Source organism: Arachis stenosperma, chromosome 6, assembly GCF_014773155.1.
Source record: "Arachis stenosperma cultivar V10309 chromosome 6, arast.V10309.gnm1.PFL2, whole genome shotgun sequence".
Taxonomy (NCBI): domain Eukaryota; kingdom Viridiplantae; phylum Streptophyta; class Magnoliopsida; order Fabales; family Fabaceae; genus Arachis; species Arachis stenosperma.
The window spans coordinates 18,704,972-18,765,919 of NC_080382.1; the positions used below are offsets into that span (position 1 = coordinate 18,704,972).

At 36.6% G+C, this 60,948-nt stretch overlaps 2 pseudogenes; both read right to left on the bottom strand.

Annotated features, from left to right (window-relative positions):
- Positions 1-13,136: 13,136 nt before the first annotated feature.
- Positions 13,137-16,906, bottom strand: LOC130933805 (high affinity sulfate transporter 2-like; annotated as a pseudogene).
- Positions 16,907-46,460: 29,554 nt separating this feature from the next.
- On the bottom strand, positions 46,461-47,346 carry LOC130933806 (oxygen-dependent coproporphyrinogen-III oxidase, chloroplastic-like; annotated as a pseudogene).
- Positions 47,347-60,948: the final 13,602 nt, after the last annotated feature.

Below are 60,948 nucleotides of genomic sequence, written 5' to 3' on the forward strand. Positions count from 1 at the left end.
TGAGTGGCTATCATATGTATATTGTATTCTCTAAATACACACCTACTAATTATATATAGAGACATATATTGTATCATATTTGAATACAAATAACAAAATTAAAACATGCATGTTAATACATGACTACACACTAATATATACATCTTTTAAATAATCAAATAACATAATCATAATAAATTATAAAATCTAGAATTTACCGACTAGTTAGCATTGTCTGGAGGCTTACCTACATGTGATGGGGGCCCCGGAAAAAAGAAAAGAAAAAGAATTATGTAAATTTAAAATTCCTTTCCAACTTTAAAAAACTTGGTACTAGTATATATATATTATGGAAAAGTGCCAGTTGAAATATATGCTTTTTTTAAACATGTATAGATTTATCTAAATTATTTATGTGGGATGTGAATGTACGTAACAATAATGTAGCATGTGGTTGGATGGGAATCATATATAATTGGCGAAAGTAGCGGAATTTGAAACAAAATTTTGGGGTCATATAAAAAATAATTGTCTAGATATTTTTTATATGGATTCTAAGATAAGTTCGTTTAACTTCATTTCTCTGATTTGGGTGATATTACCAAATTTAAAGTCGTTTTTTAGAGTCTCATTCTAAAAAATTAATGTCAAACTCATCAGATGCAACTCTTTAAACTTTTGAAAGTTGTATCTCACTTTTTTTCGGGATTCATTAAAGTAGAAAAATTATCTACAGGTGTTGATATTGTAAAAGTTATATGTTCTCCTTCTTGAATATTAGCCTTGCTCTTAAAAATGCACCAATTCTTTGATTTTTCATGATTATTTTGTATAAAAATTTGAATATATATCCTGTAAAATATGTAAAAAAAGAATTAGAAGAACAAATATTAAAATTTATAATATTTATTGAATTTTTTTATCAATTTATACAAATACAATAATATCAATACTTATTTAATATTCTAATATTTTTTATCATATAAAAAATTAAATTAAATAAACAGTAAAATATAAAATAATATTAAATTACATAAATAAAAATACCTAATTTTTTATATTAGAACTCAAAAATAAAGGGAGTGTTGCTGAATAGAGAATTGCGAAATGCGAATATACTTAGTTTAGTCCAAATCCAACAAGACTTGAATGTTTAGAACTAAAAACTATTGTGCAATAAAAGTAAGAGATGAAGATTGAACTTTAATATTTTAAATCATAATAAAGTATTCGAGCCAACTGAACTATTTTTTATTTTTTAAAAAAATACTATTACTTTTTTTAACAAAAGTTGGGGCATAGCCCTTATCTTAACTAAGCTCCGCTTCTAATTGGCAATTTTTCATAAATTTTTTATAAGTTAATCAATTATGCAGACGGCAGAGTTCTAATTATAATACTAAAAAGAAGTTTTAATTTATTATTCTTAATTTATCTATTATTTATATATTAAGAAAAAGTTAAAGGTAGTTTTTATATTTATTTTTAATTTTTTAAGTTTGTTTAAGTGATTTTAAATTTATTTTTAGTTTTTTATTTATTTATTTTTCAAATACAAAAAAACATCAAAGTATCATCAAATTTTTTATTAAATTTAATATAAATCAATATAATAAAATTATCAAACATTACAAAAAATAAAATTTAATATAAATTAATATAATAATTCTATTTTAAAATTTCATTAAAATTACAAAATGTTACACTTTTAAAATTTAATGTATAATTATCATATTTTACATTCATCTTAATTAAGGTCACTGATAGAGGTTATGAGAAGACAAGAACTAATTGAGTTAGTAATAGCTAGAGCCTGTTAACTTTATTATATTGCCAGTTGTCCTTACACCTTAATATAGTGTAATAAACTATTGAACGGTGTTGAGCAACTAATTCAGTTACACACTTCTTTTCTAGAAGCTTCTTCTTCTCTCTGTTCTCAACTCTCTCTTCTTGGTTCTTTCATTCTTTTTTCTTGATTCTTCCTTCTTTCAATTCCTCTCTTTTTTAATCTGATACCTTTCAGTCACATTACAAGGAAAAAAAATTAATTCTTAAGACGCCACTAAAATAATCAAATGTTACAAGAAATAAAAATTACAGAAAAGCTCTGCATAGAAGCTATTAGGACTTGTATGCTTTACAAATTCATTAACCAATAAATCCCTAAAACGCGTTGCAAGTTCTACGTCCAATACACACGCTATATAAAGATCCCGCGTATATATAACTACCAAATTTAAAAGATTTGTTTCCTTATTCGTTCTCCTTATTTCTAGATTTGTTTTCTTCTTCGTTCTTCTTCTCGTTCTTCTTCTTTTCGTTCTTCTCTCCTTATTTCTAGATTTGTTTCCTTCTTCGTTCTTCTTCTTTTTTTCTTCTTCTCGTTCTTCTCTCTTTCTAACTCCACCTTCGTTTTCTATCGATTTTTTGTTTTCTGAAATCAAAATTTGAATTCGTTTTGAAGATAATGGATGATTCAACCTCAGATTCTCAGCTGAATCAGGGCAAAGTGGAAGATGAATTTGAATCTAACAAAATTTCTGAGGTTTGATTTACATACGATTACTCTGAATTTTGTTACAGTAATTTGTATAGCATTGTGTAGCTGAATAATTCGTGAACATTGACTGTGAGACTAACGCGTCAACATAAATCTGTGGATTGAATGTAATGTATTAGTTTTGATTGATTATCTGGAATTTATAGCAGATGCTCGGGTGTAGATCAAAACTTTTTTGGGTGTATTTTTTTGGGAGTGTGGGTGTATTTACAGTTTATGACTTTTTCTGTTATTTTAGCTAAGTTTTTGTCGTTCGGGTGTATTATATGAGACATGATTGGGTGTGTTTTTAGTTTTTGTCATGGTGTATTCTGCAGCCTATGTATTTACAGCTTATGGCTTTTATTGTCATTTTAGTTGAGTTGGTGCCGTTTGGGTGTATTATATTAGCAATGATTGGGTGTATTTATAGTTTTTGACATGGTGTATTCTGCACCCTCTCTCTGTTGTTGATGACCAGTTTGTTCCGAAGGTTGGAATGACTTTTACCACCTTTGAAGATGCCGGAAAATTTTACAGGAACTACGCCAAGGTTGCAGGTTTTTCTACAAGAGTTCAGAGCACAAATAGGAAGGAAAACGAGTTTAAGAATCAATTGATTACATGTAGCAGAGAGAGAAAATAGAAATCTAAAATATCTCCGACCGAGAAGACGAATCCGAAAGCCGGTTTAAACTGTCATGCAAGAATTTATATACACACATTGAAGGATGTTGGTGCTTGGATCATTTCAAAGGTTGTGCTGGATCATTCACACCCTTGCTGTCCAAGTAAAGCAGAGATGCTCAAACAGCACAGGAAACTAAGCATGTCCATTCGTTGTACAATAGAGAATAACGAGGAGGCTGGTATCCGACCAAGCAAAACTTACCAATCATTTGTTGCAGCTGCTGGAGGTCACCGTGAGTTAAATTTTATTGAAAAGGATGTGAGGAATTACATTACCAGGGAAGTGCGGAATATTTCCGAACAAGAAGATGCAAAGGAATTCAGGAAATATTTGTTACGAATGAAAGAGAAGAATCATAATTTCTTTTTTAAGCTTGAACTCGAGGAGGATCAATCGATTAAGCTGGCTTTTTGGGCCGATCCAAGAAGTAGAGCTGCCTTTGAGTATTTCGGAGATGTTATTTCATTTGACACCACTTACAATACAAACAGGTAACAAGCTGTCCCTGTTTATGATGCTAAATTAATGTATTTTTATGAATCCGCAGGAGAGGTGTATATTGGCTGTTTTTGGGTGTACCTAATGATTTTCCATTCTGCACTATGGTAATTTGTTTCAGATATAATTTGGTTTGTGGTTCTTTTGTCGGGGTGAATCACCACAGTCATTCAACACTTCTCGGATGCTCTTTGATGAAAAACGAAGAAATTGAATCATTCAAATGGTTATTTCAATGTTGGCTTCGTTGCATGGGGGGAAATGCTCCGAAAGGGTTTCTCACTGATCAATGAGCATCAATGAAAAGGGCTTTAGAGGCCTCTATGCCTACAATAATTCACCGTTGGTGTATTTGGCACATCATGAAGAAGATTCCAAGCAAATTAAACGGCTACAAGGGACATGCAGATATTGAACAACAAATGAGCCAAGTTGTTTGGAACTCTCATAGCAAAGACTCATTTGATAGGAATTGGAATGATTTTCTGCTAAATTTTGGTCTTGTGGACAACAAGTGGCTTTTAGGTAGTGTTGTGTTAAAATCTGCAGCAGAGGTGTAAATTTAATTTTTATCGGGTGTATTTATAGTTTGTGTTTGGCTGTATTATGCAGATCTATATGAAGACCGTCATATATGGGTTCCAATCTATCTGGATCACCACTTTTGGGCAGGGATGAGAAGCACACAAAGGAGCGAGAGCATGCATTCATTTTTTAACAAGTTTATTACCCAGAACAGCTCGCTTATTCAATTCGTCAAACAATACGATAATTGCCTCAGAAGTAAGGAGCAAGCAGAGAGAGAATTAGATGCTACAGATTTTCATACGGTCGTACCGTGTGCAACCAAATCCTCCATTGAAGCTCAGTTTCAAGATGTGTACACTCATCAAAAGTTTAGGAAAGTCCAAGCGCAATTCAGAGGAAAGGCAAATTGCATCACTAGATTAACGAATTCTGCTCTAGGTTATTCAGTGTATGAGGTTGGAGAACAAGTTTCTAGCTCAATATTCAACAAGTTTGTGGTTACTTAAGACTCAGTTGCAGCCGAGGTAAAATGCAATTGCTTATTATTTGAGTCAAGAGGGATACTGTGTCGTCACGCACTAAGCGTGTTAAGCTTTGAACAAGTAAGCTAAGTGTCACCTAGATATATACTGGAACGATGGAGCAAGAAGGTAAAGAGGCGACACACACACATCAAGAGCAGCCACGACGAGCCACTGTTGGAGCCAAGAAGCAAGAGGTTTGACCAATTGGTTTTTTGTTCGCAAAATATTTGCGAATTTGCAATAGAATCGGAGGAGCTGACTGCAATTCTGCACCGTGCGTACGATAACGTCATAGCTGAGATGGAATCATTGAAAGCGAAAAGGAATGGCACATCTTTTTTATCTCACGAAGACGCCAACTTGGAATCCGTTAACGAGCTTCAAAGCCCTCCAAGGATTCGAACAAGAGGATGTCCAAGAAATAGGCTAGGTTCAAAGTTGGAGAAACAGATTGCAAATGCCACAAAGAAGAAGAAAACAAAAGGTTTAAACGAGGTAAAAGTGATGTTCTTTAAATATGTCGTGATTGAGTTTATTTTTCTCATTAATAGTTTAGCTAATATGTGAGTTTGTTATATTCAGTTAAACCTCTTTGATGCTGCATCAGTGGTGCATTCAAATTCTAGCCAATATCAAGGACGTGTTATGAATTATCAGTTCACGGTACCAGGAGCATCGGATAACTCTTTGGGTGTATAGTTACAGAATGTGGGTGTAAAAGCAGTGTTCTTTTGGGTGTATTTCTGAATTTTCTTGTATTTCAGATTTTACTTATATATAGATATATATACTTCAGAATCTTATTTTTATGTTATAAAATACTGTTTGTTTTTTTTACAATGGTTTAAGGGTTTTAGGTATTAGGGTTTAGGGTTTTAGGGTTTACGAGGTAGGGGTTAGGGTTTAGGTTTTAAGTGTTTCGTGTTCAGGGTTTTAGGGATAAAGCATCAGGGGATAGATTTTTGAGTGTATATTCAACTTTCTTTGGGTGTAAAAAATGGCTGGCAATGGGTGTATATTTGGTTTGATGATTTTCTTCATATTATAGTACCTGTAATTCATACATTTTGAATACAGCAGAGATATTTTAAATATTGAATACAATAAACTGGACTATAATTGTCAAATATTTATAACATGTCTTGCATTTGTTACAGGACTATATAACATTTACATTAAGCAGTGTCAATATCCTCAGAATCTATCTGACAATATGGACTCAATAACAACGAGGATGGCTTGGACAGTCTTATTGCATTACTTCCCTTAATGGCTTCATGTTTGTCTAGATTCATGTCATGAAATAGAATCCTCGAAGCATATTCCACTCTAAAGTGGTCCACCTCGTCCTACAGTTAAATAGAATATTCCTTTTAATCAACCATGTTAGTTGAGTAATGTAATACATAGTTATTTAGTTTTAAACATATTTACCTGAGATGTTAATGTATGGTGGTTCAATTTCCTTGTCCTTGTCCCTTGTCTTCAGAGGTTCCCCCCAGCATATACTTTAATTTGTGATATTACATATCCCTTAAAACACAAAACAAATCAGTAATACATGAATAATTTCAATAAAGTGATACACCCAAAGGAGCACAAAGTTACACCTTATATTGAATAGAAATATGCCCAACTATATATATATATATATATATATATATATATATATATATATATATATATATATACAGAACACAGAACCAACTTACAATGAATGTATTGAGGGCAGTTCTCTCCTCGGACGGAGATTTTGTGTGATATGGGTCGACTATATAAAATTTTCGCTTTCTTGTATCAACCAATCATAACCACCAATGGTCTGAATGGCAAATAGGTGCAAAAATCTGAAATATGTTCAGATTGAACACTGTTTTAATTTATTTGGCACATAAGTAAAAAATCGTAATAAGAAATTTTTGAAATGAAAATTTACATAACGATGTGATGCTAATTTTTTAAGGTCTAAGAAGGGTATAAACACTGGGTAGTCTTCCACCCCGAATGGCCTATTAGTTTTAGCGTTTAAGAATACCCCCTTTGGATGATTTACAATCGCCATGTTCTGCAAAAATTGAGAACAACCAAATGAATCCAGAAAATACACCCAAACGAATAAACAACTCTCACCCAATTGAACACAGAAAATACACCCAAATGAATAAACAGAATACACCCAATGTAAGAAAAATAATACATCCTAAGGAATGCAGAAAATACACCCAAAATTCGTTGAAGCAACCCTTACCACAATATCAGGGGGGAGACAGTATACTTCTTCTTGAAACTTTTGAATATTTTGTTGGTTTACGATGAAGCACATGGCAGAGACAATCTAGAAAAAGATGCCGAAATCAATTTTACACCAATCAGGATTGTAGTTAATTTGGTGATAAAAAAATTAATGTTGTGTGATATTACCTCAGCTTCTATATGCGTTTTAGGCGCAAGTGATGCAAGGTGGAATTTTGACAGAGTGTATATATCTCCGGCTTGGAGTCTGCAGATGTCGTCAAACTCATCAGTTCGCTCATTTGAGTAGGATTTCACTCTTATAGACTAGTGGTAGCATTTCTGTTTCATGTCAGTAGTATTTAAATTCTGCCTGACATGAGTTTCAAACTTCTCGAAACTCTCTGTCCCACTTTCCTTTGGAATCTGCGGACTTTTTTCTTCTTTTGTCACCCCACCACTTGCAATTTTATGTACCAGATTCTCTAATTGTTCTAGCAGATTTGGGGTTTCTGGAGTTTTTGTCACGTGTTCATCTTGCGTTGACGCCCCCTCCTGCGTTGTTGTTTCTTCTTGGCTGGAATCAGTGAAGCCAAGGCTGAATGATGGCAACAGATCTTTTTTAGGAATGTACGATGCTGTCCGTGCCATCATCATCAACGCAGCAGCGTCTTCTGGGGCTGGATTACTGCGTGATCATGTATAACATATTATAACAATAAGAATATACAAATGATAACTAAAACATTGATTTTACTCTAATGAACTTACATTTTAGATGGAGTTGGGGGAAGTGTGAATGTGCTTTCTTCAAGTTCTTGGGGGGGGTTCAGGAGTGCTGCACGGCACATAAAATTAATCATGACGTAAATAAAACTATTCAGGGAAAATATACACCCAAACTGTAACCCAATATACACCCAAACTGTAACCCAATATACACCCAATACTATTTCTTACGTTTTTGTAGTTCCTTCAATTTGTAGCAGAGGGGTTGGTTCATATTCTGTCTCAGGTGTTTCTTCAAATTCCGACACAGCGGTTGTTTGGGACACTGGTAGACAAACTTGAATCGGAACTCTAAACAAGAAGAAAAATAAAAGGTTAACAATGCTTTTGAAAATAAAAAGGTTATAAGAGTGAAATATTCTTGAAAAACTCAAATTGCAAGAGCTTCGGACGGTGTCTCTTTCCTCACAACCATCATATTCAAATCAGCCGGCTCACTGGCTGACTCTTCAACTAGACTCATTCTAAAATGCACCCAAAGAAAGTAAAAAATACACCCGAACAATTCAAAAGAAAGATAGGCTTTGTTTTTTGAGAACTTACATAATTGCAGTTTTTTGTTTTTTTCCTGCCTTTTTTTTCTCGAATAAAATAATAAAGGGTTTTTTTTTCTAAAAAAAATATACAGAATTAGAAGTAGAAGGTAATAAAAGAACAAAAATAATGGTTATTTGAAAGAGAAATTACATGCTGTCTGCCGGTCTGTTTACGCTACTTTGTGTTGTGTGTCCTTGAGAAGAAGGATCATCACTTCCCAAGTTTACGTCCAGTATTTTAAACAGAGTTCATGTTATTCAGACAAAATATCATACAGTTAAATCATGATAACAAGATTTTATCAAATAAAGCTTCTTACGTTTCAGAGGAGACATAGTGACCTTCCGTCGATCGCAGGTCAACTTCCTTCTCCCTGCGAAACAAGAAACAGTTATTAACAAAGAAAACACGCTAAAATCTGAAATATACACCCCAACAAGACATACCCCTATGCAGCAGAATTTTCATTGTTTTCCCTTAACAATTCATCTAGATCTTCACTTCCTATTTGAGATTTGTTAGTACATTCATAAAAGAACATGTTAACAAATATAATCATGATGATAGACGGTAATATAGCTTACAAAGTACTGTACCCATGATAGGATTGATCTTCTTCAGGAGATGAATGCTGAACAACAACCTTTTTCTTTTTGGATTGTGTTCTGGGTGGAAAAAAATAAGTATGAATCAGAAATAAAAAATTAATTTTATCATAAAATATTATCCAAAGAAGTGCTTACTTTTTTGGTGTTCTTTGTGTCTTTTTCTTTTTTTTTTGATTCTTCACCGGTGATGATTCTTCACTTCTATAAGTTAATAAGAGACATTTCTGTTAATACATGAAATCTTAATAATAAAGCCAAAAGAAAGGAGTAATAATTTTAGAACATTACACATCAATTGATTCAGATTCTAAATCAGAATCCTGTTTACTCTTCTTTCTTTTTTTGGAGTCCATTCTGGAAGGCAAACAATCATTATTTAAAACATACTAAAGATATAAAATACACCCAAATGAATGTATAAGATACACCCAAATGAATGCACAATATACACCCAACACAATAAACAAAATACACCCAACTTAATAAACAACATACACCCAACTTGATAAACAAAATACAACTAACTTGATAAACATAATACACCCAAGTATGGTACTTACTTTTTTTTTCTGTTTTGCTGGGTTGTTTTCTTGGTGAATCCTCTGAGTCTTCTTGAATCCAGACTCAGAGGTAGAACTGTCACTATCAGTTGTTTCTGTCTCCGAAGACGATGTTGAACTTGCCTTCCTTTTTTTTTGTTTTTTTGATTTCTTATTTTTTTTCTTTTTTCTCTATTTTTTTCATTTTCTCTCTTGTTTCCCCCATCTTTACAACCCCCTGAAACATTAGAAATTTTAGTTAGCAGCACTCACGTAAATAAAATACACCCTACATATTATGTTCACTTACCATATTTTCCTCTATTTCTGTCCTCATTCTTTTGACCAACTGCTCCATACTCCAGTTCGCAATCCAGGGTTTTGGAGGTCTTTCTGCCCTCTTCTTGTCTTTATTTTTAGAGAGATGAAAGTAAATTATCATCAGGGTAAAGAGGCAGCCATCAATTGCCTTTTTCTTTTTTTCCTTGTAATCGATTATGCCCTTGATGATAAAATTCAAAACATGCCCTCCCCAGTTTCGCTTTGTTATGGTGTCCATGTCGAAAATTGGGGCTAGGTGCACAGGTGAGATTTTGTTTATTGTCGTTGGTAAAAGGAATGCCATCTGTATATAGAGGATGAAAATCCTCTTGAACATTAGGCAATCCTGTTCATTACCAACGCCAATATCCATCATCTCATCTGTAAGATTTTTGAGGGTCTTACCCTGGAATCTTCTAAAAATTTCTTTATCATCCTCAGAAAGTTTCTTATAATTGACTTTCGTAGGAAATAGATCTCCTACAAAAAGGAAAACAACATAGTATGAAAATCAGTTCAAATACACCCAAGCATAAACTTAAATACACCCAATTAAGCATCAGTTAATATACACCTATAATTTTTAGCAAGTTACCTGATGCGTTGATGCCAAGCGCATCACCTATTGTTTTTGGTGTTATTTTAAAAGAACCGTATCCGGTTTCCAGTCTGTTCCCCCTAATTTGAAGTTCTTAGCCAACTCCCTTAATACTTGGTGATGCACCCTTAGTGGCGGGATGTGCATCAAGCTACTGAATCCCAAATCTCTCACAATCGTTTTCTTCTCCTCACTCATGTTTCTGAATTTCTCACTTAATAAATGTATTGCACACTTAAGGTCTTTGGTTTGCTGTAAACAAAAAGAAAATTATAGTCAGATATATTTCTATTATATAAAACTGATTTCATCTAAGACATATATTTGTTCTTACATTTTTTTTCAGCTTGGTTTCTCCCTGCCAGTTTTTCTGAAATGAAAAATACACCCGTAGATATTAGTAATATACACCCATAGATATGAGTCAGATACACCCATAGATATCAGTAAGATACACCCATATATATGATTCAGATATCACTCAAACATGCATTAATATACAAGGTCAAGCAACATTACAAGGTCAAGCAATATACACCCATGGACAAGCAAATATAAGAACAGTTGCAACTGCTGACTATTACAATATATCAGTTCAGAAATATATACCCAACAATTTATGCCATATACACCCAACAGAATATTCCATATACACCCACCAAACTACGGAATATACCCCCAAAAATCGGTTACCAGAATAACTACGACAACAAGAACAGTAACAATTAGAAGAACTAAGAAGAACAGTGTAACATAGAACCAAGAATAACAGTAAAATCTAGAACAAGTAGAACATTATAAACTGTAAAATGAGACGTAGAACAAGAAGAACAGTAAAACGTACAACAATGTAGAAGAACAGTAAAACCTAGTTCTTCGATTTCGAAATGTGGAAAATATACAGGATGACTAAAATAGTAACATAACGTACCTTGAGTATTATAATTTTGTTTTTTCTGGAGATTCTTGATCGAGAATTCTATGTTGTGTTGATGGAGAGTTCGAATCTTAGCGACGAGTTGTATATCTTCAGTTTCGAATGTTGCTTAAAAATGGAACGGCTGTGTTTTCTTTGAATGGCTTTAAGAAGTGGAAGAGTGCGCCGTTAAGGAGCGCTTTACGCGAAGTGCAACCGTTTGAGTGAAGCGCGTGTAAATGACACGTCATTCAATGTATTTCACTGCGTGTGTGCAAGGATTGTGGACTGGGAGCTTGTATGACTTGTAGGGCTTTTTGCTTGTATGTGTAGCAGGCCCGTAAAAATTAAATGTACAAATTTTTTTAAGATTTTACTAAAGTTAGATAATTTATTTTAAATATAATTAAAAATAACATAATTATATATTATGTGATAAAATATTACAACGATAATTATGATAATCATTTTAATAATCATAAATAACAAAAAATAATATAAATATATACATTTAAATATATATTTTTTATTTTATAATCTTATTGTGTTTTATTCTTCTTTTCTAAAAGAAATATGAATACTTATAATTTGATAATGTGTAAGTCATATGTTGATCGAATATTTTTTAAAATTCATGATCATCGTCAAAATTTATTATGCAAAATAGCGATATTGAAACGGCGAAAAAAGATCCTAATAAAAAAGACAATGTTAAAACTACGTGGCTCCAATAATTGGTCATGAATATTGATAAGTAGAAATACTTATGTTCTTTATTTAGCTAATTCAATTTTATTTCTACAGTTTATATTTAAAATAAATATTATTGCATTTGTCAAATATTAATTTTCAGAATCACAACTTGCTCAACTAAAATTCGCTCCATCTCGAGAAGTAAAATGTAGACGCAAGCAATTATTGAATTTTAAGAGAAAATGAACTTTTTATCCAAGTTCAGGTTGGTTGTCATTTTTTATAATATTAATTTTTTTATGATTGTCACCTTTTTATAATATATATTTTTTTCAAATAAAAAAATAGAAGACATCTATTTATTTTGCCTATACTAAGTTATTTATAATTTTTCTTACTCAAGTGTTTACTAAAATTTTAATTAATCTATATTTTTATATAACCTGAAGTGGCTCCATCCACACAAATATACTACTTTAAAATATAAAACTTTGTTCATGAAGTGTTCTTAACATTTACAAGTAGATTGAATAAAAAAATTAATTTAAAATTATTTAATAATTTTTTTTAAATCTAACTATTTAGTCTAATTATATTTTAATAATATAAATAGTTTCATACTTAAATTTATATTTTCTTTGTTATTGGTTTACGGTTTAATTCAGTTTGCGCCTCTTAAACTATGTTCGTCAAGAAATTTGATCTTAGAGTTACTTAAGCACCCTAATTTTATTACGAGAGTTTAGTATTAAGGGAGAAAAAAAACATAATAATAACAGTGTAGAGTCCTTTCCAATCTAAGAAAACTATTAACTTTTCCACAATTGATCAAACATTCCAACTTCAAAGGATAATGTGTGTAACATATTACCTAATATGCTTAAGATAAAGTCATATATAGAGCACTACTTATGAATATTAATATAACTTATCTGAATATAAAACAGGGTTAAAAAACAAGATAAATAATGCTCTATGCTTATGGTGTTTCAATATGATGATATCCCAATGATGGTAATTGAAGTATGTCATTTTGTTAATACAATAATTGCATTATTATGAGTATATGTTAAAGTATATTGTATTGTAAATCACAACTACCAGTTGAAAAAACAGAACATGTAATTTTGCTTCTATACATTAATTGGGACTATATGTAAAATCAAAGACAAACAAAATTAAATGAAACTACATAGAAGACAGATCAAGGTGACTAATAAAGTAATAATAACTCCCTATAAGACTATATATTAAACAATATTATACTAATCCCCACCCGTTTGTATTTGTAGCATCTTAATTATAACCGCGGCTTCAATCAACACTTGAATTTGATCTTGAAACAGATATGTTTTATTTAACACCCTTTGGACCAAAAGTTGCAACAGCATCAGCCACTGTGAGAAATATTTTATCTTCTCCAATTAGATCGGTAAGCTTGGATGCATGGAGCTTCTCTATTACAACTGGCCCCGGATTCGCCAATATAAGCTGTTTATATAAACACACATGAACATAATTAATACAATCACAATTGTTTTGTACATGACATCAGCATTATTATTGTTGTGATATTATTATCATTATACCTGAACTTCTCTTTTCTGAAGGGTCTTGTATAATTCTTCAAAGGCATGGATGCCACTTGTGTCAATATCAGTAACAGCTGCAACATGACAAGGTCAATTATAATTAAGTTCATGCATCAGAATTACTATCATTAATAATGACTTGTTGGTTGAAAGAAAGTCTTACGTGACATTTCAACAATGAGATTCTGTATCCCGGTAATTCACTTTCTGTCCTTTGAGATTCTTCTTCAATCAACCATCTCAATATTCTGCAAAAAAAAAAAGAAAGAATTAATTGACTTATTCATAGTCCACAATTACATTGATTAAAGTCAAATCACCCTAAAACTAATAAAACTATCATCACATTATTGATTGATACAGTCCACATTTTTTAGATTATCATATTAGCAACTAATCTTTACCATTTTAAATTATGGTACAAACAATAATAGAGCATAACGTGGATAAGATCATAACTAATTAAAGAATGATCTTTAAAAATACAGCCCCATCAAGTTAAAAATGTCTATAAATTTACAGGAGTGGATCCTCTCCGGTGAAGAAAAAACTGGATGGTGTCAATTGTGATCTTTCACCCTTCAATACTCTCTCTCATATTTAATTTTGGCCCCACTTATAAAGTTAATGGTGGAATATCACACTGTATTTCCTCAAGTGTTAAAAAAACTGGAGAGGATCCATTTCCATAAATTTACCTCTCCTTGATATAGTTGGAATTTGAGAAGTAGATAGCAGAGTCAATCCTGATAATGAGCATGCCAGGAATCTGTGCTGCTTTGGGGTATTGCTGGATGTTCCTATAAACAGTAGTCCCCGGAAGCTTACCAAGAACTGCAGTTCTTGGCCTTGTCACTTGTAAAAGTATCTTGGCAAATGAAATTGCCACCTTCATAAACAAAATGAGATTAGCTTAAAACACTACTGAGATGAGATGCAAGAAAGCCATAAATAGATTAGTATCTGCGTTGTACCGAGATTATAAAGCCAATCTCAACACTCTTGAAGATGACACCAAAGAATGCTCCCATGCAAGCAACAAAATCGAATTTGTCAATCTTCCTGAGCAGAACCATTGCTTCAATGTTCACCAGGTTTACAACAGCAGTTAAGAACTGCATTTGGAGTGTACTTAAATAGTGGTGTGATGACCAACAGAGTTAGTAACACAACAATGGACATCACAATGTTTGATACAGCAGTTTGACAACCAGCCATGAAGTTCACTGCTGACCGAGAAAAAGATCCTGTTGTCACATAACATGATGTCAAAGAACCAACAATGTTCATTGTTCCCATTGCCACCATTTCTTTGTTACCATCCAGTGAATAATCTTTCATTGCAGCAAATGTTCTCCCAATTGCTACAGCTTCCTGAAGTAGTTTAAAGGATTCGGCATAAGTGCCTAGCAGATTTAATGCGTTCTCTAGAAACATCTTATGTTAAATATAAAAAATGTTACGTGGATTGAGGAATCAGCTTCAGAATTTTCTTACTGTAAGTGCAACCATGCCAGATACAATACCAACTCTAACACCAGCGCCTAGATATTTTCCACTGAAAAAGATTTCGTTAGCTTATGATGGATTCACACCACTCTTGATATGCTTCACCTGATGAAGTATCATATAAATACTTTGATTAAATTTTGTTTTCAACTTTAGAGGAAGTATATTCAATCAAGATTATCATCATGGTACTTACAATTGATACGCCTTTTTCGTCTGCTCTGGTAATGTACACAAAAAATGTAGACACTACAACAGAGATCATAGGAGAAATTGCAGATACCCAAAAGAGTTTATTGTTTCTTTTAGCCTGTTATCACAATATAACAGTTATTCAAGTTGTAAAAAGGAATAAACTATGTGCTAAGAACTGTTGTTTATTTTTAATATTTGTAAAAAGTAACTTTTAGCTGCTAATGCATTCTTATTATGGTCCCCATGACCTATTAGACATGCTATTTATGTAATACTTTTCTTTAAAAATTATTATTTTAACTTTGATCAAAGTGACAATCATTTTGTATTTGACATAGTAAATTAAAGGAGGGGAGCGAAACTATTGGGATTCTTACAATATACTTGGTCATAAGAAGGAAGATTAAGAACTATAGTCCAATGAGTATAGTCTGCCAATTCCACTGTAAGCAGAAATTAAGAAAACAATTATTATTTATGAGCTTGTTCATCATCTAAATATACTGAAACATATATAAATATAAAGCAAGATGAAAAGATTTACCCCATGGTGCACATTACTCCAAACCGAATGCATTACAGAAACAATATCAGTTTTTGTGGTGAAGTCCTTTATGCCAAGCAGACCTTTAAGCTGTTGCAGTGCAATAGTAATGGCAACATGAGATAGGAAATCTATCAAGAAACCAAGCCTACAATAACCATTCATGAATGCACAATACTTTAGGCAAAGCCTATATGAATGAATGAAAATAATGAAGCTTTTGCATAGTAGTGTATTTACCTGCAAACTCCAAGTACCAATTGAGTGACTCCTACAAAGAAGGTAGCGGTGAATGCAAGGCGCAGGTAGTCATGGCTTTTGGTGTCACTGATCTCACTAGAAAGCAAACTCCCAAGCAAGAGGGACACCACAGCTACAGGTCCAATCGCAATATCTCTTGAGGTTCCCATGAAAGCATACACAAGAGGTGCCACAAAACTTGCGTCTGCAAAAAAAGGTAATATTAATTAGCAGAAGAAATTAATTACTTAGAAATAAGAACTTATCAATTATCATCATGATACTCACATAATCCATACCAAGGATCCAAATATGCAAGCTTCGCATATGCAAGGTCCTGTTATAAACAACAAAGTGGTCACTGACCACATGTTAAAAAATTATGTATTTACACAAGTATACCTAAATACATTAGTTTTCTGGTGACTACTCGCATAAAATTAATTTCACGTGAAAATGATAGTTGAGATCATCTTCGCATACGTACCTGAGGAATGCAAAGACTTGCAATGGTGAGTCCGGCAACCAAATCGCCTCTGAATTTCTTGAGGTTGTAATCTCTTCCATTCAAGAATGGGGAAGAGAGATTGGAGATCGAGAACGAACTTTCTAGATCCAGATTGGTCCTTGAACTTGCCAAAGGGCTTGTCAGGGAAAGAAAGTCTCCATGAGAGAATGCTTGATCTCTTGGAAGAGTGACTGCTTAGGAGGAGTTCCAACTCTGTGCATATATGGCAGATCAGTAACAAAATCATCATCTCCTCCTCCATGTCTACGTGAAGAAGAATCGCTTCTTGTTTCTGCTATAACTTCTGCCGTACGCTGACTCATTGAATATTAATCCCCACACAACACGCTTATTAATACTAATAACAATAATAGCTGCAAAAAATAACTGCAATTATTAGCATGCAGAAAAAGGGAAAAAAATGCGTGCATAGTAGTAGTAGTGCAACGCCCTATTTTAGAGTCAACAGCTCCAAAACTTAATTAAGCAAATGATAATTCATATGTCATCTAATTAATATGACGTTTATTAGCTTAATTAAGTTAAATTCTTGGAAATGGAAAAGAGTACCAAATGGTGTTGTGCGAATGGAGAAGCCAAGTTTATGGCTTATATATAGAGTCAGAACTCAGAAAGTAGAAGAAGGTGTTGATGATGGAGACTATCAACACTCTTGAATGTGAATGTGAATGTGATGTTAGGCAAATTGCTCATGAAGTCAACCATAACCTTGTTCATATAAATTTATACCATCAGTTTATGTCTTAATTTAGAGGATGGAGGCAAGAGATTTTATCTATACTTATATCAGTTAAATAAAAATAGTATTTTTTCCGTTTTAAAATACCTGTAATTTTGACCCTTTTTTCTTTAATATTAATACATTAAAAAGTTAATGTATTTAGATACAAAATAAATTTAGATACATTCAATTTTTAGTGTACGAAAAAAATTATAAAAATAAAAGTTATTTTTAGACTGAATATTCATTTTTTTTAAAAAAAATATTTTTTAGATAAATATAAACCATTGTTATTTTAGAAGAGTTTAATTTTGATATACTAACAGTATAAATTGTTTTATATAGTCGTACAATTACATCCGTTCTTTTAAAATGTAGTCATTTTTATTAATGTGGTATTACGTAATTGAATAGATATGTAAAATTACTTTACACTGTGAGTACATTAAAATTAAATTCATTTTAAAATATCTTTATTATTCAAATTTAAATTGCATAAGCAACTCTGTATTTTAATTTTAAATTCTTTATTCCTCTCTCTATATCTATATATAAATATTTTTAAGCAGAAATTTATATTCAGGATCAAACTGTTAATTAATTAGTCACAAAAAAACTGTTAATTAATTATTTTTTTAGAGTAGTTTTTATTTTGTATTTATCCGTAATTAATAAATATACTAACCACAGGTTAATACAAAAGAATATACTTGAAACAAATTAATTTTTTTATTAAAGTTTAAAAGATTATTATGAATGAAAAAAGTATCGGTAACAAGAGAATGTTATAACTAAATAAATAAGGAAGAAGTAATAAATATAAAATATGAAAATATAATTAGATAACTCAAATAGTAATATTCACTAAAATTACTATATTAATATAGTAAATATAATTAATATATTTAATAATATTATAATAAAGTATATAAGAGAGAGAATACTATGAAAGAGAGAGGAGAGTATAAGAGAGAATATTGTTTTATTGCTTGTTTTTTTTGTCTCGTACCATACCCCCTATTTATACATGTATGTGGTTCATATTTTCAACCTTCATTGAATGTAAATTCTTTCTTGGTAACATGAATATTGAGTCACCCATGATATTAATGGGCATTCATATCCTTTGTGTTTATCACAACACTCCCCCTTGGATGACCATTTAGGATTATTGCCTCGTTAAAACCTTACTAAAGAAAAACCAAGTGGGAAAAAATCTTAGTGAAGGAAAAGGAGTACAATATCCTTTAGTGATGGGGACTGCCTCATTAAAAACCTTGTCAAGAAAATTCAATGGGAAAAAAACCTGACCAAGGGAAAAAGAGTACAGTCTCCCCCTCTTGCCGACATCATTTAATGTCTCGAAATCGGCGTATTCCAATCTCATGTACGAATCTTTCAAAGGAGGATTTTGGGAGTGACTTTGTAAATAAATCTGCCAGATTATCACTTGAGCGGATTTGTTGGATATCAATTGTCCATTGATTTTGAAGATCATGAGTGAAGAAGAATTTGGGAGAAATATGCTTTGTTCTATCACCTTTGCTGTATCCGCCTTTAAGTTGAGCAATGCATGCTGTATTATCTTCAAACAGGACAGTTGGAGCTATCTTATGATCAATCAGTCCACATGATGACAGAATATATTGGATCAGACTTCTAAGCCAAAAATACTCTTGACTAGCTTAATGAATCGCTAGTATTTCGGCATGATTAGAGGATGTTGCAGCAATCGTCTGTTTCGTAGACCTCCATGATATAGCTGTTCCACTATATGTAAATAGGTATCCTGTTTGAGATCTCCCTTTATGTGGATCAGATAAGTAGCCAGCATCTGCATAGCCAACTAGTCGTGACTTGGATCCATAGGGATAAAACAATCCCATATCAACCGTTCCATAAGGATATCGAAAGATTTGCTTGATTCCACTCCAATGTATTTTGGTTGGAGAGGAACTATACCTTGCTAGTAAATTCACAGCAAATGATATATCGGGTCGTGTATTATTAGCAAGATACATTAACGCTCCAATGGCACTAAGATATGGTACTTCAATACTGAGGATATCTTCATTCTCTTCTTTAGGACGGAATTGATCATTCTCCACATCCAAAGATCTTATGATCATTGTGGTACTTAAGGGATGTGACTTATCCATATAAAATCTTTTCAAGATCTTTTATGTGTATGTTGTTTGATGAATAAAGATCCCATTTTTTGTATGCTCGATCTGCAGGGCGAGACAAAATTTAGTCTTTCCAAAATCTTTCATCTCAAACTCTTCCTTTTGAGTTTTTATAATTGTTGGAATCACTTCAGGAGTTCCAATGATATTTAAATCATCAACGTACACAGCAATAATAATGAATCCAGATGCAGTTTTCTTTATGAAAACACAGGGGCAGATATCGTCATTCTTGAATCCGTTTTTGGCCAGATACTCAGTAAGACGATTATACCACATTCGTCCAGATTGCTTTAGACCATATAAAGATCTTTGCAATTTAATTGAGTATAACCCTTGCGAGTATTCACTGGATGATTTAGATATCTTTAGTCCTTCAGGGACTTTCATATCGATATCCCGATCTAATGAGCCGTATAAATAGGCTGTTACCACATCCATTAAATGCATCTGCAGTTTATGATATGCAGATAAACTGACCAAATAACGCAATGTTATCGCATCCACTACAGGGGAATACGTTTCTTCATAATCTATACCGGGCCTTTGTGAAAAATCTTGTGCCACAAGTCGGGCTTTGTAGCGCACAACTTCATTTTTCTCATTTCGTTTTCTCACAAATACCCATCGGTATCCAATAGGTTTTACATCTTCTGGTGTACGGACTACAGGTCTGAAGACTTCACGTTTTGCAAGTGAGTCTAATTCAGCCTTCATGGCTTCTTTCCATTTTGGCCAATCATTCCTTCGTCGACATTCTTCGACTGATCTTGGCTCAAGATCCTTACTTTCATGCATGATATTCAATGCCACATTATATACAAATATTTCATTGACAATTGTCTTATTCCGGTCCCATTTCTCTCCTGTAAAGACATAATTTATCGAGATCTCATCATTTTCACAAATTTTAGGTACCTGAATGTCTTCTGCCGTTAAAATTATATCAGAATTTTGGACAACTGCAGGTGTATTTACTGTGTCTTTTTCAACAGGAATAATATTTACCTCTTTTCTCTTTCGAGGATTTTTATCTTTGGAACCAACTAGCCTGCCACACTTCTGGCGTGTATTTGCTTCAGTGGCTATTTGTCCTACTGGGACATCAATTCAAATTGCGGCATTTTCCGCCCTGCCACACTTCTGGCGTGAATTTGCTTTAGTGGCTACTTGTCCTACTGGGACATCAATTCGAATTGGGGCATTTTTCGCTGGTATATAAGATTTGGTTATCCTCTTTGTATCGAAAAATGCATCAGGCAATTCATTTGCTATTCTTTGCAAATGTATAATCTTTTGAACTTCTAGTTCACATTGCCCTGATCGAGGATCTAAATGCATCAACGATGATGCATTCCAATTAAGTTCCTTTTCAGGAAACTTATTCTCTCCCCCTAATGTTGAAAATTTTGATTCATCAAAATAATAATCCACAAATCGGGCTTTAAATACATCTCCCGTTTGTATCTCAAGATACCTTACTATAGAAGGAGAATCATATCCAACATATATCCCCAATTTTCTTTGGGGTCCCATTTTGGTGCAATTAGGTGGTACAATAGGAACATATATCGCACACCCAAATATTCTTAATGGGAAACATTTGGCTGCTGGCCAAAAGCTAATTGCATAGGAGAGAACTGATGGTAACTCGTTGGCCTCAAACGAATAAGTGTTGCGGCATGTAAAATAGCATGCCCCCAAACCGAGGTTGGAAGATTTGTTCTCATAAGCAATGGTCTAGCAATTAATTGGAGGCGCTTAATAAGTGATTCTGCTAACCCATTTTGTGTGTGAACATAAGCTACTGGATGTTCAACACTTATTCCATTAGCCATACAATAAGCGTCAAATGCTTGAGAAGTAAATTCACCAGCATTATCAAGACGAATTGCTTTGATTGGATTTTCTGGAAATTGTGCTTTTAATCTAATAATTTGAGCCAGTAATCTCGCAAATGCCAGGTTGCGAAAAGATAATAAGCACACATGTGACCATCTCGAAGATGCGTCTATTAGGACCATAAAATATATAAAAGATCCACATGGTGGATGAATAGGTCCACATATATCACCTTGAATCCTTTCTAGGAATTCAGGGGACTCAAATCCAATCTTTACTGGTGATGGCCTTAAAATTAACTTCCCTTGAGAACATGCAGCACAACAAAATTCACTAGATTTAAGAATCTTCTGGTTCTTTAGTGAATGTCCATGGGAGTTTTCAATAATTCTTCGCATCATGGTTGTTCCGGATGACCTAATCTATCATGCCAAGTTATGAATTCATTTGGGCCAGTAAACTTCTGGTTTACAATGGCATGTGATTCAATTGCACTAATCTTGGTACAATATAACCTAGATGAAAGTGAGGGTAATTTTTCTAATATAACCTTTTTATTTAAATCATGAGTTATGATACACAAATACTCATGATTTCCCTCATTCATTGTTTCAATATGATATCCATTTCGGCGAATATCTTTGAAACTCAACAAGTTCCTTAGAGACTTGGTAGATAATAGTGCATTATTTATTATAAATTTTGTTCTTCCAGGAAACAAAATTATAGCTCTTCCGGAGCCTTCTATCACATTGCCTGAGCGAATAATAGTATTAACATATTCTTCTTTTAACACAAGATGGGTAAAATATATAGTACTTTTAAGAATAGTGTGTGAATTTGCACTATCCGCAAGGCAAATATCTTCAGAATATGTCCTTGCCATTTTTCTTCAAAAACAAATGATAAAAATAAAATGAGTAGAAGTACATGCACAGTAAAATTATTCACATGAATACTTAACAAACACATACACATATCAAACTATTCCATCATTGATCAAATAGCCAATATTTCCTTCAGAATCCTTAAAGAAATTAGATACATATTAATGAGTGGTGGAATTTTCATCATTTGAAACAAAATTTGTTTTCTTTCCTTTGTCATCCTTTTTCAAGGATGCTTGATAAAGATCAACTAGGTGCCTTGGGGTACGACAGATATGTGACCAATGGCCCTTTCCACCACAACAGAAGCATTTATCCTCAATTGATTTACTTTGCCCATTGTTTCTTTCTTTATCCTACTTCTGGTGAGATCCTTTCTTGTGAACATAATATCTTTTCCTTCCATAATTTTTCTTGTTATCAAAATCTTACCATTTACCTCTTCTGGGGTTATAATTTGTCGCATTTACTTTAGGAAATGGGGCGATGCCAGCTGGGCGTGCTTCATGATTTCTCAAGAGCAACTCATTGTTGCGCTTAGCAACAAGAAGGCAAGAAATTAGTTCAAAATATTTTTTAAATTCTTTTTCTCGATACTGCTACTGCAGGAGCACATTCGAAGCATGGAAGGTTGAAAAAGTTTTCTCTAACATATCGGGTTTGAGGAAGTATCACATGATTGTACCTTTCTTCAAGGTCTTTCTACAGATCTGCAGGATCTTTTAATGTGGGATATTCATTTTTCAATCATACGTCAAGATGACGACGAAGGAAAATTATGGCTTTGGCTTTATCCTTCTGGGATGTATTATTTTCAGCCTCAATGGTATCTTCAAGATCCATTGAATCAATATGGATTTTAGCATCTAGTATTGCTGAGTTAAGAAATTAACTAAAGTAATTAGTGATAACAAACATTATTTTTGGGTAAGATAAATAATTAGTGTTGATTATTGAAGATTGCATATTACTAATTATTTATTATATGCTACAGGCAATAATTCAAATTCAAGCAGCCCAATTGGTACAAAATAAAACAACAAGGCTGGGGGTTGATAAATCAAGCAAAGCCCAAGAGAAACAAAGCCAAAGAAATCAAAACGAGCCAAGCAAACCATATCCATATCCAAGCCCGATTTGATTTCTGCAAGCAAACCTCTCTCACCTACTCTCACAATATCAACGTTCACCTTTTGCTCTTGGTCAGAGAACACAGAAGAGAGAGAGAGAGCTTCTCCCACATGCCAATCACCGAAGAAGAAAGAAAGAGAGAGATTAAGCTTGAAAGGCAGATGTCAAATCAGTGAGTTCAAACCATATCAAGCTTATGTTAAATGTAACCCAATTCCTTTTACATGCAACACACTTTCTTCTCTTCATCTTCAACTCTCTGTATCTCCTTTTTGAGCTATATAGAAAAGAGGATTTCTGTTCCTCTCTGCTGTGAATCCACGGTCTCAAACATGTCTTGGGGACCAAGTTGGTTTTCAAGGGCTCAGATCAAGTTGACCATTGGAAGACTCTTGTGGTTGTTGCTTTATGGCTTTCGGTCAAGATGAAGAAGTCAGAAGCACAGTTTCTACTCTAAGGTTTATTGAGAAAAAGTGAATCTGTGGGTTGGTGAAGCTCAAGGCTCAAGGTGTTGACCTTGGAAGAAGATCCCAGCAACATGCAAGGAGATAAAAGAAGACTTTCTGCTCATTCAGAACTAAGGAGAGAAAACCAGAGTTTGGTGAGTTGTGTTCTGAGAAGAGTTCCCTGAGAAGTTCCTCTACTTGGACAATGTTCTCTTTCAAAGAAGCATTCTGCCAAGATTGAAGAACTGAAACAGAGGCTTGTGAAGCTGGTTTTTCACATAGCAAAGAGGCTGTTGATGAAGTCAATCTCCTTCATGTTTTACAGATTGTAATGTAATTTTCTATGTTTATCTTTCTGTAATTTCTTGTGAGAAAAGGCATAAGTGAGAAAGCTCAAGTAAAAGCCATGAGTGGAAAAAGGTTGAGTGATACACTTGAGAGAAAAGCCTAGAGTTATTTTTTTATTTCTTTAGGTTAGTTAAGTGTCTTGTATCTTGTACCTGTAAGGTATCCCTTTCTTAGTTGGGTTAGCACTAAGAGTGAATAGTTAGGTATTAGTATAGCCAATGTCAAGTTAGGTTAGAACTTGAGTGTGAAATTGATGTATGTAATACTTTTAACTATAGTGGAAATTCCTCCATTGTTGTGGAGGAGACTGGACGTAGGTTACATAGCACAAGGCAACCGAACCAGGATACATGCTGGTGTTAGCTTTTCTCTTCTCTACTATGTTTTGTTTTCTGATATTCATGAGACAAAAATAAATTGTCTCATAAATTTCCGCTGCTAAGTACAAACAGAAGCAAAACTGAAAGTGTGTTTTAAAGGGTCATTACAGCAGCCAAAAGGGAGGCAAAGATTCAACCCCCCCTTATCTAAGCCTACCACAACCTTCAATTGGTATCAGGAGCTAAGGTCTCAAGAATCAAGCTTAACCGCTTGGAGCAAAGATCCAATGGAGAACAACCTGGGCATAACTACAGTTGCCTACACCCTCACTGAAGGCCAGTCAAACAACCGGCCACCTTTGTTCAACGGGAAGAACTATTCCTACTGGAAAGAAAGGATAAGGATTTTCATCCAATCCATTGACTACAACATATGGAAGATTGTTGTGAGCGGTCCCAAGATCCCAACAAAAACAAGTGCTGATGGAGTGGTGACTTCAAAAGAAGAAGCTGAATGGAATGAAGATGATAAGAAGAAGATAGAGCTGAATACTAAAGCAATCAACCTTCTTCACTGTGCTATCAGCTTTAAAGAGTACCGGAAGGTGTCTAGATGCAAGACAGCCAAAGAAATCTGGGAAAAACTCCAGGTTACACACGAAAGCACTAAACAAGTCAAAGAAACGAGGATTGATATGCTGCGAAAAGAGTACGAGATGTTTAGCATGAAGGATGGAGAAAGCATTGATGAAGCATTTGAGAGATTCTCAATCATAATCAACAACCTTGATGCTATGGGTACAAACTATGCAGAACAAACCTTGGTGAGAAAACTCCTTAGAAGCCTCACAAAAGAATGGGAAAACACTGCCACTGTCCTAACCGAGAGCAACAACATAAGTCCCATAACCTATGATGAGTTGAGAGGAAAACTCCTTGCCTATGAATCCACACACACAAACACAGACTCAAAGAAAAAGGGAATAGCCTTCAAGTCACAAATAGAACCAAAAGAGAGTGAGTCTAGTGATGGTATTTCAGATGACGAGCTTTTATTTTTTGCTAGGAGATTTAGAAGGATGATGAAGAACAAGGGCAAATATAAGGGTTCAAGTTCAAAGGAGCACAAGATCGACTTAAGCAAAGTGACGTGCCATCACTGCAAGGAGGCTGGACATTTTAAGCTAAACTGTCCAAAGCTCAAGAAGGAGGACAAAGGTAAGAAGGAAAGGAAGAGAGTGCTCATGGCAGCTTGGGAGGATCTTGAGAACGACTCAAATGAAGAAGAAGAATCTGAAGGAGATGATAGAGACTGCTTCATGGCTGGAAACAACCTTGATGAGGTAAATTATTATGATTTGACCATTGAGGACTTGCATGCTATTATTGATGATCTCACTTCAAACACATCAAAACTACTTGATAAGTACAATAAATGCAGATCTGAAAGAGATGTGTTAAGAGCTGAAAATGATTTTCTAAAAGAAAAAGTAAAGGAAACTGAATGTACTTTGGACATTATTGAAGAAAACGGATTTCTAAAATCTGAACTTGAAAAATTAAAAGGAAAGCACATTGTGGATCGTTCTCATGAGTTAATTGCTGAAAATGAAAGATTGAATGATATGATTAAAAGGCTGAATGGTAACTTAGCAAAATTTGCTCAAGGTTCTAGTAACTTGGACAAATTACTTACAAGTCAAAGACCTTTGTTTGAAAAGTCTGGTTTAGGTTACATAGCCAAGAAAGATGCAGTTTCAAATGTTTCCTCTATAAAGTTTGTAGCTTCTTCATCAAATACAAAATCCATACCAAACAAATCTGGCATTGGATATGTTCCAACATTTGAAGAAAAATTTGATGATGTATACACTAGTGAAACAGAGCCTTCACCAATAACCGAACCAAGCCCAAACAGGCCAGGTTTGGGATACCTTTCGAAAAATGAGGTTGTTTTCAAGAAACCACCATTTCACAACAAAACCTCATATTCGAAAAGTCCAAATGTTCAAAGAAATTTTGGTGAAAATGCTTTTGCAAAGAGGATTAATTTTAATAAAAATCAGTTTGTCAAAAGAAATGCATCTCCTCCAAAAACCATAAAATTTCAACCCTTTAATCATTTCAAGCAATATAACTCACCTCAATTTTAGCGACACACATCAGAAAATCATTGTGTCAATTGCAAGAAGTTTGGTCACTCATATGCACAATGTTTCATTGAAAAGAGAGTTGTAGGAAACAAAGTTTACAATGTTGTTTGTGATTTCAATGCACTTGGGCAACTAAGATGGATTAACTTCAAAGGATCCAAATTAATTTGGATACCTAAGGCTACTTGAAACTCTTCATGCAGATTTGCCTAGCATCCAAGAACAAAAAGGACATGTGGTACATGGATAGTGGATGTTCAAGGCACATGACTGGAAGGTCAACTTACTTCATCAAGTTAAATAAGTATGATGGAGGTTTTGTGACTTTTGGAGATGATGGTAAAGGTAAAATTATTGCTGTTAGAAAAGTAGGTAATGAGCAATCTACTTTCATTGATGATGTACTCTTGGTATGTGGTTTGAAGCACAATCTTTTGAGTATAAGTCAGCTGTGTGATTTAGGATACTTAGTGACTTTCAAAAGATTTGAATGCTGTGTTGTTAATAAAAAGAAAAATGAAGTGATGTTTGTTGCCAAGCATTTCAATAATATGTATGGACTAACTCTTGATGAACTAAAGGATCAAAATGTAGCTTGTCTTCACTCTAAAGAATCTGAAAAGTGGTTATGGCACAAGAGATTAAGCCATGCAAGTATGTTTCAAATAAACAAACTTGTAAAGAAAGAATTAGTAAGAGGCCTTCCTTTGATAAAGTTTGACAAAGACATCACTTGTGATGCTTACCAAATGGAAAAACAAACAAAAAGTTCTTTTAAACCAAAGGAAGACATCTCTACTAAAAGACCACTTGAGTTGCTACACATTGATTTATTTGGTCCAACAAGAACTCAAAGCCTAGGTGCGTAGTAAACATTATGGTTTAGTAATTGTGGATGACTATACTAGGTTTGGTTGGGTTTTATTTCTTGCACACAAAAATGAAGCCTTTTCGGCCTTTGAACCTTTTTGCAAGAAAAATCAAAATGAAAAGGATTTAAAAATCTCTTCTATAAGAAGTGATCATGGAACTGAATTTGAAAACAATTTATTTGAATCCTTTTGTGAGGAATTTGGAATATCTCACAACTTCTCTTGTCCAAGGACACCACAACAAAATGGTGTTGTGGAAAGAAGAAATAGAAGCATACAAGAGATGACAAGAGCTATGCTTTGTGAGAGTAATGTTCCAAAATTCCTTTGGGCTGAAGCGGTTAACACAACTTGCTACATTTTGAATAGAACAATCATAAGGAAATTTTTGAAGAAAACCCCTTATGAACTTTGGAAAGGTTACCCACCAAACTTAGACTACTTACACATCTTTGGATGCAAATGTTTTGTTTTAAATAACAAGGATAATTTGGGTAAATTTGATCTAAAGGCGCATGAGTGTTTGTTTGTAGGATATTCCACAACTAGTAAAGCATATAGGGTTTATCATCAAGATGCTAGGATTATTGAGGAGTCCATACATGTTACATTTTGTGATACTAACTTGGTACAAGGCACTTTGGAAGATTGTGATGCAGGAAATCAAGCTCAAAATGAAGATGAAACTACTCAGAATCATGACAAAGAAAATTTTGGTCAATCTGAACCAGAAACTGCAATTGCTGAAAATTCAAGAGACAATTCCATTTTGTCTCATGAATCTGAAGGAAATCCTGAAGCCAACAGCACCCAGAATCCCTTGGTATCTGAATCTGCCTCCAAATCTACCAGACCTCATGAATAGAGATTCTTGAAAAATTATCCTGAGAAATTTGTCATTGGGGATGTTTCTCATGGAGTGCAAACACGGTCTTCCACAAGAAAGGCAAATGAAGGATCAAACATTGCCCTTCTTTCACAAATAGAGCCTCAAAATATCAAGGAAGCCCTGAGTGACCCTTCTTGGGTTAAAGCTATGGAGGATGAGCTTTTTGAGTTTGAAAAGAACCAAGTGTGGACTTTGGTTCCAAGGCCAAGTGGAAAGAAAGTGACCGGCACCAAGTGGATATTTCGGAACAAGTTAGGAGAAGATGATAGCATTGCAAGAAACAAGGCAAGGCTAGTGGCACAAGAATATGATCAAGAAGAAGGAATAGACTTTGATGAATCCTTTGCCCCTGTTGCCCGAATGGAAGCCATAAGACTTCTCTTAGCTTATGCTGCATTTTGTGGTTTTAAATTATATCAAATGGATGTGAAATGTGCATTTTTGAATGGTGTGATAGATAGAGAAGTGTATGTGGAGTAGCCTCCTGGTTTTGAAAATAAAGAGCATTCTAATCATGTTTTCAAACTATCTAAAGCTCTCTATGGTTTAATACAAGCTCCTAGAGCTTGGTATGAGAGAATTAGCTCTTTTCTTTTGAAAAATGGTTTTCAAAGAGGCACCACAGATACAACTCTATTTATCAAGAATTCTAATGATTCTTTTATTCTAGTCCAAATCTATGTTATGACATTATTTTGGGATCAGCCAATGAATCCCTTTGTTATAAATTTGGAAAACTCATGACAAGTGAATTTGACATGAGTATGATGGGTGAACTTAATTTTTTCCTTGGGTTGCAAATTAAACAAACTGAAAATGGTATTTTCATTCATCAAGAGAAGTATGCCAAGGAATTAGTTAAGAAATTTGGTATGGAAAATGCCAAACCCATGGGGACTCCCATGCACCCTAATTCAAAATTAGATAAGGGAGAAACTGAGAAAGATGTAGATGAGACTAGGTATAGAGGAATGATTGGCTCTCTTATGTACTTAACTTCCTCTAGACCCGATATTGTGCAAAGTATTGGATTGTGTTCAAGGTTCCAATCCAAACCTAAAGAGTCACATCTTTCTGCAGTTAAGAGGATCATTAGATATGTTCATGGCACATCCAATTTTGGTCTTTGGTATTCTAGGATTGATGATTTTTCTGCAGTTGGTTATTGTGATGCAGATTTTTCCGGTGATAGAGTTGATAGAAGGAGCACTTCAGGTTTATGTTGCTTCCTTGGAAAGTCCTTAAATGTATGGTCAAGTAAGAAGCAACCAACAGTGGCTTTATCCACTGCTGAAGCTGAGTATATAGCTGATTCTTCTTGTTGTTCTCAGCTTTATGGTTAAAAACTCAGCTTGCCAATTACAAATTAGATGCTGAAAATATTCCCATACTGTGTGATAACATGAGTGCTATTAATATTTCTAAAAACCCAGTTTTACACTCTAGAACCAAGCATATTGAAGTGAAATTTCACTTTATAAGAGAACATGTTCAAAAAGGGGATATTGGCATTCAATTTGTTAAATCGGAAGAGCAATTAGCAGACATTTTCACAAAACCACTTGCTGAGGATAGATTCTGCATGCTTAGAACTAGTCTTGGAATTTTGAGTTATGATTCATTATTTGAAAATTGCTAATATGTCTGCTGGAGCTTTTTGGCTCATAAATAGGTATAAGACAATTCTGGGCAAGTGATGAGCGTCTCCTTCAATCAGCGTGTTCTGGACCTGATGCACTTGCAAAATTTACTGGGCCAACCTCAAAAATTCAGATCATGGGTGGTCCTATGTGTTTCCTTAAAACCAACCACCTCTGGGCCCAAATATGAATGTTACATTTTTTGCCTGGTTGATATTTTTGTTGGCATGTGCGTTTAATTTCTTCAAAGGATTTTCATTAAATGTTTTTTGGTCCAAAAAGTTTTTTGTTTGATTTCCCTTCTCTTCAAAAAGGTTTTTCATATTTTAAAATTATATTTTGAAATCAAATAAAATCTTTCTTTAAAGAGGTCATGTCTTTTCAAGTCATTTCAAAAGGTGATGCAGTTGCATGGTTTTGGAAATTTGCTTTTGGGTACGGTTACCAACACTCCCTCTCTTCTCTCCATAACTCCTTCTCAAACCCTTCGGTTTTCACCACTACCCTCATCACTCCTTTTCTTCTTAAACCAAAAACCACAAAATGAGGAAGAAAACCGTAGCGCACAAGCTTCCTCGTGAAAAGGTGTATAAGCTTCCCTCCAAGCCTTCCACTCGCTCCCAAGACCGAACCTTCACACCTTCACCATCTCCTCCTACCTCTCCTCCTCACACTGCTCCCATGGTGCGAACCAAAACCACACCAAGGTATCTAGCCCCTGCCAAACCGACGCCACCACCTAAGGCGACGCCATCCAAACCAAGCACCTCGAAACCTAGCTCATCCAAGGGTAAGCGTTCTACGGTTGAAGAACCTGTTCCTGAGACAACAAAACCTAAGCCAAGGTCTGTTTCTTTGCGCTCACAAAAAGGTAGCCCTCATCTCCCTCTCAAATCTGTTAGAGAACCAGACATTGATCCTTTTGCTCACAAATTGTACTTCATGACATCTCACTCAGACTATAACCCCCATCGTTTCAAATCTACCATGAACCATGATTTTTATGAGGGAGTTATTCAGTATCATACTCTGTGTCTCTCTTTTCTTATGGATTTACCTACTTTGAAAAAGAAAGGTTTTTCTTTTGTTGAAAATTTGGAATTTTTAGACTGGAATCACCTTTTCAAAATCAAAAAACCTGTGTATCCACTGTTAGTCAAAGAATTTTATGCAAACATGACTTACCATGAAGGAAGTCTGCATTCTTATGTTAAGGGCAGAGACATTATTTTAAATAATGAAATTATCAGTGATTCTTTGAAGTACACTGATGTTGGGCCGTGTGCTTACACGTCTGTAAAGTGGGATGAAGGAGTCAGTATCTCTTACCATGATGCTTTGACTCACATTTGTGAATATGTTTCCTTAATTGATGGCATTACACCCACTCACAAAGCCCTAGGGTATGAACGTGCTCAGTTGCACCGAATTATCAACCACATCTTACTTCCTCAAAGTGGTTCATATCAAAGGGTCTCTTATACAGACACACTAGTTTTGTATGCTCTAATCACCAAAACAGAAATCTCTTTTGCCTATTTGATGGCTAGATACATGTTTGATTTTATTAGAAGTGAGAAAGATAAAGCACTCCCTTATGGCATGTTTCTAACTTGCATATTTGAGTATTTTGGTGTTGACTTGACCAATGAGAGTATCAAAATAGACATTCGTATCTAAAAAGAGGTGGTGCAGTGAAACAACAAAAGGGACCTACTCTATCTAAAAGGGTGGTCTTAGATGATGAAGATGATGAATATGTCCCTGAGGAATCTCCTGCTCCTTCCACCGAGGGTACTTCCATCTCTACTGGGAAGAAATCAGCACTATTGAATGTCGTCAAGGATGTTGTTCAGGAGTTTGTCTCCCAATCTAATCACATGATTGCTATGAGCAAGGAGCAAAGGAAGCTAGCAAGCAAGCATGAGAATTTCCTTAAGAAATCAAGGGACAGAGTGGCTGTGTTCATGACTTTCATTGATAACTTCCAAAAGGATGAAGACCCTGCCACTGATGATGAAGTGGAAGTTGGTTCGGAGGGGAATGGATCTGATGCCTAGAAATTGTCTCATAAAAACTGCTGCTGCTGCTGCTCTCTTTTATCTCATGAATTATGTTTCTTTTGCTACTGTTAATCTACTTTCATCTTGGATGACTGTAATAACTTTGGATACTGCTGTACTTTTGGTAGTTTAGTTAGTTATTTGGACTGTGCACTAACTATTTCTTACAGGACTTATAGTGATGCATTCGCTGATTTGGCTTATTATCTGCCCTTGATGACAAAAGGGGGAGTAATAGCTGAATTGAGTTTATTGAGATTTTTACTGCTGCTGAACTTTTTGTGATTTAATTGTAAATTTCTGACTACTGATGTTGATAATGTTGAGCATAGAACTGAACTTTGTTTTGCAATTGCTTTGCAAATTGCTTTTGCTGCTGTCATGATAAGAATATACTGAGCTAAATCTGTGTTGCTGGTTATCTAGTATCCCTTTCTCAAGTTACATCATGTACGGCTTCTCTTGTAAGCTTTATGTAAATAGGAACAAAAAGGAAAGAGCATAAATTCAGGGGGAGCTACTCTTGAAAAGGAAAGGGGGAGCAACACAACAGCAAGCAACATCATTCCAAGGGAGTTTTTCTAAATTTACTAAAACTTTAATTCCTTTTGGTTATTGCTTAAATATGTTTGTCATCAAGGGAGAGATTGTTGAGTTAAAAAATTAACTAACTTAATTAGTGATGACAAACATTATTTTTGGGTAAGATAAATAATTAGTGTTGATTATTGATAATTGCATATTACTAATTATTTATTATATGTTGCAGGCAATAATTCAAATTCAAGCAGCCTAATTGGTACAAAATAAAACAACAAGGCTGGGGGTTGATAAATCAAGCAAAGCCAAAGAAATCAAAACGGGCCAAGCAAACCATATCCATATCCAAGCCAGATTTGATTTCAGCAAGCAAACCTTTCTCACCTACTCTCACAATATCAACGTTCACCTTTTGCTCTTGGTCATAGAACACAGAAGAGAGAGAGAGAGAGAGAGAGAGAGAGAGAGAGAGAGAGAGAGAGAGAGAGAGAGAGAGAGAGAGAGAGCTTCTCCCACATGCCAATCACCGAAGAAGAAAGAAAGAGAGAGATTAAGCTTGAAAGGCAGATGTCAAATCAGTGAGTTCAAACCATATCAAGCTTAGGTTAAAGGTAACCCATTTCCTTTTACATGCAACACACTTTCTTCTCTTCATCTTCAACTCTCTATATCTCCATTTTGAGCTATATGGAAAAGAGGATTTCTGTTCCTCTCTGCTGTGAATCCACGGTCTCAAGCATGTCTTGGGGACCAAGTTGGTTTTCAAGGGCTCAGATTAAGTTGACCATTGGAAGACTCTTGTGGTTGCTGCTTTATGGCTTTCGGTCAATATGAAGAAGTCAGAAGCACAGTTTCTACTCTAAGGTTTATTGAAAAAAAGTGAATCTGTGGGTTGGTGAAGCTCAAGGCTCAAGGTGTTGACCTTGGAAGAAGATCCCAGCAACATGCAAGGAGATAAAAGAAGACTTTCTGCTCATTTAGAACTAAGATGAAAAAACCAGAGTTTGGTGAGTTGTGTTCTAAGAAGAGTTCCCAGAGAAGTTCCTCTACTTGGACAATGTTCTCTTTCAAAGAAGCATTCTGCCAAGATTGAAGAACTGAAACAGAGGCTTGTGAAGTTGGTTTTTCACATAGCAAAGAGGCTGTTGATGAAGTCAATCTCCTTCATGTTTTACAGATTGTGATGTACTTTTCTATGTTTATCTTTCTGTAATTTCTTGTGAGAAAAGGCATAAGTGAGAAAGCTCAAGTAAAAGCCATGAGTGGAAAAAGGCTGAGTGATACACTTGAGAGAAAAGCCTAGAGTTATTTTCTGATTTCTTTAGGTTGGTTAAGTGTCTTGTATCTTATTCCTGTAAGGTATCCCTTTCTTAGTTGGGTTAGCACTAAGAGTGAATAATTAGGTATTAGTATAGCCAATGTCAAGTTAGGTTAGAACTTGAGTGTGAAATTGGTGTATGTAATACTTTTAACTATAGTGGAAATTCCTCCATTATTGTGGAGCAGACTGGACGTAGGTTGCATAGCACAAGGCAACCGAACCAGGATACATGCTGGTGTTAGCTTTTCTCTTCTCTGCTGTGTTCTGTTTTTTGATATTCATGAGACAAAAACAAATTGTCTCATAAATTTCCGCTGCTAAGTACAAACAGAAGCAAAACTGAAAGTGTGTTTTAAAGGGTCATTACAGCAACCAAAAGGGAGACATAGATTCAACCTCCCTTTCTCTAAGCCTACCACAACCTTCAAGTATCCATGATAAATAATTATTTTCAGATATATCAAAAATATTATATTCAAGATGAAAGAGTTTCGACATAATAAAAATTTGTTACTTGAAGTCTTCCTAAAATTTCGTTAGAGTTTCGTACTGATAACGTGTTATAAAATAACTAAATAAATAAGGAAGAAGTAACAAATATAAAATATGAAAATATAATTAGATAACTCAAGTAATAATATTCATTAGAATTACTATATCAATATAGTAGATATAATTAATATATTTAATAATATTATAATAAAGTATATAAGAGAGAGAATAGTATGAAAGAGAGAGGAGAGTATAAGAGAGAGAATATTGTTTTATTGCTTGTTTTTTGTCTCGTATCATACCCCTTATTTATACATGTATGGGGTTCATATTTTCAACCTTCATTGAATGTAAATTCTTTCTTGGTAACTTGAATAGTTGAATACTGAGTCACCCATGATATTAATGGGCATCCATATCCTTTGTGTTTATCACAACAGAAAATACCAGTTAAAGAGAATTTTGGTTATGATATCATAAAATTAATCAATCAACTTTGATCTTTATACCAGCTAAAGATTTTGCATGCAATAAGTGACACTTAGATAAGTTTAATTATTACCGTTGACCAAAATAATTAACAATTTATTGATATATTAAAATATTACTTAGATACATTTTTGTGGTAGACTAAAAAATTTTAATATTGAAAAATTATGTGGTTTTTGTTGAAAATGGAAGTTTTTGGTGTATATATAAGTGAATAGAGGCAGTAAAGATGCAGAATGTAATACGCATGAAACGTGTTGACTCAACACTCATACAATGTGTTGGACACTTGTTCAAATCACACGTAACACGTACTATGAAGAATTTAGGAAGGAATCTACTGATCACATTGTCCCATGAGCATTTTTTTATCTTTTCAGAGACTGATCAAACTGAAAATCGGTGTTCAAACGTTCAGGCAACAAGATGGTGGGTCTCTCTATAAAGTCTGGGAGAGATACAAGGTTATGCTAAAAAAGTATTCTCCCGACATATTTTTAGACTGGATCCAGTTGCAGATCTTTTATGATGGAATTACTCAGGTCGCCAAGACTTTTTTGGATAATTCTGCAGGAAGATCCCTTCATATGAAGAAAATCACTGAAGAGGCTCTTGAGTTGATTGAGATTGTCGCTAACAACCAGTATTTATACTCTTCTGAGAGGACCGTTATGAAGAAAGGAGTCATAGAATTAGATGCTTTGGATACCATTTTTACTCAGAATAAAGCTATGTCCCAATAGATAAATGCCATTACTCAACACTTGGGTGGACTACAAATTTGAGCTATTAATACCCAAGATGCTCCTTGTGATATAAGTGGTGAATTTTCTCAAGATGAGAGTTATGATTATGGTCAATTTTCTTATGAACAAGTCAATTATATGGGCAATTTTTTTAGACCCCCCAATAATGATCATTTTTTCAAGACTTACAATCCGGGGTGGAGGAATCACCCAAATTTTAGATGGAAAAATCAACCCCAGAGACAACCAAATTTCAACAATAACAATTCTTCTCAGGGTAATTTCAATCAAAATAATTTTCACAACAACAACGGTTAGTTTTAGTCCTCTCAACCATACCATACGCCCTCTTCCTCTCAAAAACCTTCCGACTTGGAATCATTAGTTGTAGAACTCTCCGAAACACTAACAGTTTCATGTAGGAAATCAAAGCTTCAATTAGAAAACTACTTTTTTTTTCTTCCGCAATAGTTTCTTTTTGGGTTTACATGAATCTTTGCTTAAGCTTTTTTTCTCTTTTTATTTGGGATAAACTATAATTTCTATCCATAAATATTTAGAATGCTGATAAATCTATACCAAAAAAAAAATAAAAATAATTTTGTACTATTATCCATAAAAAATACATTTTAGTTGATAAAATTACACAAAAAAAACTTTTATATTTTTAAGTTATAGAAGGGTTGATACTAAGTCACGAAATTATTTTTTTAAAAAAATTTAAACTATTAAAATGAGCATATAAATTATTATATTTTTAACATACAAAATAATATAATAGTATAATTTTATCTTTTTATATACACACAACAATGTAGAATAATTTAGAATTTAATTTTAATAGATTAATAATATTTTTTTATTATTAACTAATCAAAATTTTTTATTTACATAATCATTTAAATAATATTTAAAAAAGTTTATGATGACCTGTTGCATTCTTTATTAGGAATAAAATAGTAGGCTGTTGAATTATTATATATATGTTACTATTTCTAGTTAATCATATATTTGTGTATCATTGGTTTGTAATATAATATAAATGTTTTAAATAAATTAAAACAGTGAGATGTCTAAGTATTAAGTATATTTTTTTTATTAACATAAGTATTAAGTATATGAACAGAAACAATAATAACTTTGAATTATGTGGTTAGACTTGGTTTTATTATATAATTAGAAGTTTGAGAATATATATATAATAATGTATCTTAGCTTCTGCTCGTATTGATCTATTGTAGCAATTGTGTATATTTTTGTGTTCTATATATTTAAATAAAATTGTCTTTAAATATATATTTCCAATAATAATGATGCTACTCCTTAGCATATATAAATCAACTAGTATTTTACTATTTATTTTAAAAAATAAAGAAAGCTAAGGAATATAAGAGTGATGAATAGATATTGCCGGAAATGTTCTATGAGGATGGTGGTCGGTGGATGGGGAAACAAGTTAAGAACATGTGCGTGGCGATGGATCATTTATACATGCCAGTAAAAAATAGGTTCTTTAAACTTATAATTCTATTCCGTTTCATAATATGCTCAACGTTTTGTGGAATGGTGAGGTGGGGAAATATTAGTGGAAAAAAAAATTGAAATGCCTAAAAATATTGGTCCCTCGTTGCAGCGGATCATTACTATCTTCATTGTTTAATTGTTTTTCTCTTTTTATTCATCATTATATAAAAATGAATAGAACCTATGCATTATTGTTGGCTTGTTGTCTAGCAAAGACTTGCAGAGAGCATTCCCAAAATAATCTATTTTTAAAATAAAAAAAATGTGAAGTAAAAGAACAAAAAGGGTAAAAACTAATACTCCTTGACTTGTTAAGGCCTTGATAACTAAAAAGGGTAAGAACAATTAAGGCCTTGATAACTAAAAATATTCTGGTTATTATTGAAAGTCATAATTCATCAATTTTTTTGTATTGTTATTTCACTTAATCGTATATGAAAAATCTTGTTAACGACAGTTTCACTATATATAGGACTGACAATTCATACTCTATTCGCGGGTATCTAATTCCGTCCAATCCGTTTGAGCAGGGTAGACTACCCACTATGTATAGAGCTGGTAATTCATACCCTACTCGCGAGTATCCAATTCGGTTCAATCCGTTCGGGTAGGGTAGGCTACCCGACCCGCTGTGAGTAGGGTAGGGTATGGTCCAGATATGTCTGCGGGTAGGATAGGATACGGATTTAGTGTGTACTCTATCCTACTCTACTATCCTACCTTACCCGCACTTCATATATACCACATATTTTATAAAAATTAAGTATACAGTAAAAGAAGTGAGAGTTGAACCTATAACTTTTTTTATGTAATGACTTACAATAAGTGAACAACCATTAAACTAGTTAATTAATTTAGCAATTTAGAAAATTAGTTTTTATTTTTTATATTATTAATATATATAAAATTCGAAATGATTAAATTTTATATTTATTTTAAAAAAATTTGATATTTATGCGGGTAGGGTAGGGTAGGGTAGGATTTATAACTTGAGAGTGCGGGTAGGGTTAGGGTTGAGAGATTCTCAACTCGCAGGTAGAGTAGGGTAGAATTTTAATAAAATTTTGAGAAAAGGACAAATTAGTCCCTGACCTTTTAACCCGCGGACATTTTCGTCCCTGACCATTGGAAAATACTTTTAAGTCCCTGACGTCCCTAAAAATTAGACGGATCAGTCCCTCCGTCCATAAGCCACCGTCATACCCGATGAAAAAGGCTGACCTGGCTCCCCCTCTGCTTACCTGGCTTAACGGCGTTCCCACGTGGCACGTTAGTGGGATGGAGCTTTTGAAAAAGGGACACATAAGTCCCTGTCACTCAAAATGACGTCATTTTGTGTTCTGCTCCTTATATGCACTCTCATCCCTTTCCTTGTGTACAATGTCTATTACACCCACAGAGCTTTTACAGTATTACATTAAACCCTAAGGAAGACCAAAGATCAAACGCAGGAATACTCTGTTTCTCCCTCTAAAAAAAACCACCATCCATACTGAGAAGGTTCCAGTGTGCATTCGCTGTCGAAGAGGGAGAACCATATACTCTGTTTCTCGTCATCAGTGATTCTTTCAGTTTTATTCCTTCTTTGTTGAGATACCTGCTGATGAAAAAATCGAGTGTTCTTGCTCCCCACTTTCAACAAGTTCGCATGAGATCTTTGGGCCCATTTAATCTCTTCTTGATAGAAGAGTTCGTCTAAGTCTGCCTGTGTTCATACCCTGGGTCAAGCTGTTCGACCCGGGATGTTTAGCGACAAGCCGACCGACCTCTTCAGGTCAGACTATCCGACCTCTTCTCAAAGAGCTCGGCCAATGCCCGACCTCTTCTTAAAGAGCTCGGCCAAATCGCCAAAGGAGCCCAAAGCAGGCCCAAAACGAAGGAACACAGCCCAATCTAAAGGCAGCTAAAGCCCAGAAAGATAAAGGCGGTTCCGCTAAAGATAAGATGACTTCACTCAAAGATAAGATAAGATAAGATAAGATAAGATAACTATCTTATCTCCAGAGAGGTTACTCCTCACCATTATAAATACACTGGAGCACCCAGGTATAACTCATACTCTGATTCTACTCAATACCTTCTTAATACCCTTGCTAACTTAAGCATCGGAGTCCCTTACAGGTACCCCCCACCCTCCGGGGACGAAGGATCCACACCACCACCAAGTCCAACAAGTCGGACACACCAGCTCCGGCCGCTGTACACCTGCCGGACACGTCGGCTCCGACCAACACAGAAGATCTCGTCCAAGATCGGCCTACAGTTTCAGGTAACCCTCGGAACATTGGCGCCGTTGCTGGGGAACCTGGAAGTCATCCCAACACCATGGTGGACGACCATGACAACGACCATGATTCAGATCTAGAGGATAGAACGCCGCATAAAAACGCGGACGCCACCCCCAAAAGCACACCCCAAAACGGGGGAGATAAGTAACCTACAAACACAGAAATCATGGAAGCACTACAAGCTCAACAAAACCGCCTCCAATAACTCAAAAAAGAAGACGAGCATCAACGGGAAGCAAAGAAGGACCTCCGAAGGGAAACTAGGCGACGCCGAGAGTTAAAAGATAAGCTCTTAAAACTCGAAGCTGATCTCAAAACCAAGACGGCTCGATCTAGTCACGAAGATAGCCCCCACAAAGATCAAGATCCATTCACCAAAGAGATCATGAAAACTAAAGGTCCCAAAGGACTTCAAAGCTCTAGACATGACTCCGTACGACGGCACATCAGATCCAAGCCATCATCTTAGCAATTTCAGAAGCAGGATGTATCTCACGGAGGCCTCAGATGCAATCCGTTATTCTCCATCCAAAAGGACAAAAGCCAAACATGCACCGAGCCTATTAGGGATCAAGCAAGGAGATCGGGAGAGACTTCGCAACTACATGGAAAGATTCAACAAAATATATCTGGACATACAAAGTCTGCCAACAGAAGCAGCTCTCAGGGGTCTCATCAATGGTCTACGAGAAGGACCTTTTAGCCACTCAATATCCAAGAAGCATCCAAACATCCCGGAATGAGGTACAGGAACGGGCAGAGAAATACGTCAACATGGAGGAGAACTCTCGACTAGGAGAGAGCTCAAAACTCGGATTCTCCTAATCCACCGCAGGACAAGGATGAAGAAACCAGGAAGAAAGAAGACCAACCAACTGAGAAACCTATCTCTTGTGGATGTTTAACGAGAAATACACAACACTGAGAAGATCTCACCACCTCTCCCAATCAAAAGCAGAAAGGCCAAAGTGGTCGGAAAAGTCGAAGGTCAGACTTCACACCAAAGTGGTCTGACAAGCTGAAAGTCCACCTCACGCCAAAGAGGTCGGACGAGTTGAACGTCCACACCCCAAAGAGGTCAGACGAGTTGAACGTCTACACACCGAAGAAGTCGGACGCGTTGAAGGTCCACCTCATACCAAAGAGTTCGGACGCGTTGAAGGCCCACCTCACACGGAAGAGGTTGGACGCGTTGAAGGTCCACCTCACACCAAAGAGGTCGGACGCGTTGAAGGTCCACCTCACACCAAAGAGGGCGGACAAAGTTGAAGGTCCACCTCACACCAAAGAAGTCGGACGCGTTAAAAGGTCTACCTCACACCAAAGAGTTCGGACAAGTTGAAGGTCTACCTCAAACCAAAGAGGTCGGACAAGTTGAAGGTCTACCTCACACCAAAGAGATCGGACAAATCGAACGTCCCACGCCAAAGAGGTCGGACGAGTTGAACCTCCACCTCACACCCCAGAGAGACATGTTCATGGAGGATTCACAAGAGGAGGGATCTCTAAATCATCTCGCAAAGGATACCTCAAAGAGGGATATTAAGGAAGGGAGAGAGGTTTAAACAGGACAACAGGGTGCAAACAAGCCTTATGAGATTTCAAAAATTCTTGGGACAACCACCCATTCTTACCTGACCAAGGGAAAGTGAAAAGCTCATATTATACCTCGTAGTGGGAAGTCGGGCAATAGCTTCATCACTAGTTAAGGAAGATAAAAGTGGACAACAATCCGTCTACTTCATCATCAAGGCTCTACAAGGGGCCGAACTAAACTATCAAAAGATAGAAAAGTTCGCCTACGCCCTCATATTCTCTTCTCGACAACTCCGCCCATATTTTCAAGCTCACACTATTAGAGTTCGGACCAACCTGCCCATAAAAGGCATCCTACAGAAAACAGACTTAGCTGGAAGAATCTTACAGTGGGCAATCAAGTTATCCGAATTCGATCTTCGACATGAAGCTCGGACAGCCATCAAATCATAGTATCTGGCTGACTTCATTACAGAGTACACTGACACCCCGGGAACTCCTACAAAATGGAAACTCTACATGGATGACTCTTCAAACAAAACCGGGAGTGGTGCAGGTGTAATTATAGAAAAGCGATCAGGGAAGCCAAATCAAAGCCAAATGACCAAGCTGAAAACGAGGCACTACTGGCTGGTTTAAGGCTAGCTAAGAAGGTAGGAGCTTACCATATCCAGTGACTCACAAGTAGTCAGCTCACAAATAGAAGGGAGCAACCAAGCTGAGGATCCCACCACAAAAAATACCTCGGGTAATTCGGGGGACCCTGGACAAAACCAGAGAACAGCTCAGACAATTTAGGGGACCCTGGACAAAAATAGAAAACAGCTCGGACATTTCGGGGAATATGAAGTCTGACACATACCTCGGGAGCAGAATGCCCGAGCTGATGCATTTTTAAAACTAGCCAACACCAAACCAGGGGGCAATAACAGAAGCCTCATCCAGGCTACATTACAAGACCACAACAAAGAAGGAAAACAAACACTTTCCTCAGGGTCCGACGACACCAGCTCATAATTCTTCTCCTCATTCCTATCCCTACAAATTCTACGGAACCTCCTAAGTCGCACACAGAACTCAGGGTCAGCCACAGTAAAACTATGGAATCCAGTCAATCAGACATGCCTTCCGGGATCTTAGTAGATATCTTAGCAATATTTTTTCAAGAAGACATAGGTCAACCATGGGGTTATTACCAAATAACTCGGACAAATAAAGGAAACAACTCGGACAAAAATAGCAAAACATTAAGTGTCAGATATAGCAGTAAAAGGGAAACCCCCAAGACTCACACGAAAGTCTAGGGGCACCCTTTGGAGGCAACAACAGGGCAAGAACATAGAGAAGAGAAGCCGACAATCTATACCCAAACAGTCCGAACACCTCTCAAACAAAAGGTCAGAACAAAAGCTAGAACTTTTGTACAAAAGGAGTCAGGCAACGATGAAAAGAAACAGGAACATCAGCCAAATCCTAAGCAAAGCACACTTTCTCCTCAAAGGCGAATACGCAAACTTTTTGCAGAAAGAACCAAAGTTCTTCAGATCAAAAAGGGAGCTTGGGCTGAAGAGCTCCCACAAGTCCTATGGGCATATCGGACAACTCCACACTTCAACACAGGGGAATCACCCTTCCGGTTGACTCGCGGAGTGGAGGCAATGATCCCAGTAGAGATCGAAGAAGGATCCCCCAGAATGATCCTCTACAATAAAGAGGTCAACTCCCAAATCCAAAGCGAAAGAGCTCGACCTACTCCCAGAAGTCCGAGAAATAGCTCAGATCAGGAAAGAAGCGTTAAAATGTCGCATGGCTTTAAGGTACAAACGAAAGGTAGTGCAGAGAAGCTTCGCCAATAATGACCTCATCCCAATCCGAAATGATATCGGAACAAGTCGACCGGGAGAGGGAAAGCTAGCAGCTAATTGGAAAGGACCCTGCCAAGTCACGGAAGTACTGGGGAAAGGTCACCACAAGTGTCCGACCTCGAGGGACGAGAGCTACCAAGGTCATGGCATGCCTGCAAAAGGCGCCAGGCCGAGATCTAAAAGATTGCCCAACCTAGAAGGGTAAGCACTAACATGTACACACTCCTACCAAGACGTCCGATTACGATAGGTCGGTAAGGTGAAAACCAAATTCACCGCCCGATCACGACAAAGCTCGGCAAAGTGAAAACCAACTTCACCGTCCGACCACGATGAAAACCGAATTCATCGTTTGATTTCGACAAAGGTCGGCAAGGTGAAAACCAAATTCACCGCCCGATCACGACAAAGTCGGCAAGATGAAAGCCAAATTCATCGTCCGATTACAAAGCAACAGGTCGGCAAGGTGAAAACCAACTTCACCGCCCGACCACGATGAAAACCGAATTCATCGTTTGATTTCGACAAAGGTCGACAAAGTGAATTTTTCACTGCTCAATCAAGACGTATTAATCTGAAGCATTCATCGTCCGATTATAAAGCAACAGATCGACAGAAAGTGAAGAACAGATTCACTGTACGATCTCGATAGGAATGATCGTCCGACAAAGGTGAAAACGCGATTCACCTAAAGGATGATCAAACCGGGACAGAAACCACCATCTATAAATCGGCAAAGATGAACACAGAATAATGCAAGAAGTTATCGAAAGTGATCCCAAAAAGAACCTGACGAGGTCTTATGGATTGCTATATAATAACTTAAAAAGACTGGCCGACACTAAAAAGTCAGACCATGTCAACCCAAGTTATCAGCAAATCCCTGGAAAGAGGTCTGGCCAACCCTATTAAAGAGGAATTGCTATAACTTAGAAGAGATTGACCTAACGAAGTCGGTCTCCTACAAAACAAGTTATAAAAGTAATCCCTGAAAGAGACTTGAACAAGGTCCAAGAAAGAGGATTACAGAAATAACTTAGGAGGCCCGACATGACAAAGTCGGCCCAAACAACAAAGTTATAAAAGTAATCCTTGAAAGAGACCTGAACAAGGTCCAAGAAAGAGGATTACAGACATAACTCAGAAGAGACCGACAAGAAGAAGTCGAACTAACGAAAGCTACAGCTTGGACCGACAAGAAGAAGTCGGACCAACAAAAGCTACAGCTTGGACCGACAAAAAGAAGCCGGACCAACGAAAAATGTGCACTAAAACGGACATAGCTCCGCCTAAAAAACCACGACTCCACGACAAGGCTATCAAAATTGTTCAGAATGACTAAAAAGTGTTCTACGAGAACACTAAAAAGTCGTCGAACAAGTTAGCCCCAAGAACCACCTCGACCAAGCAGAAAGTGGACAAAACCAAAAGTGATCAAGATAGGTCGGACAACAAAGTACCGACATTCTACAAAGATCCACAAAAAGGGACAAAGACATCTCGCAAACGGCCAGACGAAGGCCAGGAATGCTTTTCTAAAAGGTACGAAGTCTTGAAAAAAGACACTACTTAAAAGGCAAAAGCACAAATCAAAACGGCGCTAAAAAGTCATCTAAACAGACTATAAAAAGGTTCCCCATCGGAACACTACCTAAAAAGTTGTTGGATTATGACTAAAAAGCCCAAACAGCGAAGACAAACAAGTCGAAAGAAGGCTGAAAAGTCCCCTCAACAAAGTAAAAGGGGCAATACCAGACTTGCACAAGGAGAAACTACTCAAAGATCGACCAAAGTCAGGATGCTTGAGCATGACTTCCCTAAAGAGATTGAAACTCTGAAAGCACGGTCTCACGGAAAAGTCTGAACTCAAGCAGGGGCAAAGTCATATAGGTCGACGTCAGCTAAAAGTAGAGGCGCAAGTACGACTTTAGAAAAGAACAAGCCAAAAGGTTGGGAAACAACTTAAGGCTCAAAGGTGCTTAGCCAAAAGGGATACAATTCCACTCAAAGAAGGCACAATCTCAAACAGGGCTACGAACGTCATCCGAGACTAAAAAAGGTTCTATATAAAAAACACTAAAAAGTCATTGGACAAGTCACTAAAAGCCCAAATATCAAGCCGCAAGGATAACTTCGCCAAAGCAGAGGGTTGTCAACACAAACTTAAAGCAAGGCGTGATCCAGAAGGCAAGGGTAGAAAACCCACACTACCACTCAAAAGAGGTTGGACTGTGAAGTACCAAACCTCTAGAAAATCTACAAAGATTGCAAAGCAATGAAGAAACAAGCCAGACAGATGCTTGAGCACGACTTCCAAAAGAGATCGAAGCTCTGAAAAGCACGATCTCACGGAAAGATCGAACTCAAGCAGGGGCACTGTTCATACCCTGGGTCAAGCTGTTCGACCCGGGATGTTTAGCGACAAGCCGACCGACCTCTTCAGGTCAGACTATCCGACCTCTTCTCAAAGAGCTCGGCCAATGCCCGACCTCTTCTTAAAGAGCTTGGCCAAATCGCCAAAGGAGCCCAAAGCAGGCCCAAAACGAAGGAACACAGCCCAATCTAAAGGCAGCTAAAGCCCAGAAAGATAAAGGCGGTTCCGCTAAAGATAAGATGACTTCACTCAAAGATAAGATAAGATAAGATAACTATCTTATCTCCAGAGAGGTCACTCCTCACCATTATAAATACACTGGAGCACCCAGGTATAACTCATACTCTGATTCTACTCAATACCTGCTTAATACCCTTGCTAACTTAAGCATCGGAGTCCCTTGCAGGTACCCCCCACCCTCTGGGGACGAAGGATCAGCACCACCACCAAGTCCAACAAGTCGGACACACCAGCTCCGGCCGCTGTACACCTGCCGGACACGTCAGCTCCGACCAACACAGAAGATCTCGTCCGAGATCGGCCTACAGTTTCAGGTAACCCTCGGAACAGCCTGTGCCCTTTTCAAATTTAGAATTGTTTCTTCAATTTGTGAGTGAGATGTAAGTTGTCATATGAGTTCTTGTTTTCCTTTATTTGTTTCAGAAGCTCCCTAAATTTCTCTTTTCTCCATTCTTGCAATGCTTTGCTGCACTTTCCTAGTTTCTCTTCAATCTGATCATAGTTCACAGCCCAGCTTCTTTTGATAATCTCTTTGCATTCAGAGTCTCTAAGCCACATTCTTCGAATCTGAAAATATATGGCCTCTTCCTTTTTAAGCTCTGCCCATGAACGTCGATTAGGATTGGACAATGGTCTGATCTGTATCTTTGAAAATGCTTTACCACTCCTTCTAGGAATTCTTCTTTCCAATTTATTATTGCCACTGCTCTATCTAGCCTTTCTTGAATATTTGCTTCCCCAACCTGATTGTTAGACCAAGTGTAAGCATATCCTACAAAGCCTAAATCTAGTAATTGATTCACTTGAAGAGATTCCCATTTACCTGAGTATAAGTCATTGGCAGTCCTTCAAGTTGCTCTTGTTTCAACAACATTAAGCTCACTCTTTTTTCTTTTAACCTACTAAAGAAGGTTGTTTTAGATGCCTTATTTACGAAAAGAAACTAGCTATAGGAATCAGATTCAGGTAAACCCATCCAACACTTCAAATCTATCTATAAAAAAAATATATAAAAAGCAATACATGAATGTGAAGTGCCATTTTAAAACAGCATAATTATGGTTCATCAGTGTTTTACTTTACTTGTTTTCTCCCTAAAATTCTAAATCTAAATCACAAAAATGTCATGAACTAATATTTTTGCATTGAGAATATACCGAATGGAAGTGTTTAACATCCTCCTCAAAAATGTAAGCAGGAGTCAAGTCAGTCCCCTCACCAAACCACCACTGCCTAGGTGCTCCGGGAGCATCTGTAGAATGCAACAGGGTTACACAGTCAGTAGTAGCAAATTTATGCAGATATTTATTTGCAAGACAATAACCTTAGAAATTAGCATAAGTAAGATTTTGAGCTATATGACAGACAACAGTAGTAATAATGGTATGAGAAAATCATAATCTGCAAGGTTAGGGAAAATGGGTTCTTCGGATGCAAAACCTGAAAAAGGTTGATGTCATTTTCCATTCCATCTGAAATCGAAAAGAATTGAATGGGGGAAACACTTACGGAGTTGATTCCAGCGGCGAAGAACGGGATAGGACCATGCTTCTGGTCAGGAGAAGCGGCAGCTTTTACAGCGCGGTAAGCTTCTGGAAGCATGATGCCGTAAACAACGGAGACATTAACTCCAGCCTTCTCCCAAATGGCCCGCCCTGGAGAACCCTGCTAATTCTGCCACCGCCGCCGGGCCTGGACCAAACGTCCTCCTTGAAGTTGGCCCCGCCATCAGCGGCCTCAAGGGTGGTGCAGACGGGGTCCTGAGCTTCTCTAATCATCTTCTCAAAGCTAGCCCTTACAAAAGAGGAGGAGGAAGAAGAATGGGCCATTTAGGGCCAAACGGGAAACGACGTAGTTTTAGGGTTGACGGACTTATTTGTTCAATTTTTGAAACTATCCTATTGACTCATCAGTCCACGTATGTATCTATGATGCCAAGTCATCAGAACGGGAGCCACGCAGACTTTTCCGTTGAGTCTAACGGAGGCATTTGAACGGAGGGACTCATCCGTCTAATTTTTGTGAAGGTCAGGGATTTAAAAGTATTTTCCAATGGTCAGGGACGAAAAAATGTCCGCGGTTAAAAGGTCAGGAACTTATTTGTTCTTTTTTCTAAAATGTTCAACTCACGGGTTGGGTTAAGGTCGGATCCAAACTCTATCCTACTCTATCCATTGTCAGCTCTCTATATATTTAGAGTAAAAACGAGTCAATTTCAAGAAACAAATTATCCGTGACCAAAAAAAAAATACATGACTCAATATATAGGATGATTACATATTCATTTCCAAATTACTTATTGCCAGAACTTAATTTAAAATTGACGAGTTTAACCCAATTAATCCTAAAACATAACTCGTGAAAGAATACCGAATTATTGATTTCAAAGACAAAATGGAAGCCAAACACAAACTTGGATAAAATCTATTTGTAAGGGGGGGGGGGGTTTTAAAACTAATTCTAATGAGAATTGCAATTGTAAATAATAATTTTTACATAATCATATTCAGTTTAATTAAGTTTTGTGAAATTATCAAACGCATATTAACTAAAAACATATATAGATTTGCCTAAATTATTTACGTGAGAATTGGGATATGTATGCATGTAGCATGTGATTGGGTGGGAACCATATAATTGGCGGTTCTCCATATGTGGTAAATTGTTGAAGATAATAAAAAATTTGATGTATGAAAGATTATGGTTTCGTTATTTTAAATCTAATGTCTTCTTCAAGTGAGGTGGCTGGCAACGCAATTAAGAAACCGTCCATTATTATATGTTGTGTTTTATTTAATCTTCAGGGACATTCAGCATTAAAGAATGGAATATAATTATATTGCAATTCTAAAGGACATACGTCATATTGGATCCAACACTTTAATTAGTGCACTTTTGATCTACTTCTTAAATTTGAAAAATTTATAGGACATAAACTAGTTGAATTCTATGTGTGTATATATATATATATATATATATATATATATATATATGCGTCTAATTATTATTAGAAACCAGTTAGTATTGGGAGCAATAATAATACTTAATAAAGGAGCAACATTACTCAAAGAGAGGATATATGTTCAAATTTTGAAAGAGGACATATGTTCAAATTTTGAAAAAAATTATTAGAGAAAATACACATATAACTGAGAAAAAAAAAAGGTTTTATATCCAAATATAATTTGTACTGTATATTGTCTTATTTTCTAAACATTGAATGAAATAAAGCCTTAGATCCAATGTACCAATAAACTCAAGCTAATTGAAAATTAGAATTGGTTTGAAGAATTCTCCATGATTTAATAGTGAATTGTCAAATTAACTATATCTATTTTTAGTTGACAAAAATACTATTATTAATTTATTTTCTTGTTTTTTTTTCTGTTATAACTAACTTCTTCTAACTAGTTTTATGTTAATCATTTGAGAGTATTTTTGAACTTCTAAATATATGATATGCATCTATTAAGAAAAATTAATTTCAATATGATAATATAAAATAATTTTACATTATCAAATAACTTTTCTCATAATCTACATGATGGAATTCTTAAAATAAAATATGAAACAAAAAATAAAAAAAAAAACTTGTGAACAAAAAGTCTATGAAATAGCTTTTACTTTGATAATTTTCTCCGCGCCCCCTTCTCTCTCTTATTTTTATGTGAAAATGAATTGTATCATTTAAATATCTTTTATTTACATTAAAAAAGCATTTTCTAGATATTACAAGCATTTTTATCACCGTTTACCTTCCTCCTTCTCTTTTTTTTGTCAAGACTTCTTCTCTTTAATCAAGGACTCATTTCCTATATTGTTGATTTGTTGAGTACAAATTTGTGCAATCAACAGTATTTTTATAATACACCTTACCCCAATTAGACATATCATTTATAGTTACAGAGCAGCAATCTTAATAATCCACGTCTACCAATAAAAAAGTTGAATTAGATAGAGTTAACTCCAAATGGCCATCGTTTATAATTTCTAACATGAATTTAAAAATAGTGAATTGTCAGACAGTGACAACAGTCCGCTAAGTTTGTAGCCAATTGTTTGAGATGCATTTTGAAATAATTTTAGAAATTTATGTATATTTTTAAATAAAATCATTTTTAAAGGATGCAATTATAGACAAAATTGAGTAACAGATAATTTTTGTTGGATTCTATGAAAAATCAAAAGGATATAATACTACTCAATTACTCATGTCTCATGCGGCTTAAGAACCCGTTTATGATCAGATATGGGAAATTACAATACACTTTTGTTCCTTCAAGCACACTCATGGCTTCTTCAAAAATCAACCGACATTATTATTATATCAGCATTTTTATTGGACTTCATTATGAGTTCTGCATTGAGCCTGTCGTTGTTCTTTATCTGCGTCACGAATTTCAGAAGAGCCTGTAAGCCTGCAAGAGTCATGGAAAGTACGACCGCCACTCGTGCCTCTCCTGGACTTCTAGTTTCCAATGCATTTGAAACTCTAGTGCTGAAAGAATTACCTAGAAAGAACAACAAAGTTCAATGACAAAAAGAAAGAAAATGTGTAACTGGTATGAAACAATATGTACATGATCATAAAAGTAAAACCTTGCTGCTGAGTCAATTGCTTCTGGAATTCTGTAGATTGCTTTCAGTGATCATGTACACAATGCAGGTGTCGACTTCAATAAGCAAAATACAAAATGGTGGTACTCTACTTTCCATAACCTGTCCGCCATGGTTGGTGCGAGTGTTCTGATACTAGATGCAAGTCCTTGAAGAAGGTTTATGATATGTTTTGTTCTGAATGCACATGTTTCGACACTAGAGACAAGTCCTTGAAAAAGATTCATGAAACATTTGCTCTAAATGCATGTGTTCTGATACTGGTGGCAAGTCCTTGAAGAAATGAAATGTTTATGTTAAACGGATGTGTTCTAATACTTGAGGCAAGTCCTTGAAGAAGGTTCATGAAATATTTTGCCGACTTCAACGACTATTGCCTCCAATGATCATGTACACAATGCAAGTGCCGACTTTAACCAGCAAAATGCGAAATGGTGGTACTCCGCTTTTCACAACCTAACCGCCATGGTTGGTGCGAGTGTTTTCATACTGGAGACAAGTCCTTGAAGAAGGTTCATGAAATGTTTTGCCCTGAATGCACGTAATCTGATACTGAAAGCAAGTCCTTGAAGAAATGAAATGTTTTATCCTGAATGCATGTGTTCTGATACAAAGGCAAGTCCTTGAAAAAGGTTCATAAAATGTTTGGCCGACTTCAACGACTATTGCCTCAGTGATTATGTACATAATGCAGGTGCTGACTTCAACCAGAAAAATGTGAAATTGTGGTACTCCACTTTCCACAACCTGATCGCCATGGTTGGTGCGGGTATTCGGATGCTGGAGGCAAGTCCTTGAAAAATAGTTCATGAAATGACTGTTGAAGGCATTGTTGCTTGGATTTCTAGCACCACGTTGTGCCCTACATATGCATATGCCACGTCTCCCAATGCAAAGAAAAAATTGAACATACCGTCACTAGTGCTTTTCATCTTTACGCTATAAGACACGCCTGGTTTGATCCCTTTCCTGATGGAGGTAGCCCAAGCGATGAACGAGTATGTCAGAGACATCACAACTGCACTAATTGAGATGGCAGAAATTGAGTTGAAGTTAGAGAGCTGTGCAAGTACCAAGTTTAGGAAAGCAAAGACCATGATCCAATAAGTGGTCCTGATTGGCTGCATTCAGGGCAAAAGGTTTCATGAACCTTCTTCAATGACTTGCCTCTAATCACCATGTAGATAATGCAGGTTCCAACTTCAACCAGCAGTTGTTGGAGAACCACAATCCACAGACCAAGCTTTTTTCCAAATTCACTTGCCTTAAGTCATGATACCTATCAAATCTCTTCCGTCCCAGTACAATCTCATGTATCTCAACTATTTGCCAGAGTGTGTATAGCGTGATAACCCATGACAGGATCATCACCATGATTCTAGGACCCCTGCATTCATGCATCTTCAATCAATTTCGTATTCATATATACTACAATAAACATCGTGTTAAGCACCTACATACCATCCTCTCTAGTGATCATGTGCACAATGCAGGTGTCAACTTCAATAAGCAAAATGCGAAATGGTGGTACTGTACTTTTCACAACCTAACCGCCATGGTTGGTGCAGGTGTTCTGATACTAGACACATGTCCTTGAAAAAGGTACATGAAATATTTTGCCCTGAATACATGTGTTCTGATACTAGAGGCAAGTTCTTGAAGAAATTAAATGTTTTATGCTGAATGGATGTGTTCTAATACTGGAGGCAAGTCCTTTAAGAAGGTTCATAAAATGTTTTGCCGATTTCAACGACTATTGCCTCCAGTGATCATGTACACAATGCAGGTGCCGACTTCAACTAGCAAAATACGAAATGGTGGTACCCCGCTTTTCACAACCTAACCGCCATGGTTGGTGCAAGTGTTTTCATACTGGAGACAAGTCGTTGAAGAATGTTCATGAAATATTTTGCCCTGAATGCACGTATTCTGATACTGGAAGCAAGTCCTTGAAGAAAAGAAATGTTTTATCCTGAAAGCACGTGTTCTGATACTAAGGCAAGTCCTTGAAAAAGGTTCATAAAATATTTGGCCGACTTCAACGACTATTGCCTTAGTGATTATGTACACAATGCAGGTGCTAACTTCAACCAGAAAAATGTGAAATTGTGGTACTCCACTTTCCATAACCTGATCGCCATGGTTGGTACGGGTATTCGGATACTGGAGGCAAGTCCTTGAAAAATAGTTCATGAAATGACCGTTGAAGGCATTGTTGCTTAGATTTCCAGCACCACGTTGTGCCCTGCATATGCATATGCCACGTCTCCCAATGCAGAAAAAAAATCGAACATACCATCACTAGTGCTTTTCATCTTTACGCTATAAGACATGCCTGGTCTGATCCCTTTCTTGATGGAGGTAGCCCAAGCGATGAATGAGTATGTCAGAGACATCACAACTGCACTAATTCAGATGATAGAAATTGAGTTGAAGTTAGGGAGCTGTGCAAGTACCAAGTTGAGGGAAGCAAAGACCATGATCCAATAAGTGGTCCTGATTGGCTGCATTCAGGGCAAAAGGTTTCATGAACCTTATTCAATGACTTGCCTCCAATCACCATATAGATAATGCAGGTTCCAACTTCAACCAGCAGTTGTTGGAGAACCATAATCCACAGACCAAGCTTTTTTCCAAATTCTTCTTGCCTTAAGTCATGATACCTATCAAATCTCTTCCGTCCCAGTACAATCTCTTGCATGTCATCTATTTGCCAGAGTGTGTATAGCGTGATAACCCATGACAGGATCATCACCATGATTCTAGAACCCCTGCATTCTTGCATCTTCAATCAATTTCGTATTCATATATACTATAATAACCATCGTGTTAAGCACCTACATACCATCCTCTCTAGTGATCATGTACACAATGCAGGTGTCGACTTCAATAAACAAAATGCGAAATGGTGGTACTCTACTTTTCACAACCTGACCGTCATGGTTGGTGCAGGTGTTCTGATACTAGACACATGTCCTTGAAAAAAGTTCATGAAATGTTTTGCCCTGAATACATGTGTTCTGATACTGGAGGAGAGTTCTTGAAGAAATTAAATGTTTTATGCTGAATGGATGGGTTCTAATACTGGAGATAAGTCCTTTAAGAAGGTTCATAAAATGTTTTGCCGATTTCAACGACTATTGCCTCCAGTGATCATGTACAAAATGCAGGTGCCGACTTCAACCAGCAAAATACAAAATGGTGGTACTCCACTTTTCACAACTTAACCGCCATGGTTGGTGCGAGTGTTTTCATACTGGAGACAAGTCATTGAAAAATGTTCATGAAATATTTTGTCCTGAATGCACGTGTTCTGATACTAGAAGCAAGTCCTTGAAGAAATGAAATATTTTATCCTGAATGCACGTGTTCTTATACTAAGGCAAGTCCTTGAAAAATAGTTCATGAAATGACCGTTGAAGGCATTGTTGCTTGGATTTCCAACACCACGTTGTACCCTGCATATGCATATGCCACGTCTCCCAATGCAGAGAAGAAATTGAACATACCATCACTAGTGCTTTTCATCTTTACGCTATAAGACACGCCTGGTCTGATCCTTTTCTTGATGGAGGTAGCCCAAGCGATGAACGAGTATGTCAGAGACATCACAACTGCACTAATTGAGATGACAGAAATTGAATTGAAGTTAAGGAGCTGTGCAAGTACCAAGTTGAGGGAAGCAAAGACCATGATCCAAAAAGTGGTCCTGATTGGCTGCATTCAGGGCAAAAGGTTTCATGAACCTTCTTCAATGACTTGCCTCCAATCACCATGTAGATAATGCAGGTTCCAACTTCAACCAGCAGTTGTTGGAGAACCACAATCCACAGACCAAGCTTTTTTCCAAATTCTTCTTGCCTTAAGTCATGATACCTATCAAATCTCTTCTGTCCCAGTACAATCTCATGCATCTCAACTATTTGCCAGAGTGTGTATAGCATGATAACCCATGACAGGATCATCACCATGATTCTAGGACCCCTGCATTCATGCATCTTCAATCAATTTCGTAATTATATATACTACAATAAACATCGTGTTAAGTACCTACATACCATCCTCTCAAGTGATCATGTACACAATGCAGGTGTCGACTTCAATAAGCAAAATGTGAACTGGTGGTACTCTACTTTTTATAACCTGACCACCATGGTAGGTGCAGGTGTTCTGATACTAGACACAAGTCCTTGAAAAAGGTTCATGAAATGTTTTGTCTTGAATACATGTGTTCTGATACTGGAGGCAAGTCCTTGAAGAAATGAAATATTTTATGCTGAATGGATGGGTTCTAATACTGGAGGCAAGTCCTTTAAGAAGGTTTATAAAATATTTTGCCGATTTCAATGACTATTGCCTCCAGTGATCATGTACACAATGCAGGTGCCGACTTCAACCAGCAAAATTTAAAATGGTGGTACTTCACTTTCCACAACCTAACCGCCATGGTTGCTGCGGGTGTTCTGATATTAGAGGCAAGTCTGTGAAGAAGGTTCATAAAATATTTTACCCTAACTGTATCCATTCTGATACTCGAGTTTTATAAGAGTGATATATGTAATTTTATATGAGTGATATTTATATGTTTTTATAATATATTTTTTAATATATTAAAATAGAGATAAATGTAACCTCTAGATTCAATCTTAGTGTTCATACCCTGGGTCGAGCTATCCGACCTGGGATGATCGGAGATAAAGCGACCGACCTCTTCAGGTCAGGTTATCCGATCTCTTCTCAAAGAGCTCGGCCAAATCGACAGGAGAGCCCTGTAAAGGGCCCAAATAGAGGAGCACAACCTAAATCCTAAGGCGGCCTAAAGCCTATAAGAGATAAAGGCGGTTCCGTGAAAAGATACGCTGACCTCAACTCAAAGATAAAAGATAAGATAAAGATAACTAACTTATCTTATCCAAAAGGTCACATCTCACCATTATAAATACACTGGAGCATCCAGGTATAACTCATACTCTGATTCTACTCAATACCTGCTTAATACCCTTGCTAACTTAAGCATCGGAGTCCCTTGCAGGTACCCCCCACCCTCCGGGGATAAAGGAATCAGCACCACCACCAAGTCCAACAAGTCGGACACAACAGCTCCGGCCGTCTCCCACCAGCCGGACACGTTAGCACCGACCATTACAGAAGATCTCGTCCGAGATCGACCTCCAGTTTTAGGTAACCCTCGAAACATTGGCGCCGTTGCCGGGGATCCTGGAAGTCATCCCATCACCATGGTGGACGACCATGACAACGACCACAATTCAGGTCTGGAGGATCGAACACCACACAAAAACGCGAATGTCACGTTACAAAACACTCCGGAAACCAACAAAGACAAAGACTCACCAAATTCAGGGGCAATAGAAGCGCTCCTGGATCGTCTAAAACAACTGGAAAAAGAAACCCAACTACAATGGGAAATTGGAAGAGATCTCCAAAGAGAGGTGCGGCGACGTCGGGAGTTGGAAGAAAAACTACAGCAATTGGAAGCCGATCTCAAATCAAAAACCCCCCGGGCTAATCTCGAGGAAAATTCACGCCAAGAGCAAGACCCGTTCACCAGGGAAATCATGAAAACCAAAATTCCAAAAGACTTCAAGCTCCCGGATATGACCCTGTATGATGGCACCACGGATCCCAACCACCACCTCAGCAACTTCAGAAGTAGAATGTACCTCACTGACGCCCCAGATGCTGTTCGCTGCAAAGCTTTTCCAACAACTCTCACAAAGACAGCGATCCGATGGTTCGACAACCTACCCCCAAAGTCCATCTCAAGCTTTGATGACTTAGCTAAAAAATTCCTAGCCAGATTCTCCATTCAGAAAGATAAAGCCAAGCACGCCCCCAGTTTACTAGGGATCAAACAAGGAGATCGGGAGAGCCTCCGCAACTACATGGAGAGATTCAACAAAACATGCATGGACATACAAAGTTTACCAACGCAGGCCGCCATTATGGGACTCATCAATGGCCTACGAGAGGGACCTTTCAGCCAATCTATCTCAAAAAAGTACCCGACCTCCTTAGACGAAGTACAGGAACGAGCAGAAAAATACATCAACATGGAAGAAAACGCTCGGTTAGGAGAGACCTCAAAATCAGGGGCCTCCTACCGAGACAGAGACAAGGAATTCAAGAGAAAAGAAGATCGACAAGGGGAGAAAGTCAAAAAATACCATAATTTCACTCCTCTCAGGGCATCCCTGGTCGAGATATACAAAGAAGTCTGCCATACAGAAAAAATCCCCCCAGCACGGCCACTCAAAAGCAAAAGGGGAGGAGAAAACCGGAAGGAATATTGTGAATACCATCGAGTCTGAGGACATTCCACAAACGAATGCTTCGACTTAAAAAATATCATAGAAAAATTGGTGAGAGAAGGAAAATTAGAACGATTCCTGCCCACCCGAGATGATGATCAAAGAAAGAGACGAAGGGATGAAGATACCGAACGAACAGAACGATCACCTCGGACACCAGAAAGACATGTCCACATGATACACGGCGGATTCACAGCAGGTAGGATCTCCAAATCCTCTCGCAAAAGATATCTCAAAGAAGTATATCATGTCGAAAGAGATGAGAAAGCACTCAACACTCCGGCAATTACAGTCACTAAAGAGGACGCATCTGGCATCATCACATGACACGATGATCCCATGGTTATCACCATCATATTGGCAAACGCCAACCTACACCGCACCTTAATAGACCAAGGGAGTTCTACCGACATCTTATTCAAAATAGCCTTTGATAAACTCGGTTTGGAAGAAAAAGAACTTAAAGCATATCTGATGAGCGGATAATTTGTACGCTTTTTGGCATTGTTTTTAGTATGTTTTTAGTACCTTTTAGTTAGTTTTTAGTATATTTTTATTAGTTTTTAATTAAAATTCACTTTTCTGGACTTTACTATGAGTTTGTGTGTTTTTCTGTGATTTCAGGTATTTTCTGACTGAAATTGAGGGTCCTGAGCAAAAATCTGATCCAGAGACCAAAAATGACTGCAGATGTTGTTGGATTCTGACCTCCCTGCACTCGAAGTGGATTTTCTGGAGCTACAGAAGCCCAATTGGCGCGCTCTCAACGGCATTGGAAAGTAGACATTCTGGGCTTTCCAGCAATATATGATAGTCCATACTTTGCCCAAGATTTGATGGCCCAAACCGGCGTAGCAATCCGGCCTCAGAAATCCCAGCGTTAAACGCCGGAACTGGCATAAAACTTGGAGTTAAACGCCCAAACTGGCATGAAAGCTGGCGTTTAACTCCAGAAAAGGTCTCTACACGAAATTACTTCATTGCTCAGCCCAAGCACACACCAAGTGGGCCCGGAAGTGGATTTTTCTGTCATTTACTCATTTCTGTAAAACCTTAGGTGACTAGTTTTACTATTAATAGGATCTTTTGACATTGTATCCGTACCTTATGACCTCATAACATTTTTACACGTTTCTTTCCACAGTATGAACCTCTAAACCCCATGGTTGGGGGTGAGGAGCTCTGCTGTGTTTTGATGGATTAATGCAATTACTACTGTTTCTTATTCAATCATGCTTGCTTCCATTCTAAGATAACACTTGTTCTTAATCCGGATGAATGTGATGATCCGTGACAATCATCATCATTCTCAACTATGAACGTGTGCTTGACAACCACCTCCGTTCTACCTTAGATTGAGCAGTTATCTCTTGGATTCTTTAATCGGAATCTTCGTGGTATAAGCTAGAACTGATGGCGGCATTCAAGAGAATCCGGAAGGTCTAAACCTTGTCTGTGGTATTCTGAGTAGGATTCAATGATTGAATGACTGTGACGTGCTTCAAACTCCTGAGGGCGGGGCGTTAGTGACAGACGCAAAAGAATCACTGGATTCTATTCCGGCCTGATTGAGAACCGACAGATGGATAGCCGTGCCGTGACAGGGTGCGTTGAACATTTCCAATGAGAGGATGGGAGGTAGCCATTGACAACGGTGAAACCCTACATACAGCTTGCCATGGAAGGAGCCTTGTGTGTTTGATAAAGAAGACAGTAGGAAAGCAGAGATTCAGAAGATGGAGCATCTCCAAACCTCAGCCTATTCTCCATTACTGCAAAACAAGTAACAATTTCATGTTCTTTTGCTTTTTACAATCAATCCTGATAATTTCTGATATCCTGACTAAGATTTACAAGATAACCATAGCTTGCTTCAAGCCGACAATCTCCGTGGGATCGACCCTTGCTCACGCAAGGTATTACTTGGACGACCCAGTGCACTTGCTGGTCAGTTGTGCGGGATTGCAAAAGTGTGATTGCAATTTCGTGCACCAAGTTTTTGGCGCCGTTGCCGGGGATTGTTCGAGTTTGGACAACTGACGGCTTGTCTTGTTGCTTAGATTAGGATTGTTTTATTTTTGTTGGTTTAGAGTCTTTTAGTTGAGTCTAGTTTCATATTTTAAGTTTGGTGTCTTTTTGTGTTTTTCTCTTAATTTTCGTTTTTTTTCATGTTCTTAGTCCCTTTTTGATTCATAAAAATTCTAAGTTTGGTGTCCTCTTTGTGTTTTTCCTTTAAATTTTTTTTTCAAAAATTAGTGTTTGATTTTCTAAAAATTTTAAGTTTGGTGTCTTTTTGTGTTTTTCTCTTTCCTCTTTTCAAAAATCAAATCTTTTTCATAAAAATTTTTCAATCATATCTTTTTAATTGCTCTTTTCAAAATCTTTTTAATTACTTAATTGATTCAGTTCTCAATTTGCTTTGATCTCATTTTCCTTTTGATTTTCGAATTTTTTATTTTATTTTCCTTTTGTTTTATTTTATTTTATTTCATTTTAATTTTTTTCGGATATTTCAAAAAAAATATATATAATAAAAATAAACAAAATTCATCTCTTTGCAATCATTATCATTTCCCTTTTGTCCATTATGGACTTAAGTGGAATTAATCAGTCCAAGAGGACTCTGGGGTCATATGCTAACCCCATTACAGCTGCATATGGGACTAGCATCTGTACACCTCCCATCAAAGCAAGCAGCTTTGAGCTAAACCCTCAACTCATTATCATAGTGCAGCAAAATTGCCAGTATTCCGGTCTTCCACAGGAAGAACCTACTGAGTTTCTGGCACAATTTTTACAAATTGCTGACACAGTACATGATAAAGAGGTGGATCAGGATGTCTACAGACTATTACTGTTTCCATTTGCTGTAAAAGATCAAGCTAAAAGGTGGTTAAATAACCAACCTACAGCAAGCATAAAGACATGGAAACAATTGTCAGACAAATTCCTGAATCATTTTTACCCTCCAAAGAGGATGACACAGCTAAGGCTGGACATCCAAGGCTTTAAACAAGAGGATAATGAATCCCTTTATAATGCCTGGGAGAGGTATAGAGGTATGCTAAGGAAATGTCCCTCTGAAATGTTTTCAGAGTGGGTTCAGTTAGACATTTTCTACTATGGGCTTACAGAAAAAGCTCAGATGTCTTTAGACCACTCAGCTGGTGGATCTATACACATGAGGAAGACAATTGAAGAAGCTCAAGAGCTTATAGACACTGTTGCTAGAAACCAATACTTATATTCTAGCAATGAGTTCGTTCCAAAGGAGGAGGTCATGGCATTAGTCACTGATCCTAATCCTCAGGAACAGATGAATGAGCTTAATCAACAATTGCTCCTGATGACAGAACAGTTAGCAGAATTTAAAGAAATGCTCCACGATACTAAGGTTGCTAACAAGAGCATAGAACTGCAGTAGAATCAAGCAAAACAACAAATATCTAAACAAATAACAGAGGAATGTCAAGCAGTTCAACTGAGGAGTGGGAAGACACTGAATAACAATTCTCAAAGGAGCAAAAAGAAAAATAAGGAACAATTGATAGAGGATGACCAACCCACTGTTCAAAATCCCTCTGAGGACAGTAAGAGCCCAGAGAGGAATGCTATTGGCGTTCAAACGCCAGAAAGGGAAGGAAAGCTGGCGTTAAACGCCCATTCCTTGCCCAGTTCTGGCGTTCAAACGCCAGAAAAGGGGGAAAAGCTGGCGTTAAACGCCCATTTTCCACCCAGTCCTGGCGTTCAAACGCCAAAGGAAAATCAGACACCTAAGAGTGCTGACAGTGATCCCTCTAACAAGGCTTCTTCAACCACTTCTGTAAGGAATAAACCTGCAGCATCTAAGGTTGAAGAATATCAAGCCAAGATGCCTTATCCTCAGAAACTCCGCAAAGCAGAACAGGATAAGCAATTTGCCCGCTTTGCAGACTATTTAAGGACTCTTGAAATAAAGATTCCGTTTGCAGAGGCACTTGAGCAAATACCTTCTTATGCTAAGTTCATGAAGGAAATCTTAAGTCATAAGAAGGATTGGAGAGAAACTGAAAAAGTGTTTCTCACTGAAGAATGCAGTGCAGTCATTCTAAAAAGCTTACCAGAAAAGCTTCAAGATCCTGGAAGCTTTCTGATACCATGCACATTAGAAGGTACTTGCACCAAGACAGCCCTATGTGATCTTGGAGCAAGCATCAATTTAATACCTGCATCCACTATCAGAAAGCTTGGGTTGATTGGAGAAGTCAAACCAACCAGGATATGCCTCCAACTTGCTGATGGCTCCATTAAACACCCATCAGGCATAATAGAGGACATGATTGTCAAGGTTGGGCCATTTGCCTTTCCAACTGACTTTGTGGTGCTGAAAATGGAGGAGCACAAGAGTGCAACTCTCATTCTAGGAAGACCTTTCCTAGCAACTGGACGAACTCTCATTGATGTACAAAAGGGGGAAGTAACCTTGAGAGTCAATGAGGATGAGTT